The 72,089-nt window shown below is 40.4% G+C and overlaps 1 protein-coding gene across 2 annotated transcripts; it reads left to right on the top strand.

Annotated features, from left to right (window-relative positions):
• Positions 1-22,391: 22,391 nt before the first annotated feature.
• On the top strand, positions 22,392-71,587 carry LOC136877403 (TGF-beta-activated kinase 1 and MAP3K7-binding protein 1). 2 transcript variants are annotated; one of them, XM_067151411.2, is made up of 8 exons: positions 22,392-22,591; positions 22,815-22,909; positions 26,734-26,971; positions 38,930-39,062; positions 44,124-44,364; positions 69,694-69,850; positions 69,924-70,023; positions 71,016-71,587. In XM_067151411.2, the coding sequence occupies exons 2-8, from the start codon at positions 22,816-22,818 to the stop codon at positions 71,505-71,507; spliced, it is 1,455 nt and encodes a 484-aa protein (XP_067007512.2). In that variant the 5' UTR covers positions 22,392-22,591; position 22,815; the 3' UTR covers positions 71,508-71,587. The 2 variants fall into 2 exon arrangements, with proteins under 2 accessions (XP_067007512.2, XP_067007511.2); XM_067151410.2 differs by having other exon boundaries at positions 22,392-22,638.
• Positions 71,588-72,089: the final 502 nt, after the last annotated feature.

Below are 72,089 nucleotides of genomic sequence, written 5' to 3'. Positions count from 1 at the left end.
TAGGTCTTAATGCGACGATGGGATAGGAAAGGGCTAGGAGTTGGAAGGAAGCGATCGTGGCTTTAATTAAGGCACAGCCACAGCATTTGCCTGCGGTGAAAATGGGAAACCGCGGAAAACCACCTTCAGGGCTTCCGACAGTGGTCTTCGAACCCACTATACCCCGTATGCAAACTCACAGCTACTTGACCCTAACCGTAAAGCCAGTACCATTAGGGCCAACTGTTGAGAGTAACTGTAGTTGGCATCTTATTTCCTGGGTTGTAATTGCCAGGTATATTACAGCAAATACAGTAGAGACAATACGCGACACTGAGCGAGATATCGAGGGACAGCTATTGGAGCTCACTCTAGCGGATAGACCTGAACGGTACTGATTCTGTCATAAGAGCACGTGTATTTTTGTGTGAAGTTTTTGGTGTTATTTATGCGTTTTTAGTGAGTTGACATAATTAAATAGTAGCGTGTATCATTCCTTGATATCTCCTCTCAACATGAGGGGAAAGGTATGTGCTGTATTTGGCTGCAGTAATTACGAAGTAGAGAAAAATGCGCGGTCGTTCTTCAGGTTCCCTCGTGACAAGAACATGTAAGTAATATTGTGTTTGCATATATATTCTTCCAGTGACAGAGATTTGTATAGTACTTCATAATCTTCTGACCTGCTCGACCCATGTTTTAACGGGCTTAAAATATAATACGCATATTTTATTGTATAGTGCAGCAGTTAACCTTCAATACCGATGTGTTGTTGTATGTGTGATCTGTGGGTTTTGAAATGTCACAGAAGCGATTTGGATAAAGTGTACAAGAAAGAAGGGACGTTGCGCTTGTATAAGAATTATAAGATCTGTTCAGATCATTTCCAGGTCAGCGACTTTAAAAATCCTCGACTATACAGCCAAGGGTATGTTACATTATTACTCTAATTGTACGTAAATATTCCTCGAAGCATCACTATCGACAACATTTTCAAACTTTTCTTTCTTTTATCCCTCTTCTCAGATTAAAGCCGGGATTTTGTAGATTTTCTTTCTGTTAATAGGCTTCACGTTAAGAGGAAAATTGTCCAGCTATTAAATGTTAATTCATTGCATCATATGCAGTGATGTAGTTGGAAGAAAATATTTACTGGAACTCACCTTATTAATTCAGCAATTTCCAAATGGACTCGCATTAGGTGTCAAAATCAGCGGCCTTATGTTTCCGACAAGTTGTTTCATCAGCTGAACGTTTGCCCTTTCAGAGCCATGACTTGACATATGGTTGTGGGTTAAATATATGCACAGGGGGTCCAACGCTGCTTATGAAAATAAGTCCGCTTGATCTTGCAACCAGCAGCCTATTTCTCTTTTCGGCGTGGATTTCATTGTACACTCATGGCGTTTCAGCGCTATGTATAGATTATAAGATATTCTTACTGAATGTAAAAATGTTACGTCATTCTAAAGCGGCAAAATATTTTCCGGAACGGCGTTCCGGCCCGTTCCGGTCCAACTAAACCACTGATCATATGTGTAAGGAATGTGCCAATATTTTTATTGACAAATGTCTTAATGTGATGATACAATGTTTATAAATGAGGAAAAAAGACAAATCCAACCGTAAGATTTCAGGCAGGTATGCTAAAGCTAAAAAAGTAATGCATAAATGAAAGATCAAGCCATTTCACAGCAGTCCATTTCACACCTTGTTTAGATGTCTAATTTCAGTCTTTGAATAATAACCTTTTAAATAATTCTTCATTCATTTATCCAGAATTGCTTTAGCAACTTCGAAGTTAATATCTCAATACCACTTTCTTTCTAGACGTAATTCATTTATCCATTTCCGTATATACATTTCCATTGATATTTGAATTTAGCGCGATTTGTTCAGGTCAAGTCACTAGGAGCGCCACCGTCGAATTGTCTCCCATTTTAGCAAGGCGAAATCCGTAAGTGTCGTGTATTGTCTCTACTGTATTTGATTACAGTTTCAGTAGGAATAAAGTTCATAACTTAACCATAATGGAATTTCTTGTTATTTCTGTAAGCTACAAAAATGTGACACTGAAAATTTTGGTGCAACACAGCTTCAGATACCACCAGCCGCCACTGATACATAAGTGAGATATATCCTTTGTTGTCGTGGAAATATACTGTTGACCTGAACTATTAGTGTTCTACGGATTCCTTCTTTCATGGATTTGGCTACTAAATTTTGAGCACTAGGATTAGTATATATACGAAACTTTTTGCATCGTCCTTCATAGATCGCGTATCCTTTGTTGTTGTTGTTTGAATCATCAGTCCATAGACTGGTTTGATGCAGCCCTCCATGCCACCCTAGCCTGTGCTAACCTTTTCATTTCTACGTAACTATTGCATCCTACATCTGCTCTAATCTGCTTGTCATATTCATACCTTGACCCCTACCATTCTTACCACCTACACTTCCTTCAAAAACCAACTGAACAAGTCCGGGGTGTCTTAAGATGTGTCCTATCATTCTATCTCTTCTTCTCGTCAAATTTAGCCAAATCGATCTCCTCTCACCAATTCGATTCAGTATCTCTTCATTCGTGATTCGATCTATCCATCTCACCTTCAGCAAATACAGTAGAGACAATACACGACACTGAGCGAGATATCGAGGGACAGCTATTGGAGTTCATTCTAGCGGATAGACCTGAACGATACTGATTCTGTCATAAGAGCACGTGTATTTTTGTGTGAAGTTTTTGGTGTTATTTATGCGTTTTCAGTGAGTTGACATAATTAAATAGTAGCGTGTATCATTCCTTGATATCTCCTCTCAACATGAGGGGAAAGGTATGTGCTGTGCTGGCTGCAGTAATTACGAAGTAGAGAAAAATGCGCGGTCGTTCTTCAGGTTCCCTCGTGACAAGAACATGTAAGTAATATTGTGTTTGCATATATATTCTTCCAGTGACAGAGATTTGTATAGTACTTCATAATCTTCTGACCTGCTCGACCCATGTTTTAACGGGCTTAAAATATAATACGCATATTTTATTGTATAGTGCAGCAGTTAACCTTCAATACCGATGTGTTGTTGTATGTGTGATCTGTGGGTTTTGAAATGTCACAGAAGCGATTTGGATAAAGTGTACAAGAAAGAAGGGACGTTGCGCTTGTATAAGAATTATAAGATCTGTTCAGATCATTTCCAGGTCAGCGACTTTAAAAATCCTCGACTATACAGCCAAGGGTATGTTACATTATTACTCTAATTGTACGTAAATATTCCTCGAAGCATCACTATCGACAACATTTTCAAACTTTTCTTTCTTTTGTCCCTCTTCTCAGATTAAAGCCGGGATTTTGTAGATTTTCTTTCTGTTAGTAGGCTTCATGTTAAGAGGAAAATTGTCCAGCTATTAAATGTTAATTCATTGCATCATATGTGAAAGGAATGTGCCGATATTTTTATTGACAAATATCTTAATGTGATGATACATTGTTTTTAAATGAGATCAAAGACAAATCCAACCGTAAGATTTCAGGCAGGTATGCTAAAGCTAAAAAAAGTAATGCATAAATGAAAGATCAAGCCATTTCACACCTTGTTTATATGTCTAATTTCAGTCTTTGAATAATAACCTTTTAAATAATTCTTCATTCATTTATCCAGAGCAACTTCGAAGTTAATATCTCAATACCACTGTCTTTCTAGACGTAATTTATTTATCCATTTCCGTATATACATTTCCATTGATATTTGAATTTAGCGCGATTTGTTCAGGTCAAGTCACTAGGAGCGCCACCGTCGAATTGTCTCCCATTTTAGCAAGGCGAAATCCGTAAGTGTCGTGTATTGTCCCTACTGTATTTTCATTCAGCATTCTTCACAACGAATAGTGGCTGAGTAAACCGCAAATAGTGATGAGCGATACCGTGATTTGTGAGTCACAGCGTGATTTGATATCGTGATTTTCTGATATCAGTGATTTTTAGTCGTGGCGTGATCACAATCACCGCATCGTCCGTGCTGCTTGTTCTTTGTAGCTTGTGATCAAGAGAATGCCTTGTTATTGTGACTAGGCTATCTCTGTGTAAACATTTATAAGAAAATCAGCAACCTAAGGGTTTGCATTTAATAAACAGCCTACATTTTGGTTGCATTACAGACACGGTCGTTGCCAATTTACTTCTAGGCGTACAAACATAATCATTTTATTATTTACATTCGTTTTTTGTAGACATGCCGAAGTTCAACCAATATGTCAAGGAAAAAATAGGATCAACATTGGTAACAGTCGTGTTTTATACTGGAACCGATTATTTGGTATGTGCTAGGAAATGAAATTCTACACATTTATCTGGCACAAGTGAAAAATATAATGATGAATGACTATTCCCAGCCACCTAATGTAAGGTTAACGATACCAGTGCACCTTTCCCTAGATACCAGTACCGGCAGTAATTTAGAAAAATATATGGTATGGAAAGGCGTTGACCCAGCTGCGTGAGGGCAATTGGGAAGCTACAATGAGGAGCGGTCTAAGAGGCACGGCAATACACTTGAGGGATGTGACGTGCTGACCACACGGCTATCTAATATCTGCAAGCCTAGAGCTGCGCAGCAGCTGTAAATGAAAGCCAAGACCTTTCGAGGCCTGGAGTGTTCTTGTTCTTAATTAACTTTAGAGTAGTAGTGGTTTAAATGAAATAATTCAAAATTACAAATTTTATTCATTAGCTATTCCTTATCTTAGTCTAATTTTCATCACATTATTGTGTTTTAGATTTCACAAGAGCATGCTGATAGTGCTAGTCACAAAGCAAAATCAACCATGAAAAGTAACACTGGACAGAGTCTGCTCACACAAAGTATACCTCCCACAATCCACAGTAGTTTCTATGCTCATATGTTTAGAGCCCTAGTTGCTGAAAATATCCCCTGGAATTCTGTGCATAGTCATGTTTTCAGAGATTTGTTTACAGAAATACACCAACAACACATACTTTCAACATCTACATTAAAGAAAAACTACTTAGATATAGGAGGTAATTTTGCCAGTCACAGAGGATATGTGGGAGTCCTGACATAGGGTTGTATGTGGACAAAACCAGCAACTCTGTGGGCAGGTACATTGCTAATCTTGTAGTAGGAAAACTGGAACCCAATTGGCATTTACTGCTCTCCTTTGTTCTAAGCAGCTTCAGAAAATAGAGCAAAGCATTGTGTACATCATCAACAAGGGGTTCCAGTTGTTGTATCCTGGGAGTGTTGATGATTATAAAGACCTTCTCCTTGTCTCCAATGCTGCTTCCTACATGATTGCTACTCTACCTCTCGTTAAAACTTTCTACCCTTCTTTAATGTCCATGTTACTTGCATGGCCCATGCCTTGCACAGACTCACAGAAATAGTTAGGGCCAAGTTGCCTGCAGTAAATAATCTGATTTCAACAACGAAGAGAGTGTTCTGTAAGCTTCCATCAAGAATAGCCATCTTCTGAGAGACATTCCCCTCTATTCTTTTCCACCACAGCCAATCATCAGCCGTTGGGGTTCCTCAATGGAAGCTGCCCTGTATTATATCGAACATCTGTGATAGACAATATGCCTTTAACAGACAACTCTGCATGTGTGTCGTATGGGCAAAGATCTGCTAAAGGATTATTCCAGTGTTCAGAGAGACATTGCATATATTCAGGCAAATTTTTCATTTCTTCCAGTCAATCATTACAAAAATAGGGAAAAAAGTAGAGCCTCAAACAGATATATTTTGTAATTGAGGAAGCTGAGAATATTATACAAAGTACCTACTAGGGGTAAAGTAAGGGATAAAATAAAAGACAGGTGGGCTAGTGTATTGCAGAAGAATCTAGGTAATTCAGTGCAGGAAAGGATATATCAGGTAATGGATGGGGAAAAGTAGACCTACCTAGTGAAATTGAACTGAAAAATGTAGGTAAATTTTGCTATGCCCCTCCAACATCTGTGAGTGTAGAGCACATTTTTTCTGCTTTAAAAATCGTTTTAACAGACAAAAGACGCAGCCTGACCGTGGAAAATTTGGAGAAGATTATTGTTATGTGCTGTAAAGCAAACTACGACTGAAAAGTGCAGTAGGAATGTTCCTCACAAATAAATACGCATACCAGTACTACGCATTTAATTTAATTTTAGTACAGTACTGATGAACATTTTTTGTTTCCTAATCCATAGCTGTTTGTAATAAACGCCTGTTTAATTATGCCTTCATTTTGCAACTATTCCTATTTAGAAAGGGTAGCCTATACCACATTACTGTACTTGACGTAAAAAAAAATCACATTACAGTGTAGGTCTATATTGTCATATTTTAAAGTCGATTTTCTGCCTATTTTTAAAGCATATTTGAAGTGCCTATATTCTCTTTTAAAAACCTATTTACTTGTTTAAAAGGCCATTTTAGGTGCCTAAAACATTTTTTTGAGTCTAAAATCCCAGGTCTGTATCATCAGATACATGCCGATTGTTGACTACTGCTTTCTGGCAAAGCAAGTGAGAGGTGCTTGTATTCCGAATGATTATTCAGATTTGAAGTACTTCTTTTTAAGACAATTTCTGTTTGCTCATATTACATATTGTGAAATTTTCATCCACTTCTTTAAAGGACTGCTACAGGTCACTGTTCTTCCTTTTTCTAGAAAACGCCATTTCAGTCAACTTGCCTCCTAATACTGAGCTTCAGTGACAATATGCCCCCGGTAGAGATGGGCACTATCGACTGATAACTATCGAACTAGTCGATAGGTTAAACTATCGTAACAGTCGACTACTTTAAAAAACAAGTCGATTGAATTCAGTCGCATTCCCGTCACGGATCTCTCCACGTTTCACTGTCCAGTCAGCACAAAACAAGTCGACTGAATTCAGTCGCATTCCAGTCACGGATCTCTCCACGTTTGACTGTCCAGTCAGCACAAAACAAGTCGACTGAATTCAGTCGCATTCCCGTCACGGATCTCTCCACGTTTGACTGTCCAGTCAGCACAAAACAAGTCGACTGAATTCAGTCGCACTCCCGTCACAGCGACGCGGAAGCGAATGGAACTATCGGTTTATGGTCACATCGGATATGTAATAATTATATAATGTTAACTTTATATGTACCTACTTAATATGGCGATTTTCTCTTGTCGTTTATGTGCTCTTTATTTCGTTACACATTTGTTTATATTAATTACGTTATTCGAAAATAAGGCATAACTATAAAATAATCTGCATAACTATAATAATCTAGAAAATACAGTTGTAGTGTGTTTGGCTATTCTCATATATATCTTGATTGTGTACTACAGCAACAAGTTGTACATATTATTATTGTTAGCATTATTCGGGAATAGAGCCTCGTTGTCGTCTTTCTACGTTTCACTGTCCATTTAGCACCAAGAAAGGCCATTCGTATTATGTTGGTTCGTATTAAGGGCATCTCTTTATTTATTAGCCCCGTGTACGGACGAGTGCGTAAATCGTATTTTAACCTGCGCCACTGTGAATTCCTCGATAGTGTGATTATATAATCCGGGATTGGGGTATGCGCCCAAGGTACAGTACTATTGTGGCATTTGCCAGGAATGAATGTAGAAAACCCCATGGAAAACTGCATTAAGGGTATGGTATCCGATGTCAGTGAATGGAATACGAACCTAAGATATCCAGGTGGTGCAGCTTCTTATTCCTAATGTGGAGCGGAGTGGACTCCTAGGTTACGAACGAGAATAAATTTGTAAGTCACTCAATATAACATTAATTTTGTTCTAATGGGTGTCTATAGTGATTTCTAATTATTGGTAAATTGCGTTAAAATGAGTCGAATTCGTAAAAGTACGACTCTCCTCTTTTGATATGGAAAGTTTCGACTGGAAACATTCGAATGTTTTTCATGGACTGACTCCTTGCGTTATATGAATACTTTCATTCGACTGAAATCATTCGACTGCTCAGTCTTCTCGACAGGAGGCAATGAATACGTTTGTTCGACTGAAAACATTCGACTATTCAGTCGATAGTTCGAAGGGACTATCGCCAGACTAGTCGATAGTGGTCTTCAGTCGATAGTGCCCATCTCTAGCCCCCGGGCATTCCAAAATACAGGAGAAAAACATGTTTGTTACTATTCTAGGAGAGTCCCGTGTACCACGATTTTTTTGAATGCGCGCTTAAAAATAATACCACACTGCGAGTCAACTAACAATTTCCTGAAACTGATATTGCAAGCGATGCCGAGGATTATAAGTGTTTCAGTTGTTAATATATTCGGGAGGAATGTGCTCAATTCCTACAAATACATTACGTACTGAACGATATGTTGACGTCCTTAAAAAATTAAATCAACGAATGTCCATACTGTTGGTAATCATGGCGATGCTGCTTCCTTGAACGCATCGCTTCGCATGGATACCGTTGCGGCAGCACATGTCGTGATATCACGACTGATCACAACATCGATCACAGTCACAGTTTAGGTAGCAACATTCACTTGTGTCTCGGGAACGCAGGGTGAGGAGCCATTCGGGACATCTCGGAACACTTCGGCTCTTTCGGTTCCACGAACTATAGCTAGGAGCGGCTCTTTTAGGTTCATGAACTAGGCTGGACTGGTTACTTGTGTCTCGGGAACTTCTGCTCGGGAACCCAGGATGAGGAGCCACAATCCTCTTTGTGATGAGCCATTCGGAACATCTCGGCTCTGTTCGGTTCCACTCGAGATGCGGCGCTTGCAGGCTGCTTAGCGCGGCACGTTTTTAAGTATGAGATTCTAATCCCGTATAATTATTTCTTGTGGCTCAGATATTGGCTGTTAGTGTTTGTTTCACCACTTTCCTCTTAATAATATTCAGACAACGCACTGCACTTCCAACCACCGCAGAAACATGCAATAGTGATTGCTAGGCCTCTAATCTTTTGGTGTTAAAAGGTTATTTTAGCTGCCTAAAAGACCCAAGTAGGTTCTAAAATACCTTTAGGCAGCTTCAATTGTACGTATTTTAATATTATCAATTAACATACCATACTTATTTTGCTAATTGATAATAACTCGTTAAGGGGAAATAAACAACTTTACTCACCTCTTTGCTGCAAACGTCACAGGAGCAACTCCTGTAACCACTTTTAATTAAAGACGAGTTGGAACCTGACACTTTCGGCATAATTCAAGCACTGAACAAACGGGAATACCGAAATGTTTTCACAGAATGAAATCCAGTTTTTTTTCTCCAGCAGATCAATGGCTAATGCCTCCTGCCTCTTGACAAACTATGGGAGTGTTGGAGGTTTTAAGGCATTTCGGGGTGTGTGATTTACAGCTTCCCGATTGTAATTTTGTTTAAGATACCGAAAATGAGTCAGCAAATATTTTATTTTCTCGGAATATACTGAAATGCATTTTTAACCGATTTAGGGATAAAATACGACTTATAGATATAGCAAGTATGAAAAATGAGATTTCCACCTAATCAATACTTTATTACAAAATAAAGTACTGATTAGGTGGAAGTCTCATTCTTCATACTTGTATTCTTAATTCATCAATACGGACAATGAAGCTGATAGATTATAGTTATAGATATAGGTTTTAACGCCAGTTTGGACATTTTTTAGACACTATAGGACCCAGTGGCGGCTCGTGACAACATTTTTAGGGGGTTCACAACAATATTTTTGTTCATGTCTCAAATCAGCAAAAAAGTTACATAGGTACATAAATCATTTCACCAAAAGTTCCTTGTAGCCTACGGTTCCTTTTTCACAAATAATATGGTAGAACCCCTGTAACCGAGGATAAATTTTATACTAGACTAATCTGTTAGTGTAGAACAAAAGTAAAATTCATAATAACTTTAGTACACTGCGGATATTGAAGGATGCGAGCACTATTCTCGGTTTTTAAATAGCACGAAGTTCACCTAGGCACGACGAGAAGCATGGAAATAATGTGTGCCGCATTTACCGGTCGATTTAAAAAAAAATTAATTGTTTCCGAATTGACCCCAATAGTCTCCACATTATCTCGGTTAATCAGGGTTCTGCTCTATCGCATGTTAATTTTTTCTCGTCTTGAAAATTACAGACAACACTAGCATAGGGAATTCATTACTCGCGTTTTTGTGTGCATGAAACTTTTCATGTTAATTTATTTTTGCACTCAAATGAGGAAGGTCTGTGCACCCAGCTAAATTCCATACACTTCTTTCTTTGTTGAACAATAAACAGGGCAAACAAAAAAGGCGCACTCCTAGACCACCATCCACAGAGCCACTTACATGTTTCGTACATTTCTGTCTTAAACTTACGCCTATAGTCGCGTTTGTCAGTTTTTGTAAGGTTCTCAATAATCAAATCTGGTCTGACCGGTCCAAGCCTTATAATTTCTAACTTACCCTGTTAGGTTAATATTTCTTTCTTAATCTGCTTACCCTCCAGGGTTGGTTTTTCCCTCGGATTCAGCGAGCGATCCCAGTGTTCTGGAGCGTGAGACATTAGGTCGGGGAATACAACTGGGGAGGATGACCATTACCTCGCCCAGGCGGCCTCACCTACTATGCTGAACAGGGGCCTTGGTCGGCGATGGGAAAACTGGAAGGGATAGACAAGGAAGACGGAAGGAAGCGGCCATGGCCTTAAGTTAGGTACCATCCCGGCATTTGCCTGGAGAAGAAGTGGAAAACCACTTTGAGGATGGCTGAGGTGGGAATCGAACCCACCTCTACTCAGTTGACCTCCAGAAGCTGAGTGGACCCAGTTCCAGCCCTCGTACCACTTTTCAAATTTCGTGGCAGAGCCGGGAATCGAACCGGGCCTCCGGCGGTAACAGCTAATCACACTAACCACTAGGGCCTACACCACAGAGGCGGACGGTTAATATTTCGCTGGTTAAAATTAACTGAACTGAATTCATTTCCTCTTACACAAAGAATACCATGGTTACAAACCATACAAACAGAGAAGCAAAACACAACACTCAAATAAATTTCAATTGAAAAGATTTTCCAGTCACAAGGTAAAGCAAGCTTCTTCCCGCAATTGCGAACACCTGTTCACGAGCTAGAAAATGCCTATTCAGAATTACTAGCGAAATCTGCCGGTAATGTAATGCAATAGTATCTACTGCGGGGCTGTGGCTAACAGTAATAGGGGAGGAGGCGGACCCTTGTGGTCAACTGTAATACTGCCACTGGTTTGGGGATTGCTCAAGACGGCAAAGCACGTACCTTACCGTGCTCCTCGCTAATGGGAATATCAGTGCTTAAACCATGACGTCATCTGCTTTGCGCATGCGTATAGTCTTCAGCACAATAGCGCATTACCCAGTGTGCTCGCTGCACTCAGTCAAAACGAACAACTGTCGGTGTAACGGAGCTTCGATATAGGTCGAATGCTTTCGATCGATTGTTGAAATCAGGTCGAAAGAAAGGAAAGTTTTAAATTATCCATGAATGCGTAAAGTTGTATTAAAACTGGGTGTTCACGTGCTCCTGTGCTCCTAAGAGCCCACCGCCACTGATAGGACCACAGTTTCTAACCTTACAAATACATGAAATGTGTAAATACAACTTCATTTTAACTCATTCCTTCAAGAACAAAATAGGTCTTTCCCTAAAATCCGAGGGCTGGTGATTATATCCCTCCATATAGAGTTGGCGTCAAGAAGGGCACTCAGTCGTAAATTAGGGCCAAATCCATGTGCAAGCCAGGTCGCACCCCCTACTCCACATATATGAGAAGCCACTCTCACTAGAAAATTCCACAGTTTCATTAACTACGTCTATATCATGTTGTGACGAGTAATGCCGAAGCATCTCGCTTCGTGATGCACAGTCATATTTACATAATGGACAAAGTATTTTTGACTCAAATTTTGCAGAGACCTTTTCATGCATGCTGAATGTATGCCGCTTAAGATTGTCACGTCTTGCAGTGGAGTAATCACATAAGTTGCACTTAAAACTCTCACTTTGATTGCCACGATGTTTGGTACTGATGTGCCTCAGTAAGTTTTTATGTACACTAAATGACTCGCTGCAGAAATTACAATTATACGTATCCATTATTGAACGATAAATTACGACTATCCGCCGACACTCTTATAAATCACAGGAAAACTTTAAAGTGCCTAGAGAACCCGAACACAAACCAAGATAATTACGCCTATCCACCCCTTCAGTAATAATACCTTCAACTCACTACGGCACTCTTAATCACACAAACGTAAGAATTCACCCGAAGAACACAAAGGCTACCACACGCACGTGAGGAAAGTGTTGGTGTCCGAAATGGCGCGTTATTGTAGCTAAGTCCGGCCTAGTTCGTGAACTGAAGAGAGCAGCTCACCTAGTTATAGTTCGTGGAACCGAAGAGAGCCGAAGTGTACCGAGATGTCCCGAAAGGCTCCTCATCCTGCGTTCCCGAGGGGAGGCCTAAGATTCACCGCCATCTAGCACCACGTGTGACGTCACGCAAAGCCGAACTTCGCCGACTCCGCTCCGACCCGGAACAGTATCTATTCCAGCACTCGATAGAGGCCAGCGGTTGCGCGCGCAATGGGACTCGCACTGACATAATTTAAGAAACGCATTTTATAAATGATGAAATGAGATCATTTAATAATTATTGAAAATTGTTGAAAATAACTGGAAGTATATTTTAAAATTCAAAGTTTTTTCTTCAGAAATATAAATACAAAGTACGCCCACACAATAAATTTGATACTACTGTAAATATCACTTTGTCAGAAACATAATGCTGAACTTCAGCGGGATAGAAATATATCATCAAATAATTTTATTCAGAACTGCTCTGTTAGTTTTGTATCTTCAGCCAGAATCCTTGGAAAACTCTCTGTAAATAAAGAATATTTATTCATTTTATGACAGCAATCGATATGTTTAAACCTGTTTCCAGTCATTTGACCGGGTCAGCAATGGAATGAATGAAGCCCCCTTCTAGCGGCGAGGATGGGAATTGTGCCAGCTGCCGAGGCCTGTCGCACTCGTCTGGGGCAATGATTAATGAATGATTAATGAAATGAAATGAGATTGGAGAGTGTTGCTGGAATGAAAGATGACAGGGGAAACCGGAGTGCTCGGAGAAAAACCAGTCCCGCCTCCGCTTTGTCCAGCACAAATCTCACATGGAGTGACCGGGATTTGAACCACGGAACCCAGCGGTGAGAGGCCGGCGTGCTGCCGCCTGAGCCACGGAGGCTTCTCGATATGTTTAAAATTCAGTGTAATTTTATTGCTAAAGTAAAACGAATATTTGGTTAGATATCAGTTCTCAGTAATAATAGAATTGTACAAAGACAAGGGTCACATAGGGCGTGAAAATGAAAGCCTCCGTAGCATTCGCAGATGTAATACCGCCGGGGTCGGAAATGAACAAGAGTTGATCAAGAGAGGTTGGACAGGACTGATGAAAGTGTGGAGTCTGGCACAACTAAGTGGAAACAATGACAGGACTCAGGTAAGGGCCTCGTGGTCGCCAACCCACGCTCCCAAGCTGAAAGCCCCAGGGACCCCTTTTAGCCGCCTCTTACTACAAGCAGGGGATACCGTGGATATTATATTCTACAGACCCCGCAAACTCAGAAGGCTCCATGAAAGGCGTTATATATTACCAACAATAAGCGTATACAGTACTTCAGTGAAACTTATATATTAAAGTTTTCTAGATTGGATACTGGTTCTGAATTTTCCGATTACAGCTGTTAGGTCCCTTTAAACAAACAAACAAACAAACAAACAAACATTTCTGAGTTTTAAAAAAATGTTCATAGCTATAACAGATGCAATAGGAAAGCAATAGTGCCATGGAATTTTCCTATTCTTCTTCTGTTTTTCCCACATCCTTGTGAAGTCGGGTGCCAACTGTGCAGCACATGTGGACTGGAGCCTACTTTACGACCGGATGCCCTTCCTAACGCCAAATATATGTGGAGGAATGAATTCAATATTACAAGTACCGAGTTTGTTGACCATGTGGTTAGGGTCGCGCAGCTGTTAGCTTGCATGCGGCAGATGGTAGGTTTGAATCCCACCGTCGGCAGCCCTAAAAATGCGTTAATGCGAGGTTAAACCACTATCAAAACAATCCACTCAGTCCCCGAATTAAATTAACTAGACGCAGTTAAAAAGTGATCCGGGCGGGAATAGAATCTATGACGTTCTGAAATGCAGGTCTTGACGCTGACCATTAAGCTACGGAGCTAATAGCAGCGTAGAATTATGTGTTAAATAAACATTTGCTTGTGTTGTAGCTATGCACATTATTTTCAAAAATTCAGAATTATATATCCAATATAGAAATCTTTATTATTAAATTTACACTGAAGTACTGTATAGGCTTCTTGTTGGTAATATATAGCGTTTTCATGGAGCCCTTTGAGATTTTTTTACAACTTGCTTTACGTCGCACCGACACAGATAGGTCTTATGGCGACGATGGGATAGGAAAGGCCTAGGAATGGGAAGAAAGTGGCCGTGGCCTTAATTAACGTACAGCCCCAGCATTTGCCTGATATGAAAATGGGAAACCATGGAAAACAATCTTAAGGGCTGCCGACAGTGGGGTTCGAACACACTATCTTCCGGATGCGAGCTCACAGCTGCGCGCCCGTTACCGCACGGCCAACTCGCCCTGTACCTTCTGAGGTTGCAGGGTCTGTAGAATATAATATCCACGGTATCCCCTGCTTGTCGTAAGAGGCGGCTAAAAGGGGTCCCTGGGGCTTTCAGCTTGGGAGCGTGGATTGGCGACCATGAGGCCCTTAGCTGAGTCCTGTCATTACTTCCACTTAGTTGTGCCAGACTCCATACTTCCATTAGTCATGTCCAACCTCTCTTGATCAACTTTTGTTCATTTCCGACCCCGGCGATATTACATCTGCGAATGCTACGGAGTCTTTCATTTTCACGCCCTTTGTGACCCTTGTCTTTCTTTGGCCGATTCTTTCATTTGTTGAAGTGTCGGACTTCTTTCTGTGATCAGTTTGTTAAGCGTTGATGGTTGCCCAATGTATTTTTTCTTAAAGCAATAATCACCACCCCGGTCCCGTGGTGTAGGGGTAGCGTCCCTGCCTCTTACCCGGAGGCCCCGGGTTCGATCCCCGGCCAGGTCAGGGATTTTTACCTGGACCTGGGGACTGGTTCGAGGTCCACTCACCCTACGTGATTAGAATTGACAGTGAGATAGCGGCCCCGGTCTAGAAAGCCAAGAATACCGGTCGAGAGGATTCGTCGTGCTGACCACACGACACTTCGTAAACTGCTGGCCTTCGGGCTGAGCAGCGGTCGCCCTTTAAGGGCTGTAGTGCCATGGGGTTTGGTTTTTAATAATCACCACCACCTTCTCACTGTTATGGAGATATAAAAAGAAACAGAGATAATTACAAGGTTTGGGTTGAAACGGAGATTAACTAAAGACATTATTTCTAGGGAGATAACTAGTTCTTCACGAATAATAACTGTGTATTTTATTGTACAATTTTATTTTTTATTGAATACTGGTATGTAAACGAATCTTCGTTTTACATCAATAATAAAGTTACACTGAATTACACATATTGTTTGCTGTCATGAAAATATTCTTTTTGTAACAGTGAATAAATATTCTTTATTTACAGAGTTTTCCAAGGATTCTGACTAAAGGCACAAAACTAACAGAACAATTCTGAATAAAATTATTTTATGATATATTCCTATCCCGCTGAAGTTCAGCATTACGTTTCTGACAAAGTGACATTTAATATAAAATTTATTCTGTACTTTGTATTTATATTTCTGAAAAGAAAAAAGAACTTCGAATTTTAAAATATACTTCAAGTTACTTTTGATAATGACTACTGGGGATGATCTCATGTCATCATGCGTAATACAGTGAAAGTGTATATTTCAGTATTTTCTTAAACAATTACCTGTACATTAATGCGAGTCCCAGTGCGTGCGCTGCCTCTGGCTCCTGTCAGGTGCTACAGTGAACTGTTTCGGGTCGGAGCTGAGTCGGCTATGTTCGGCTTTGCGTGACGTCACACGTGGTGCTAGATGGCGGTGAATCTTAGGTCTCCCCGTTCCCGAGACACAAGTGCAACATTCTAGTTCTGTATATGGAGTTAAGAGGGCGCACGATGATCACTTGAAGTGAAATCACGACTGATCACAGTGATAGCGTAGACGGTAACAGTCGTTACTCGTGATTTCTTGATATCAGTGAAAAAATCACAGTTCGTGAAATATCGCCCATCACTATTCGGTATATGGAGTTAAGAGGGCGTACCGTGATCACTTGAAGTGAAATCTTGAAATCTCGGCTGATCACAGTGATAGCGTAGAAAGTAACAGTCGTTACTCGTGATTTCTTGATATCAGTGAAAAAATCACAGTTCGTGAAATATCGCCCATCACTAGTAGCAACATTCTAGTTCGGTATATGGAGGTAAGAGGGCGTACGGTGATCACTTGAAGTGAAATCTTGAAATCACGGCTGATCACAGTGATAGCGTAGAAAGTAACAGTCGTTACTCGTGATTTATTGATATCAGTGAAAAAAATCACAGTTCGTGAAATATCGCCCACAACGAGCTAGAATAACATAGAGAGGCGGAAGCGCTGCCTGGGTGAAGCTAATAGAACGAACGTCCGCCATGTTTCCTGTTGTCACAGAAGCAAGGGGGCATGGCCTTTAAATGACGAAAAGTGTAGAAAATACGAATTTTAGAATCACTGGGGGAGAATGAAATACCGTTGCCGAAAGCTGGAAGCATTAAAGCGAATACCGCCACTTCATCATATTGCGGCACGAGGCCAACATCACGATCAGTTGATTGTAGGGTAGTTCGAAATCATCGCACACTGACATACGAATAGGCCTCGAAATCGGAACAAGAGCGTTACCCTGCTTGGCTGTTGTGGTTAAGCCAACGAGCTAGAATAACATAGAGGGGCTGTATGCCTGTCATCAGCGCTCCCAGCTTGAAGCAAGTTGATAAGGGGCAGCCATGTTAACGGTTGTCAAAACAAAGTGAATTGGCGCGAGAGCATATGTTGAGGTGACAGGGAGATCGTGCATGCCAATTTAATTCCCTAAGTTTTAAGAAGTGAAAACATAGATTCTCGCTTTCAAGAATGCCAGCCGTAAGCTCAGCGTATGGTTGTACTAATCGGAGTAATAAAACCAAGGATATATCGTACTTTAAGTAAGTATTACTGAATTATAGCCGAGATTCCTTTTTGTAATTTCTGTTTGTAATTAAATCCATTTTATTATCTACTTAGCGAAAGTACGGATAGCCACGGCAATTGTTTATCGAATTTTGCTTCAGATTTCGTTTAAAGAACGAGGAATTAACGGAACAATGCGTTGTGAGGGCGAAAAGACAAAAATGGTATCCCACTCAATTCAGTTGCTTATGCTCTGTACATTTCCAGCCCTATTTAATTTTCATTCACATTTACAAATAAAGGAAATGGAGCGCCCACCACCAAGAAAACGTAACCACAAAAAAAAAAACAACCACTTATTTCGTTCAAAAGTACACCAAGTATGGTAAATACAGTATATTTTACTGCTATTTTTGAAATGTATACAGCCTTTATTGTAGATGTCTGTTGCCTTGGTTTTTAAAACTATGCCACACTTCATAATGGACAACTTTCAAGCTTACCTTTCAGCTAGTAATCCCAGTATGATATGGTAATGGGAAAACATGATATCCCCCCTATATTATAATAAATAATTACACTAAACGATTATTGTGGTAAAGTATTCATGGGCCGCCTCTGTGGTGTACTGGTTAGCGTGAGCAGCTGCCACCCCTGGAAGCCCGGGTTCGATTCCCGACTCCGCCACAAAATTTGAAAAGGGGCACGAGGGCTGGAACGGGATTCTATCAGCCTGAGGAGGTCAACTGAATAGAAGTGAGTTCGACTCCCACCTCAGCCATCCTCGAAGTGATTTTCCGTGGTTTCCCACTTCTCCTCCAGGCAAATGCCGGGATGGTACCTAACTTAAGGCCACGGCCGCTTCCTCCTCCCCCCCACAAGGCCCCTGTTCAGCATAGCAGGTGCAGCCCTCCCTCACAGTTGTATCCCCCGACCCAATGTCTCACGCTCCAGAACACTGTCGTTGAGGTGGTAGAGGTGGGATCCGTCGCTGAGTCCTTGGGAAAAACCAACCCGGGAGGGTAAACAGAGAACTCCGTACTCATGAGGATGCAATAATTTTAAAAATATTAACAGAATGAGGTTGTAACCTATTATAGGTCCCTATGATTTTAAGGTTTCCTGTCAAAAATATTTATGTCCATCGTTTTTATTCTAATTTACGCTTAACCCAACGAGCTAGAATAACATAGAGAGGCGGAAGCGCTGCCTGGGTGAACCTAATAGAACGAACGTCCGCCATGTTTCCTGTTGTCACACAAGCAAGTAGGTATGGCCTTTAAATGACGAAAAGTGTAGAAAATGCGCATTTTAGAATCGCTGGGGGAAAATTAAAGTCCGTTGCCGAAAGCTTGAAGCATGAAAGCGAATACCGCCACTTCATCATATTGCGGCACGAGGCCAACATCACGATCAGTTGATTGTAGGGTAGTTCGAAATCATCGCACACTGACATACGAATAGGCCTCGAAATCGGAACAAGAGCGTTACCCTGCTTGGCTGTTGTGGTTAAGCGTAAATTAGAATAAAAACGATGGACATAAATATTTATGACAGGAAACCTTAAAATCATAGGGACCTATAATAGGTTACAACCTCATTCTGTTAATATTTTTAAAATTATTGCATCCTCATGAGTACGGAGTTCTCTGTTTACCCTCCCGGGTTGGTTTTTCCCAAGGACTCAGCGACGGATCCCACCTCTACCACCTCAAGGACAGTGTTCTGGAGCGTGAGACATTGGGTCGGGGGATACAACTGTGAGGGAGGGCTGCACCCGATATGCTGAACAGGGGCCTTGTGGGGGGGAGAAGGAAGCGGCCGTGGCCTTAAGTTAGGTACCATCCCGGCATTTGCCTGGAGGAGAAGTGGGAAACCACGGAAAATCGCTTCCAGGATGGCTGAGGTGGGAGTCGAACCCACTTCTACTCAGTTGACCTCCCCAGGCTGATAGAATCCCGTTACAGCCCTCGTGCCCCTTTTCAAATTTCGTGGCGGAGCTGGGAATCGAACCCGGGCTTCCAGGGGTGGCAGCTGCTCACGCTAACCAGTGCACCACAGAGGCGGTCCATGAATACTTTACCACAATAATCGTTTAGTGAAATTATTTATTATAATATAGGGGGGATATCATGTTTCTCCCATTACCATATCATACTGGGATTACTAGCTTGAAAGTTGTCCATTATGAAGTGTGGCGTAGTTTTAAAAACCAAGGCAACAGACATCTACAATAAAGGCTGTATACATTTCAAAAATAGCAGTAAAATGATGTATTTATCATACTTGGTGTACGTTTGAACGAAATAAGTGATTTTTTTGTGGTTACGTTTTCTTGGTGGTGGGCGTTCCATTTCCTTTATTTGTAAATGCGAATGAAAATTAAATAGGGCTGGAAATGTACAGAGCATAAGCAACTGAATTGAGTGGGATACCATTTATCTCTTTTCGCCCTCACAGCGCATTGTTCAGTTAATTCCTTGTTCTTTAAACGAAATCTGAAACAAACGACAAATAATTATCGTGGCTATCCGTACTTTCGCTAAGTAAACAATAAAATGGATTTAATTACAAACAGAAATTACAAAAAGGAATCTCGGCTATAATTCAGTAATACTTTAAGTACGATATATCCTTGGTTTTATTACTCCGATTAGTACAACCATACGCTGAGCTTACGGCTGGCATTCTTGAAAGCGAGAATCTATCTTTTCACTTCTTAAAACTTAGGGAATTAAATTCTCATGCACGATCTCCCTGTCACCTCAACATATGCTCTCGCGCCAATTCGCTTTGTTTTGACAACCGTTAACATGGCTGCCCCTTATCAACTTGCTTCAAGCAGGGAGCGCTGATCTCAGGTATACAGCCCCTCTATGTTATTCTAGCTCGTTGGAATGTAGCGAGTGCTGGGCTGCGAGAAGTAAAGCCAAATACTTTAATATGATAATACCGGACAGCTTGCTGTTTTCAGCGAGAAAGTCGATAGTGCTGCTACCTACATGGCTTGGTGTGACCAACTCTTCAAAAACATATTGCCATCTGCATGATTCTTGGCGCACTGCCGTGTTGTTTATAATGTATTAGTGTTTGTCACTAAATAATCTTACATTGCAGTTATATTCCAAAGAAAAGTGTTATGCGCTGAACAAATTACCCAGCAAGATAATGGGCGTGGGAAATGATAAGGACCGCACGTATTAAAAAAAGTAATGACCTCACATCTGTGTTGAGGTTACATTCTATGCCCCTTATATTAAGAAATTCAATCAAATACCCTACTGAAATGTTAGTAGGACGTAAAACCAATAATATTAACCAATATGCAACTCTAGTATACTCAAGCTTGAGGGTCCATATTGTTAAACAGTGCCATACATTTCACAATCGAAAACTTGCGGGTCTGTAGCGTAATGGTTATCGTGATAGTCTTGAAATTGAAAATTCAAAGCCATGAGTTTCGAATCCAGTCACCTATTCTTTTACTGTAAGAAAATAATAATAATTTTCTTTACGTCCCACTAAGTACTTTTACGGTTTTCGGAGACGCCGAGGTGCCGGAATATAATCCCGCAGGAATTCTTTTACATGCCAGTAAATCAACCTACACGAGGCTGACGTATTTGAGCACCTTCAAATACCACCGGACTGAGCCAGGATCGAACCTGCCAAATTGGATCAGAAGGCCATCGCATCAACCGTCTGAGCCACTCAGCCCGGCGTAAGAAAATTATTTCAGTGCATTATTGGCATAGGCCTGAGCACCAGTCCAATTAATTTAAAACGTGTGTATGGTAATTCTTCATGCATTAATTTGTGAAAGAGACTTTAGGAAATTCTGGACCCTTCATCCTTGTCAGGAACATCGTAGTTCACTCACGTAACTCCAATGTGTGTTATATATTATGTATTTTTGTCTTCAGAGGTAAAACAGAAAATTCAAAGAACGGCAAAAGCGAGATGGCAGCGTGAGCTTGTGTTGCTCTGTAGAGTTCGGAAAGATTGGCTGTACCGAAGGAGAAGAAGAAGTCAACATAATGGACCAAACTACTCTTTTTTAATTACAGCTTCTTCTCTTTCCCAAAATCTTAATGAATCATGGATGTTGTTAGGTTATCTGTCCCCGTTGGCTCTTTGGCTGATTGGTTACCTCTTCGTGCCCCCCCCCCCCATTTATGATACCTTCATTCTTTGGAGTGTTGGACTTCTTCCATTTCCCTTCTAAAACCAAACCCCTTGGCATTACAGCCCTTGAAGGGCCTTGGCCTACCAAACGACCGTTGCTCAGCCCGAAGGCCTGCAGATTACGAGGTGCCGTGTGGTCAGCGCGACGAATCCTCTCGGCCGTTATTCTTGGCTTTCTAGACCGGGGCCGCTATCTCACCGTCAGATAGTTCCTCAGTTCTAATCACGTAGGCTGAGTGGACTTCGAACCAGCCCTCAGGTCCAGGCAAATCGAACTCGGGGCCTCCGGGTAAGAGGCAGGCACGCTACCCCTACACCACGGGGCCGGCTCATTTCCCTTCTGATTAGTGTTAATAGAGGATGGCTGGCCAGTTGTACTTCCTTTTAAAATAATCACCACCACGGAATGGTCAGCGTACTGGCCTTCGGTTCAGAGGACCCTGGTATGATTCCCGGCTAAGTCGGAGATTTTAATCGCGTCTGTTAATTCCTGTAGATCGAGGGCTACGGGTTTGTGTTCGTATTCCTACGCATCTTCAAGTATATACAAATCATACGAAAAACAACCACAGAAACACGCAATAGTAAGTACGGTATATATCCCTCCACATATGATTGCTGTTATGAAAGGCATCCGGCCGGAAAACTAGGCTAAGTCCATACAAAATCCTGCGCTAGGTAATTGAGAAAAGGCTAGAAAGAAGAGGAGAGTGTAGTTATTAAGTATTTCCCCAGAGGCTGGGTGGATCCTCAAACAGATTCTGCTTTATAATTTTTAAGACATAGCGAAAGGCACGGCTAACATAATGCTCGTTTGGAGGTTTATGTAGGAGGAATTTCATATTTTAAAATTTCATTCTTAATTATTGTGATTATTCAATTATTTTAACAAAAATATTTCCAATGAGTGTGGTGCATTCCTCTCAACTGTAGCACAGACAAGTATGCAGTTCACACCAACACGCTAGATGTCACCACCATCGGTGTTCGCACTCCACTCAATGCTGTTAAGATACAGCTGTCCGGTATTGGTGTATTAAAGTATTTGGTAAAGCATTGATTAATCTTGCTAAAGGTTAAACCTACCGTGATTATACCTTGATTATACGCTTGGTTGACGAGATTTCATTATTTTGTAATAAGACGATTTATAATTTACCACTAGAGGTTCTGAAGAAAGCAACAAGGAAGTATGAAAGGGATACAACCTGGATTATAAAATTTGGAGAAGACCTTCAATTAAGTTGGGAACTGGTACGGTGATGATTCTTCATTTGAAACAAGATTGAATACATTTTAAGGTTAGGATGTAGTGGTTCTTTATTTGTTTTACTGGCCTGTTTCATAAGTACTTCTGGTTTTTGTTGTCAGTGGGTATAAAAGAAACGTAATTATCGGCTATGTGCTTCCTTGCGAATATTTTGCGTTTGTACAAGTAATGCAGTGTGTTCACTTACGATAATTTGTGTCGTTATAGTATGCCGACTCGAGCTGAGCTACCTCGATCGAATCCTTTATCATATCAGGAAGCTCACAACTGGACGGATGACTTACCCGTCTGTAGACAGTCAGGTAAGATATGTTTGATTTTACATTCGGAAAATAAAATATAATAAGTACATCTATATTCCAGACTTATTCTTTGTATTATGGCCAGCTTTCAGATGATTCACATGTTTAGCAACTGTAGGGTCGACAACTGAATGTGCCATGTTGTCTTACTTGTGCTATGCTAACTTATATTACTTGATTTTCATTGTGGGTAACAGTTGATCAATATTTGTAGCCTTCAGAGTGCAGAGGAGGCCTGGAATATCCTTTATTTACCATATTTTACATCCTTTTCCTTTTTCTCTTTGATCGAATACTTCCATTCATGAAGAAATTGAATGTTTTTAGACTGTTCATCCCTCAGTTACAAAATTAAGAAGTCCTTACATTAAAACATAAAACAACAGCTCAAAGGACATCATTGAATACTACATATTATCCGCGCACTTTTTAGTGATAGATTTTTGTACTTGTTGGAGAAGTAAGAAGGGTTCCGTTAATACTGCCAACTGAATGGAAATGAAATCTGAATTGAATCGATAATGTGATCGATCGATATGAATTTTATAAACCTTTATTATTTTAAGCAAACAACTGTGTCACACACACAATATTTAATACTATATAACATTTCCCGTTGCGAAACGTGTTCCTAGCATGAATTCTATAGTTTGGCTTTGCTGTGTAAACAACAACAGTACGAGTACTTAAAGTGTACGCCAGATGGCGCACAGCGATGATAAGCGATTCTTAGTTTGTGTTTCAAAGGTTGCCAATACGAATCTCGAAGATAACCAAAGTCGACCGCTTCAACACTAGGGTGTAAATCTATCACTAAAAAGTGCGCAGATAATACTTCAAGTTGAGAGTACTCTACTGTTGCTGATCCAGGATCCTTACCTTCAATGATCCTAGTCAGTTTTTGTATCTGACTCTTTGGATCATAGTAGAGCAGTTTGACTCATTCTGTTAGCTCTTAAGGTTTTCCTTGCTCACTGAGAACAGACCAAATCAACTTTTTTTTGCTAGTGGCTTTACTTTGCACCGACACAGGTAGGTCTTATGGCGACGATGGGATAGGAAAAGCCTAGGAGTTTGAAGGAAGCAGCCGTGGACTTAATTAAGGTACAGCCCTAGCATTTGCTTGGTGTAAAAATGGGAAATCACGGAAAACCATCTTCAGAGCTGCCGACAGCGGGACTCAAACCCACTATCTCCCAGATGCAGGCTCACAGCCGCGCGCCCCTAACCAACTTGTGTGACACTCAGTCAGAGGCCTTTTCCATGTCAAAGGAAAAAAGGTGAAGGTGCTTTGACTTCTCATGGTGCTTTTTGATAAGCATGCAGTGTGTATAGCATCTGTCATTCCACAACCTTTCACAAATCCACACTGGGTAGCGGTGAGGCTGAGAGTTTCTCGGATCCTTTCATCGGTGATACATTCAAAACCTGTGGCAAACACTAATTGACAGATAACTTATGCAATCAGTACTGAGTATAAGCTTGAGCTAGGCCTATAGACTTATGTAGTAGCAAAAGTAGTAGGTCTATACAATGAAACCTACCTAAAGCGGCTCCCAGTTGTTCTTCCAAAAAAACGGCTGTTGGGTACACTTGGCTGCTGAATTGAGATTACAAAATTTTAGAATTGGAGAAGAGGTAGGCCTATATTTCATCACATGAAATCACAGGATCTACAGTATTTTAAAAGTAGCTTGTACTACGTATAGAGTAGCCTGTTTTAAATCTAGAAATACATTTCAATTTAGGCCTGCTTGATTTACAATAAAAAAAATTTAGTGTGGTTTGTTTCTTAGCAATACCCATTTCAAAAGATTCTGAAAGTTTATTCAGAAGCAAGATTGAATTATTGCCGTACTCTTCATCTGAATTGAGACACAGTGACTGTTTGTTTTGGCAGTTTCAGCAATATTCCCTTTCTCGCATTTGAGGATCACTTTTCAATGTTAAAACAGCTGATGGCTTAAGTGAGGCATGCACATAGTGAGCTGATGGGAAGGACAGGCTGTATACCCCAGAACCCTATACATCCTATACAGCCACTGTTCTCTTGAACAAGAAGGAAACAGCTTCATTATCATCAAAAGAAGCAGGTAAGAAATGAAAAAGCAGGCAAAGATTTTTCCTTTTCTTACCTTAATGTCATAGCAGCAACTGAAAATGATTTCCATTTTCGTTTGTGCAGACCTGGCATCTTTGAAGGAAATTCTGCGACACACATCATAATTCTTCTTCTGTTACTTCACTTATCAATGTCCTAGTTTCGTTTTCCAGGACTTCAGCTATAGACGGGTTTTTCCAATGGAGTTTCTGTTTCAAATTTCCATACAAATTAAAAGTCGCACCTACCGAGATCTGGAAATCAAGCTGGCCGTAATTCCCTACTAATTATCCAATCACTGAACACATTTCTGATTGCAGCCGTAGAATTATGTGCAGTGTGGCATAGCACCATCATCCTGAAAGTAGACATAGCCACACTCTTGCTCAGTCAACAAGTTACCGGGCTAGTTGGCCGTGCTGTTAGGAGCGTGCAGCTGTGAGCTTGCATCCGGGAAATAGTGGGTTCAAACCCCACTGTCAGCAGCCCTGAAAATGGTTTTCCGTGGTTTCCCATTTTCACACCAGGCAAATGTTGGGGCTGTACCTTAATTAAGGCCATGGCCGCTTCTTTCCCATTCCTAGGCCTTTCCTGTCCCATCGTCAGCATAAGACCATAAGGCCATGGCCGCTTCCTTCCCATTTGTAGGCCTTTCCTGTCCCATCGTCGACATAAGACCTATCTGTGTCAGTGCGACGTAAAGCAAATAGCAAAAAAAAAAAAAATGTCAACAAGTTGAAGAAGGGATGCAAAATAGTGTCCAGATATTGTTCAGGGATCAGAGTTTCCTTAAAAAAAAAAAAAAAAAATGGGTCCCATTTCTACATTCACCCACTTTCGCGCTGTGACAAAGTACTTTGTGTATCATGTGGGGATTTTCAGTATCCCATTGTTGAATATTCGGAAAAATAAATGCACCTACTAAGATGAAAACAAGCTTTGCCAGGCATGATCAAAAGCAAAGGATCTAGAACTCTGTCATGATGAACCTGAAGCCTGGCTCACATATCTTTAACATTTTTGTCAGTTTAGACCCTCTTTTTATAATGCCTTTTTCTGTTTGAGATGGATCCAGTTCCACGCCACTTACAAAAAGAAGCACAGGTATAGTACGCGCACTTTATCTTGAGCCCTAGTTCCCATTCGTTACTATGGAGATCCGGGCTCAAGATAAAGTGCGCGTATAGTATATGGTTTTTATGGGAGGCTATAGAACTTTCCAGAAATAGATTGCAATACTTTCACACCCACCTATCACATGATTTCTTTTTTTGAGAGATATGTTTCAATAAACACTTGTTGCTTAATGGTGTTCTTAACCACGATGGAAAATTGTTACTGTGCACTTTATAATCGTAATCGCAGAGCGCATTAGGTAAATCATGTGTCTCACTAGTGCAAGTACAGATCTTTACTAACGACTGAGGCTTGCAAGACAGGGAATGGGACAAAGAAACTGTTGACTCCCAACAGGTAGCTCTTTGCCCCTTGAGTGGGGGAATACAGCCTGTTCTTCTTGTCAGATCGCTATGCATGCCTTGCTTGAGTTTGCCATAATCTCTTGTTTGGTGGTTACTGTATAATAAAATAAGTGGGTTGACCTCCAGCATTCAAACTAAACACTTCTCTCCTCACTGTGGAGAGATTGTTCAGGTAGGTCCCCCACAGATCGAGCATTATATCCCTTAAAAGGGAAGTAAGTTTTATGTTGTTTTTTTTCCAGGTGTTGGTTTCTCCACTAATCAGATTTATCGAGAAGATGGATACAGGCAAGAAGAGCATCAGTTTGAAGACCGCAGCTTTCACTGCCAGATTGATGACAGTACATTTCTTTATGGTGTGTTTGATGGTCATGAGGGTGTTCAAGCTGCTACATTTGCTCTTCAGCGCATGGCAGCAGAAATCTTACTGGACCAGCTTGCTGGAAAAACAAGTGATGAAGAGGTGAAGGAAGTGCTCAGGTACTAATCAATGAAGATATTATTCCCTTGTCCATTTTTCTTGTGAAGCGTGTTACAAACTAGAACCAGCTCTAAATATTATTAAGTATCATTTAAATCTAATCTGCTAATTGTTGAGATTTAGTGTTTTGAGTTATTTAATTAATTTGTCAAGTAACACGTTCAAATATCCTTTCCTAATTCATGCTCAAAATATGTTGGTTATCTCACTGGCATTATTGTCCATTTTTGGTATGGAATTTTATTATTTTATTATTTTATTTTATTATTGAGCGAGTGGCTGCACAGTTTGGGTCATGTAGCTGTCAGCGTGCATTTGGTAGATAGTGGATTTGAACCCCATGTATGTATGTGTGTTGGATATTCAGCCCAAAGGCTGAAATGATCCTCCACAACTACGCCAACAGCTATCATAGATGGCCTAGGAATCACTGAAGAGGTGTACTGGGGAAATGAGGAGTGAGGTAGGCTAATTTCCCATTGCTTTCCTCTCTGAGCCAGAAGTTGCTATTACATATCAGTCTGCCATGCTAACTGAAATGCACACACCAACCAACCCTATGAGCAATATTTTCATGCTATTCATAAACAGGGATTGGCTGCATAAGGATACTAGCACCACTCATACCTCAGTCACTTTCATATTGTCAAAGCCAAGGATGAGACTGAGAATGGCACTTCTGAATTAAAATTCTCTTCTTCAGCTTACAGATTAAAATTACTTGCATGTAAAAGACCTTATTTAAAACGATTTTATGTCCTAACAAAATACTGGATAAAAACAATACAATAACAACATTAAGAGTTCAAACATGAATATCAATCATGTTATGACCAAAGTCCTGTAAAAATGATTCATTCTTGAAACGTGTAGGTTACTTATGTATGTTTTCTGTACTTGATGGTTTAGTATAAATACTAGATTTTGAATTGTATTGATAAGGCAGACCTTGATATGATTAATAACAGTAATTAAGTCAATACGGACCATTGGTGGCCATCATGGTTAAGCTAGTAAATACTAAACCGAAGTGTTCAGAGAGTGTGAAATTAATGCAGTTTTTTTAAGGAATTTAGAGAGCAAAATTTTAGTAGTGATGGTGTTATTTTATGTTGTAAACTCTGTGAAGTGAAGGTATGTGTTCAGAAACGTTTTAATGTGCAACAACACTATGCTACAACTAAACATCAGAAGTGCTTAATAAAATCTTCCGCGGCAGAGAATAGGCAGCGTTTGCTTTTTGAAAGGGCCTCATGTGCAGCTACTGCTCCATCAGACAACAGATCGGAATTCTGTAAGGATCTCTGCAGGATGATAGTTACTTCAAATATTCCCTTGAAAAAACTGAATAGTACCAGCTTCAGGTCCTTTTTAGAGAAGTGCAGGTGTCGGGAAATACTAAGCGACCAGTCACCATGGCGCCTGAAAACTTTTACCTGGCACCTGAATTTTCAAATTCGGTTTTGAAATTTTAATTTTCAAAATCCGGAGTTCCGTTACAATTAAAAGTTCAGTACATGTCACGCAACATTACTACCATGGTTACTGCTTGCATCGGCAATATCTATGCACGGTATGACTGTCCTATGTTTATTTCTCGCACATGACTTGCAGACGACGTGATGGAGCGAAGCACAACGCTACCAACCACTCTACTTAGGAACTAGACCATCAGTGAGCATAGGCCTCAGGGGAGGGGACTGATTGCGCGTGATGTTTAATTATTCTTTTCGTTGCTATGGTAATCAACAAGTTATGTGATGTTTAATTATTCTTTTCATTGCTTGCTATGGTAATCAACAAGGACCAGTAAGTACCGCTACCTCTGAACCATTTCAACATGTCCGGCTAGTGACAAAATCATTGGTTTGGATTCGTTTGTTCCGGCTAGTGACGAAACCATTGGTCTGTGAACAAGCAAGCGTTAGAAGCTGTAAAACGGCTTTAGGCCTCTATTTCTTATTAATATTAAATCATAAGTGGCGTAATCTAAGCTTTACAACGTTCAGATCCGAAATTACTGCATGGCTAGTGACAAAGCGATTGGTCTGGGTAGGTTAGGTCCAGCTAGTGACAAAATCATTGGTCTGGATTCGTTATGTCCGGTTAGTGACAAAACCATTGACAGAAACGTTAGAAGCTGCAAAGCAGCTTTAGGCCTCTATTTCTTATTAATATTCAATCATAAGTCGTGCAGCTTTAGGCCTCTATTTCCAATTCATATTAAAGCATAAGTAGCTCAATCTATGCTTTCGACTGTTCAGAATCATAATTACTGCATCGCTACGTCTCAACTATTTCAACATGTTATTATTTCTCTTTGTTGTGTTCATATATAATCGTGGCTGGTGGTGGCACGAATGGACTCTGCCATCGCCTGAAGATTTGCCCTATGAAACGTCACTCCCATAATTCAAGACAGTTAGATATTGTTATTCTTATTATTTATTTCATATGCTTATTCTTTTACATTGCCTCATTCTCTTAGGTCTTTTCATCGCGTAAGTTGGTCATAACTTCTGGCTGTCTTGAATTATGGGAATGATAGTTCATTGTCGTAACCTTCAACCAATGGCAGAGTCCATTCGCCCACCATCAGCCATGATTAGTATGTTATAAACTTGCAGGAGTGCTACTGAACTTTTACCGTAGCAGTTCTCTGCATTTCTCCACAACTCTGGTCTGATCCTTGTACTCGGCTACCGATAACTGATCATCTGTAAGGGAACTCGATTTGTTATGATAAGTGCACGTTGAAGGCTACTTGTTTGACGGGTTACAACGATGTCTCTCATGACCGCTAGGCAGGTCTCGCACAGAACTGAAACATCAAGTTCCAGGATACGAAGCGCCAATTTCTGAATTCAAAACTGCCAAAAGCAGTAAAAATGTTTAATGCAGATATTAGAATATATGAGCTACAGAAAACACGCGAAACACCATACGACTTGGTGGGAATGTATCCTGGAACTTGATGTTTCAGTTCTGCGTGAGAGCTGCCTAGCAGTCATGAGAGACATCGTTGTAATCCGTCAAACAAGTAGCCTTTCATGTGCACTTATCATAACAAATAGAGTTTCCTTACAGATGATCAGTTATCGGTAGCCGAGTACAAGGATCAGACCAGAGTTGTGGGGAAATGCAGAGAACTACTACGTTGAATAATTCCATAAACACTACATTACTGCCTTCCTTCCCGTGACTAGCTGTTCCTAAGCTATTGCCGCCAAAGCAGTGATGTCTTTAAGTTGAGTTAGGACCTCGGGCAAAGAAGTAAATCTGGAAAAGATAGAATTAGGAACGAATAAACATACAGAAAATAAATTTAAAAGGAGAAAAAATATTTGAGATTCACCTCTATAGTAAAATGTACAGTATATATAATGTCTGATGTAGGCCTAGAGCAAACACGAACATGCTAGAGGAAGCAGGCAGGCCATGTAAACAAAAGAGTGGATAGGGAACAAGCACTGACTTAATGTAGGAAACAGGCAATGTAAACAAAGGAGTAGATAGGGGGATGGGAGAAGGAGAGAAGGGATGTCTGAGGTGGGGCTGAAGGATGCAGAAAGAAAGACTGCTGCTGAGAGGAGAATTTAGAGAGATTATAAAAGAAAGAATTATTTTTATCTGAGACATTATTACTAAAGATAGGAATTAAAATTGTTTAATCCATCTGGAACAGTTTTTCAATCCTAACTTCAATGTAAATGAAATTTCAGAGAAATCGAACATTTTATTTGACCTTTTTAATTCCTGTCTTTAGTAATCATGTCTCAGGTAAAAAATTCTTTCTTTTATAATCTCTTTAAATTCCCCTCTCAGGAGCAGTCTTTCTTTCTGCATCCTTCAGCCCCACCTTATACACCCTTTCTCACCTTCTCCCCTCCCTCCCCCTTTCCCCTCCCTTTTTAATCCCCCTCCCTTCTCCTCCTCTCCGTATCTACTCCTTTGTTTACATTGCCTGCTTCCTACAAGAAGTCACTGCTTGTTACCTATCCACTCTTTTGTTTACATGGCGTGCCTGCTTCCTCCAGAATGTCAGTGTTTGTTCTACATCTGTATACTGTACATTTCACTATAGAGGTGAGTCTCATAAATATTTCTTCTCCTGTTTAATTTCTTTTGTATGTTTATTCATTCTTAATTCTGATTATCATTTCCAGATTTACTTCTTTGCCTGAGGTCCTAACTCAAAAACATCATATTATGACAAGTTCATAACCATAATTTTTGTTATATGTATTTTAATGTATAATTATTCCTGCAGCATTGTCCTTGTCTTGTATACATATGTTTTAGTTAGTTATCACATGATCTGTTTAATTTTTATTTCGCTGAAGATGGCCACTGAGTGGCTGAAACTAGTCCCAAGACTGATGTAATATTATTTACTTGATATATTGTATTGAAAAGGTGGAGTCTCTTATCAATTTATTTCTTATAATTGCACTTCAGTATGGAACAAAAATGAAATTTATAGCTTATGATTAGAGCCCTGCACGAATGTGGATATCTGTGAAGTTAGTGTCGTGGTGGGTGCAAACTGTATGGAACTCCAGATAATTTTGCTGATAATTTCTAAATAACGTTCATTGATTTTCACTCGAGTATATTCTTATTTTTGCTTATGGTTAGGCGATCCCTTGACAGTGGTATGGGAGATATACATGAAACTGTTAAGAAGTTTTTCAAGGGGCTAAAAAAAAAAAAAAAAAAAAAAAAAAGACTTCTTAAGCAGGAAACTTCTCAAAAGGGGTAATGCCCAAAAAATTATTCTGTACTTTGAAATAGATGTGAAACACACAGCCAACAGATTTCCTTGCTTGTGAACAATACCGAAATAGGCCAATATATAAGAGCTGCTAACAGAAAGCCACAATATAAAAATTTGCCACAAATTATTTTGTAAACGATGCTGGCTTGATTTTTAAAGCAGTCCAGCCACCCGTTCAACGAGGTAAAAGGTACCCTTAATTTGCATGCAATTTTTCGGCTTTCTCCTTCACAATAGTCCCAGTGAAAGGTATGTTTAAACTTCGCTGCTGTTTAAACCACATTAGCAGAGCTTGTTCTATTTCATTGTACTTTTCAGATTTAACTTCCTTGCAATTTGCTGAAGTATTCCCTGCAGAAGCAAAGATCTCTTCTTTCTTCGCTATAATGCCGTTCAAAGTAGACGGCGGCATCTCCAGCTCCTTTGCCAAAGCAACACAGGAAAGTGTAGATGACTCCACTTTCCTTATAATCTCCGCTTTGTCTTTTATTGTTAGTGCCTTTCGCTTGATCTCTTTCCTCTGAGTTCCGCTCATTTTCACTTAAAACGTTTGTACGTTGATATTACAAGTACAACTAACTTCACCGACTCCTTTTCATACTAATTACGACGCTACACTATGCTTGGCAATCCGTAGCTTAGGCTTACAAGACGCAAAGACAAGACAGTTTGTTAGCATGTGTTTTCTATTTTCCCCATACCCCCGACACCTGCTTCAAGGATAACGGCAGCAAATGGGAAATCTGGCAACTTATTCTTAGTGATTCTTAGAACCTAGGCCTAAATCGCCCCCTGCATTCCTACTAGTTGTCACAGCAACGGGTGTAGTTTCTGGCTGTTTCGCAAGTACCACATGGCCAAGCCAGTATTGAGTTTATTTTCCTGCTTCAATTCTCTTCATGCCATAGGTAATGAAGAAAAGAAACACAGGTTCGAAGTTGCAGAAATGAATGCATGGAAAAGTATCTGGGGTATTACGTGGGAGTGATAAAGGCGCAGTAGCAATGCTAGCACATCTAAACGTAAACAGTTTCTTTCCCCGCGAGAATTTTATTTCATGTCTCCTCATCCTTGTGCTACGTTCTAATAATGCGATGTAATAATTACGAGTGACACGATAATACAATGTTTAGCTCGTATAAAGGTAAAATTAAAAATAACTTTCAATTTTATGCCAACACGTGGCATTGGAATGCCACTGTGTGCCTCCTACCAACACCCAGTTGGCTGTCAACATTCGTTCAACTTCGTAAACGATCGGGATCTTTCGGCCGGCTGTTTGGCGGCATGTGTATCAGCTGGCTGCTGGCAAGTCGGCTGTTTCCTGCATAGAGTCGGGAAGTTGTTTTTGTTCACCTCGCTAATAATGGACACGGAAAATCTTATCAGTTTAGTTCAAAAGCATAATTTCCTCTACCACGAGACCCATAAGTATTATTGCAACAACGTAAAAGAGAATGCCTGGAAGGAAATAAGCAAGGGAATGAAAAATCAAACAGGTTAGAATGTTCAATTTTGTGGTAGATTAACGGTAATGTTGTGGACAGATACATTTTACGGTTTTTAATTAATGTTTAGGCCACCTTGATAAATGACTTCACCCTGTCACGGCCCGCAAATTACTGCATTAAAGTTTTATCAAACCATCCATTGCATGCTTTATGTTTCCCACGTAGAATCCCGTTCGATTATATTCTGCTAGATGGAACGGTGGAGTGGAAATTTCGACTGATGGGTTCGATTCGATTCCACAAGGTGAGAGTGAGCATCTGGTGTCCGTGTTGTCACAGCGTGACGTATGGCCTTGGCAAGCCCGCACAGGTTCCGTGACACCAGACACACACCATGAGCGCGCGAACGGTCTAACACAGGGTGTAACTTGCGCGGAGACTGGAGGGTTCTAACCATGGGCTGCTTTGAGTGGACGTTTTCTATCTCAAGTGGCTCTAAAAACCGGAAAATATATTTACAACAGAACACTTTAAACGGGAAAAATATACATATATCTTAATGCAACTGATCAAGGGAGCAAGAATATCACACTTCTTAGGCGGGAAAACTTGTTATGCGGGAACTTCTTAACCGAGTTTCACTGTAGCCTATAAAGAGCCTTTTGAGACCATAAATTCTGTAAATCTGACCTAAGACTAGCTGGCTCCTACTCTCAATTAACGGAAGAAAGGTCAATAAGTCGGTTGTAGCAAGAGAAAATCCCTCATAAACCTGTGACCGTAGGGGTTCTGGTGCCAGGTATCAGGCCTGTTGTATTATGTTAACAAATCTATCCGTTTCAATACCTTGGGTGTAATGTACTGGTGTTAAATATTTACATCATCCGCGGATAACCATTCGCGAATGCGGTTGCGGATGAAGGAAGTGTGGATGCGGATAATATTTTGTATATCCACGCAGGGCTCTACTTATAATAATAATAATAATAATAATGAGCCATAAATGATCGGAAATTTAATTCCCTGTAACTTTAATTATGTAGTATTTATTGATAAGACCACTCATCATCATCTTTTCCCTTTATCCAGCTGTAGCCGGGTAGGGGCAAATATGGTTCCTCTCCACTTTCTTCGGTCTTTCCACCACTCCTCCTCCAACACTGTGTCCCAGTCCAGGTTTCTTTCTATAATGCTGCGTTGGATGGTATCTTCCATCTCAATCGTGGTCGTCCACGGCCTCTCCTTCCTTGGATTTGCATTTCCATCACCTTTTTTGGCATTCTTTCGTCGCTCATTCGCTTTATGTGCCCAAACCATCTTAGTCGGCTCTTCTCTATTCTATCATTCATTTTTTCCACTCCAATTTCTTCCCGGATTTTCTCATTCCTTATTTTGTCTCTTCTACTCTTCTGTATCATACTCCTCAAGAACTTCATTTCGGCTGCCTGTATTAGACTCTCATCCTTCTTTGTCATTGTCTAAGTTTCTGCTCCGTAAGTTGTTATGGGTACGTAATGCATCTTGTACATAGTATCCTTTGCTTCCGTTGGCACATCTTTGTCCCATAACGTGTTTCTTACACTATGATAGAAACAACTTCCAGCTTGAATCCTTTTACTAATCTCAGCATCCAGTCGAGCATTCTCCATTAATTCACTCCCCAGGTATTTAAACATTTCCACTACTTCCAGGGGCTTGTCTGCAAGTCTAATCTGACCTTTCCCTTCTTTTTCCCCTCTAGTCATAACAAGAGTTTTACTCTTTTCTACACTTATTTTCAATCCACATTCTTCGATCTTCCCATTCACCATATTCAACTGTTCTTGAACCTTCCTGTCGTCTTGTCCCCAAATCACAATATCATCTGCAAATAACATCATATTCATTTCTCTTCCTCCATATGCTGCTTTTGCTGTTCTCATGATGTCATCCATTACTATTGTAAACAGGATTTCCCTGTCTCAGCCCACTAGTTATTTTGAACCAACTTGTCCTGCCAACTTGTGTTTGCACGCAACTACAACATTCCTTATACAATGCCATGATCATTTTTATGAATCCCTGTCCAATTCCTTTTTGCACCAGACTGTCCCAAACTTTCGTCCTGGGGACACTGTCATATGCCTTTTCAATGTCAACGAATGTCATCACCATATCATTCCCGTACTCCCAATGCTTTTCCATTAGTTGTCTCATAATGAAGATGGGCTCTATTGTTGACCTTCCACTTCTGAAACCAAACTGATTTTCCTGTATCTGATTCTCAACCCTCAACCTTATTCTACTTTCCAGTATCCTTTCCATTATCTTAGCAACATGGGATATTAGAGTAATTCCCCTGTAGTTCTTCAAAACTTTCTTATCACCTTTCTTGAAAATTGGGATGATTATTCCTTTTTGCCAATCCTCAGGGACCTCCTTATTCTCCTAGACATTCCTGAGAACCCGATATGTCCACTGCAGACCTACAGCTCCAGCTGCCTTTATCATCTCCACTGAAATTTCATCTATTTCAGCAGTTTTTCCATTCTTCATCTTTCTTACTGCCATTTCAATTTCATTCATTGTAATTTCTTTATCCATTTCTTCATCAACTAATTGTCTTTCCTGGTCATCCATTCTTATGTTCAGCAGCTTCTGAAAATACTCTCTCCATCTATTTCTTATTTCTTCTGGCTTTGTTAAAATTATGCCACCTTCATCCTTCACAAATCTGGTGTTTACTTGATCTCTCTTTTTGTTTCTTAAGATACCATACAGTAATTTCTTGCTGCCCTGCGTATCATCTCTCAATTTCTGTGTGAATAAGGCCCAGCTTTTCCTCTTTTCTTCCTCCACTACTTTCTTGGCCAAATTCTTTGCCTCCACATATTTTCTTCTACTTTCTTCAGTCTTAGATGTTTTCAATGCTTTCCATGCCATTTTCTTTTCCTTCACTTTAATCTTGACCCTATCATTCCACCAGTGTATTTCTTTTGATAAGACCACTAATAAACATAAATATTTAAGGATTAAATTTTAGTCCTTTCTCTAAACTAGCATTTCACTCAGCATGAATAAAATTATTTATAGCTTAGATTGTAGTGCCTCATTCCCGGACTTTACATACCAATTTTCATTAAATTTTCTTCAGCCATTTTCTCGTGATTACTGACATACATATACATACAGAGGACAGGTAGACATGACAGAAAATTAAAAATGCATTTCCTTGTTAATGAGGACACGACCGACACAGAAATACCATTCTTTTTTATATTCTGAGCAATACACAGACAAAGACAAAACTCTTTATTTTATATTAGTACTATGGGCTTGCCACACCCAAAGGCATTTTATACCTACTGCCAAGATCTTTTCAGGCCGCCCCTAACATGGAAAAACAGACGCCTTGTGCAGCCACCACTAATATGGAATGCAGACACTGCTAGATGGACTTTTGTGATACCGGGTGTCCACAATTTAAGTTATGATATTCAGCACAGTACAGCACAGGCTGTAATGATCATAGGAGTCTGAAATTTCATAGATATGCTAATTAAGCAATGCACTCTCGAATTATGCCACAAAAAATATTAGTTCCAAGTTTTTCCACCAGGCAAAAATATGGTGCTGTAAGTGGTTAGAACGTGCAATATTCCGTAACTCTGATGTCAAAATGTTCTTCTGGTAAATTGCATTGTGTCATTTCCTTGGTTATTGCTTGGTGATGCATGTTGATTCCTTTTATGAAGTGAATCTTCGTTGTAACGTAAGAAAGTTGAATTTTTCCGTGTGAAACTTAATGCCTATTGGGAAGAGAGACAGTGCACTTCTAGTGAAGTTGTTTTATCAGAATGGTACCAATAGCAACGCTGCATTACAGGAATATCGCAGACAGAAACAGCAGAGAAGAGATCCCATGACAAGTAATGGGCTAAAGAAAATGAATAAGAAATTTGAGGAAACAGGTGAATTAACTGTCGTACCAGAGAAAGGACGGCGGCTCATCCCCATGGATGTTGATGAAGTAGCTGTAGCAGACCGTGCAGCACATTCTCCCAATTCTGCAACCTGTGCTCGAGCTGTGTCACGTGAATTGTCGCTACCCCAGTCAACAGTTCATATGATTTTGTGGCGCATTTTACACTGGTATACCTACAAACTTCATACTGTTCACAAATTGAAACCCCAAGGTGTTGCACAACGCCGTGACTTTCTCCTTCAGTTTCTGGCACACGTGGAAGTGGACAACATGTGGTCAGGGAATATTCTGTGGATTGACGAGGCATATTTCACTCTGGAGGGTGCAGTGAATGCATAGAACTGTTGCATATGGGGTTAGACTCCTCCAAATATCGTGCAGGAACAACCATTGTATTCAGCTTATGTGACGGTTTGGTGTGGTTTTACAAGCTTCTTCATTCTGGGTTCATTTTTCTTTGTGGAGATGACCCCTTGTGAGCCTGTTAGGTGTTCAGTAACATCTGCACATTATTGGGACCAGCTTTGCAGGAACACAACTGTGACCACACCGTTATTTTCATGCAAGATGAGGCAACACTACGTATCACTCGCCAGGTGAAAGAATTGCTTCGAGAAACCTTCAGTAATGACCCTCATTATCTCTAGACATTTTCCAGATGCGTGGTCTTTGAGGTCCCCCAGTCTAAAACCAAGTGACTTCTGGTTGTGGGGATATTTGAAAAATCGTGTCTCTGCCTGATCTAAAGACTAGCATACGACGACATGTCGCTCTGATTTCACTCGATATGCTGTAGGCAACTGTTGACCATGCCGTGTTACGGATACAGCGTTTTTCTGAGTTCGGAGCCATATTGAACAGTGTTTGTAACTATGAGAGCTAATAAACCTCCCAGAACCACTGTTGTCATGTTTTTGATATTTCCTGCCTTTTTTCTGTGACCCCTATCATTGCTTACAGCACCATATTTCAGTCTGGTGGCAAAACTTGGAACTAATATTGTTTATGGCATAATTTGTGACTGCATTGCTTAGTTAGCATATCTAAGAAATTTCAGACTCCTATGATCATTACAGCCTGTGCTGTACCACGCTGAATACCGTAACTTTCATTGTGGACACCCGGTATTACCTCCACCAAGGGACCATCAGCCCCCACTGAAAAGCCTCATCTGCCCAAAGCAATTGGACTCTTTAGATTGTACTCGTATTTATCCCCGAGTCCAGAGCTGCCTCTTCCTAGTCTCCACTGTACTGATGTCCACCTTTTCTGCCATAGATGCCGTTGAGGCCTTCTCTTGTAACACTCAGCTGGGACCCTTACACCAGATGTTATACACCGGGTCATTGTGCTCTGGGACTCGTATAGGCAGGGGCGCCACTCCCTGGGTAGGGCTGCCTCCGATGAGGTCCAACCTTCTACCTTCCTGATGCTGCCAATGTCTTGTAATGATGCATGAATTTTATCATTGTAGTGCTTCCAGGCTCTTTCTGAGTGGCAATCCTCAGTAACTGACTCTGGAAACTTATGTATCTTTTTCACTTATTGACTGTTCAATGTTTCATTATCAAGTAACTATCAGAACAATGTAAATGAGTAGTCTTGGTTGATGGAACCTAATTAAGGTTGATGGGAAGAGGTAAATCAATTAAACCAGTATTAATGACTGAAGGGTCTTGGAGCAATTGAAGATCATGAATAAATATCTTGTTCAAGGATGTAGAGAAGACTGAATACTGAACGATGTTGTGTTGTCTTGTTCTAGACAAGCATTCATTGCAGTGGAGAGGAGCTACATGGACTCAATTGACGATCGCCTTGCAGAAAGGACGAGTTTACAGTATGAGATACCAGATGGACTTACCTCATTTGAAGCATATCAGAAGTTTCCCCATTTGGTAAACTGTCTAATTCTCCTTCATAGCCTCCTCAGTCTTTATGTAGCTTATACTCTGCATATCATTTTTTTACTTGCAGTAATACAAAACAATATAAAGAAAAGATAAACAATGGTAGAAAAATCAACTCTTGATTCCTGATGTAGCATATATACTACAAGTCATTAAAAAAACTAGCAAAAGATGATTTTCTTTGGTGAATATTTTAAAGTTATTTTAGCAAAATATAACATATTAAATGCGAAAACCAGTTTGGGACTGAAGAGGATAGTGCAGATATTACAGAACATGTCATTGTAATAGACTTGAGTGACTTTGTTAGAAGTGGTGTTTGTTGACAGGATTTCCTTTCACATCTTTATTGTGTGACACTTTCTTATTCTATATTCTGGCCCCTACACATTTGTACAGTGTTATACATGATTTGGTGGAAGTATAGAGACGATTCATTTGTGATGTGGATGGAAGTTTCTGAGAATCAAATAATAATATTAGGTTAAAAATTCCACCTGTTCAATACATAACTGTTTTTTATTTAAATTTAAGATATAGTTCTTAAGATATTACATACAGGGACATGTTTCACCCATGTTGAGGGCATCATCAGCCTAAAAATCTCAAACCTAAAAGAAAGATCAGGATCCTGATTGTTTTTATACTTAAGAGGTGCAATTTGTATATATTTTTGCGAATGTCTTGTTTTTTAAAATGTGGTAACAAGTGGTTAGTTAGAAGTTTAAAAATAATACGTAAAATTGCTGCGCTGAATTAAAATTTGGTAAAATATGGTGCCTTATTCTGGAGATGGCATAAGTAGCTTATAATAGCTAATATTATTATTTGATTTTAAGTACATTTCAATACGGAACGAGATTTATAACATGTAAAGTTTCTGAGAAACCGTATCACTTCCTGAATTGTCTAAATCAGTAATATCCCTTAATGAAGATTGAATGCCTATCTTTCTTGTAGTCCATAGGGCACATTGTCTTCTTCAAGCCTACCCATTAGAATAGCTGTTTCTCACCATTATCTGAATCATCCATTTTCAGTATTACATTTCTAACATCACACCCAGTTGGTAAATTTATTTTACACCTAATTGTGCCCTAGGAAACTGTCTAGTTCTTTTTCTTCTTGGGAACTGCCTGGCTCTTTTTTTTTTCAGCTTTCACCAGACCCATGATTTGGTGGAAATATGAAGAAGATAAGAATAATGGCATGTGGCCTCCGGAGATGTCTAGTGCAGGTCTTTTGAATTGACACCTATGGGTGACCTGCGCTTATGTTAGGTTGGGGCCCTTCCTACGATGAATTCTAATGCTGAAGATGACATACACGCCCACTTCCCTGTACCAGAGGAATTACCAATGAATGAATGAATCCTTCTCTGGCCAGGAATCGAACTCAGAATCCCTGGGACCAAAAGCCAGCCTGCTAACCAGTTATCCATGGAGCCAGACAGTATGAAGGAGCCATTTCCTTTCACATCTTCATTAACGCTGATAGGGGCTTATTCTATTCTCTGGCCTCTGTAAATTTGTAGTGTTGTACATGCGGCTTTTAGTGTGTCCATCTCCTTGTGTACAATAAATATGCTTGCTCGTGTGTATCGGTAGAATACCTTGTTTCTGTGCTGGGTGATGGTGTGAGTCAGCATGGAGATAGTGACTTGTGTAGGTTGGGTTTCAGTAGATTGTGTGCCACAGAAAACTGTCTGGCTCTTTGTTCAGCATTTGCTAAAAAATGATTTGGTGGAGATACATTTGAAGTATGGACAGAAAGTCCTGAGAAACTGTCTCACTTCCTGGGTTGTCCAAATCAGCAACATCCCTTAATGAAAATTTAATGGCTATCTGTCTTGGAAATTGTAGAGATGGAAAAGCCAGGTGGGTCCATAGGGCACCCTTTCTTCTTCAAGCTACCCATACAAATAGCTGTTTCTGAACATTATCTGAGTTGTCTGTTTTCAGTATTAAATTTCTGCCATCACACCCATTGGAATAAACTTATTTTACAGCTACAGTAAAACCTCGTTAATTCGAAGTCGTTGGGACTCAAAAATCGGACTTCGAATTACGTGATTTCGAATTAACCGCCAATTCGCAATTCAGAAGTACCAACTCTTGCCGCGTTACAAAATGTTCTATAGTAATTGCCACGTAAGGAAATACCCCAGAAAGTAAATATCGCCGCCCGATGCTCTTCTTTTCTCTTTTTTGTAATGGCTGATCACTGCTGCCAACCTGCCTGGTTACATATTAAAATCATCAGACATAACCATAACAAACTAACCTCAATGTAAACACCGATAATGAATGTTTCCCTACCCTAGTAAATGATAAAAGATAAGATGAAATAAATCAAGATAATTATGAATATCTCCTCAATGAGGAATTAAGGAAATAAACACACTTTCTCACTTAAATTATCTGTCTTTATTTTGATATACAGTAGGCGTACTATAACCATATTCTTAAAAAGAGGGGCGTGTTAAACGATGCAATTTATTTAATAAGTCTTTGCAGTGTGATTTTCGAAAGTTCCAGACATCCAATGACTTCCCTTTCTTTTGCGCGAATATTTCCTTCTCTCTTCAATACCGGTAACCAGTAAGGAGAGAGATTATTGGGCATATTTTCAGCCTGCAGGCTGGTTATATCTTCAAGCTTATCAGGAAACATATAGGAATACTAATGTGCCAAGCTCCGTGAACGGAATTTAGGTCAGCTTTCAAGTTCACTGCGGATTTGAAAATAATAATGTCCCGCAAATAATTTCGTCCCGCAAGAGTTATTTCATGTACCGGTAGATCTAGACATGAGACTGACGTATTTGAGCACTTTCATCATTTCACACAAACTATGGTATTAAATGCATTATCCGAACATGCCACAATCCTACTTACCTGGTATTAGCCAAATAGATTTACAATCCCACAGAAAAAGAAAATATGCTTTAAATATTCTCGCAAATGTATCACTAGTGACTTTAACGGCGATGCGGTGGCAACACGCACTTCACGCTAGAGCAGTGATTGAACGTTGCCAACGTGCCAGATTAACGGTAAATGTAAGACGTCGTATCGGCAAGTAGGGTCCCTAAACTGTATGGTTACCGAAACTGAAAAAGACCCAACAGCAAGAAAAGTAACCATAAATCAATATCTTAATATTACAGGGGAGAAAGGGTAAGGTTGCACCCTTAGGGTACGTCCTTACACGGAGAGGACTATAAGGTCCGTTACTGCATGCAGTTAACCTTGATTCACAGTTTATACCTTTCAAATGCCATGAAAACAGGACTATTTCTAAAATGTATCCAAGAAGGTGCATTTACAGTATTCAAATAATGCACTTGGATATGTCACTGGCAAACATAACCTCACGCAAAGAAAGAAAGAAAAAAAAATGCACGATTCAAAGATGAGGAGAAATCTATGCTGGCTCCCATGTGCAGGTGCTTTATTCATTAGATTATAATGTACGCATTTTAGATGCCTTGTATTCACACAGAAAGTACCCGATGCCCTTAAAATCAAACTCTCCTATGACTCTATCCTTGTACGATTTCCCGCCATGGCACTTCTCTCGTACTTCAGAAATGTAAACACTTGCCGCGTCACAAAGTGTTCTAAGACCCATTAATACATGCAATCACCTCGATTCACAGTTTAAACATTTCGAATGCCATGGAAAGAACTATTTTCAAAATGTATCCAGCAAGGTGCATTTACAATGTTCAAATAATGCACTTGGATAAATCACTGACAAACATAACCTCACGCAACGAAAGAAAAATATCACACAATTCGAAGACAAGGATAAATTATGTTGGTTCCCGTGTGCAAATGCATTATTTTTTGGATTTATGTACTGTTTGCATGTTTAAATGCTTTGTACTGGCATGGAAAGTGCCCGGCGCGCTTAAAACATTGTGGCTTATCGAACTTTCCTATGACAAGGGGATAAAGTTTCTTGCTTCCATGTGCATTGCAACGCACTACAATGACCCCCATCCCCGACCCTTGTAAGATTCCCTGGCTGGCAATTTCTCCTTTAAAACCATAAGACCGTTTGGGCTTGCATTAAAATAAAGCAATGCAGTTTCGTCGGCAATGACAATATTGTTCGGTGCCTACGAATTTATTATATGAGCCACGTTTTTGTCGTCAACTGTCGGCATCGCCAGTGTTCGCGGATTCTGTTTTTCTGCACACTGCCTGTTGCGTGATATTACGGCGTTCCTTAAAAGGTTGAATACAAAAGAATTCCCATTTCATTCAACTTAGCAATCATGAAGCGCACTGTAGACCCACCAAAGTAAGTGCGGAAAGCTATGTTTCGGAACACGCGTTCTACTATGACACGGATAAATTTCGAGTTGAAATTACTCTGTAACATACTATTGTTTTAAGCTGTAAAGGCAGTTTCAAATTAAAAGTCTGAATTTTGGTAATGGGGCCGACATTGTACTTCGAATTACGAATTATCCGTATTTCGAATTAAACAATTTAAATAACATGCAAAACTGTATCTCATGTTTCCGGGAACGAGAGCTTCTTCGAATTAGGTGGGATTTTGACTTAACCGATTTTGAATTATCGAGGTTCTACTGTAATTGTATTAAAATATTGTCACCTTATTGATAAAAGAACAGATCAGATTCATATAATCAAGGACACAGTAATGAGAATAATATACTGTTTCAGAGAAGAAGTAAGAAGTACTAAAATATGTTTCTTCTAAAAATAGGACAGGAATTAAAGAAATTTCATTCTTCAGTATATCATTGTAAAAGGGGAATCCATAATCATTGTAATCAGTTGAGTAAGTATACCCACAAAGTTTTCTTCACCACGTCTACGTGATTTAGAAGATAGAGCAGTTCACCATCTAGCTGGAAGTATGAACACCTAGCTGAAATAGAAAGTCTAATACTATTCTGTCTACCCTGTGTTATGTGCTGTCTGTTAATAAACTTGTTTTATCTTCCACTCTCCACCCTGTCTTAGTTTCCATAAGTTTCTCTTGCAAAACTGATACCCTGTCCTGTTACTAGGTTGACAAACTGAATGCCCTCAACTGCGAGCTCTCCTCTGGAACAACTGCTGTAGTGGCTTTGATTTATGGTGGTCGCCTGTATGTGGCGAATGTTGGAGACAGTCGTGCACTTTTGTGTCGAACGGACTCAAATAATGTACTCCGAGTGGTGCAGCTGAGTGTCGATCATGATTTGAAAAATGAGGATGAACTGTTACGACTGTCACAACTTGGACTGGATGTTGAGAAAGTGAGACAAGGTAACTACACAAAGATATTGAAAGTTATCGAGTCTTATAGAACTTGGAACTAAAATTTCAATCTTTGGAACTTTTCTTTGAGAGTTGAACTATGATTCCAGTCTTTCTGAATGTTGCATCATGTTGTAAGGAGGGTTTAAAAGCACTGGAATTTAAGTTCATGTTGTTGAATTTGACAATCAAAATCCCTCTCAAGACAAAAATTCTTACTGTTTATATCTATAGTTGACAGTGCCTTACTCATATATTGATTTTTTTTTTTTTTTTTTTTTTCCTATCCAACCTTAAGTTCCTGCTGAAAAGAACTGAATACATCGATTCATGGGAGAGATGACCAAAGATAGTCTGAGCTCCTAAAACGAATCAACAGCAACCTTATTCTTCTTCTCTTGTCCCTTTCAAAGGGCTCAATCCTCATATGTAATTTGGTAAAACTTTCTCAGGATTTTCCTCTTGTTTTCACATCATAATAGGTCGTCATTTTTTCATCGTGCTACTTTTCCTTATTGCAGCCCCTCTCCTTCTGTCTATTCAGAGTCTGATTTAAGTACTCTTTCCTTCTTCTTGCTCACAAAAAGCAAGTTGCTGCAAGGGCATCAAGTGCGAGTGCACATTTGGAAGTATTACTGTGTATATAGATCATCTATTTTACAGAGTCTAGAGTTATTAATAATGTACAGTAAAACCTCATTAAGATGTTTCTGCAGGGGAAAGGAAAGAGAACATGTTAAGCAAGAAAATGTACTATTGAATATACAGATTAAAACCATTCAACAGGGATATGTAAACACTTGTACTCTTTTTTTTCCTACTGTCATGTGTGGGTACAGTGAAAGCTATATTTACCATTTACGAAACCTTTTCCATTGGGACTTATATAATAACAACAGTGTATTGGTAGGTGTGAAAAACACCAGACAACAAATATGAAAACATTTGCAGAATAAAAGTGTATTATTGAAGATTACACTCTTTCTAGAACAAATGGTAGTTGAAGCCTTATATTTCAGACCAGTGGGTTATTAAACATTGTTTTCTGGTCACACTCTTCAGTCAAAGATTATTTGGATGTTACACTCAGCTATGTGCGAGAGAATGACTGGTCACCATTTTGAACGCAGCAAAACTTCAGTCGGCTCGAGTCAAAACATGAAGGTGCAAGCTTCAACATTCGCGTTACCTCTTTGCGCTTAAAGATGTGGATATTAGTCTACTTCCTGAAAGATTTTAATTTTGTATTCATTAGTAAACAATTTCATGACTTTTACCATTTTCATAAATAGACTATCTCAAGATAAATATGATTACGCTACTCAACTTAACATGGTTATATTCCTAATCTGTAAGTAGGCTATCATGGAACAAATATTCACTACCCGTCACTGTACCACTTAGCACAGAATACATTTCTAACTTCTGAATGGAATGTGAAATACAAACATGAACAGGCTCGCTGGATTATTCAGCAATTTTTCTGCTAACCGCCAAGCATAATTGAACATTTTTCAGGCTAGCGGTTTGTTCCCCTAAGGTGTAATGTTTGTTAAGAACTACCTTTTACAGATAGGTATTTACTATCCTGGATTTTCCTGTAGAGCTTTTTATGCTCAAGAATTCTTCCACTAATACTTGGGATCTTTACCGAGCTCGATAGCTGCAGTCGCTTAAGTGCGGCCAGTATTAGGGAGATAGTAGGTTCGAACCCCACTGTCGGCAGCCCTGAAAATGGTTTTCCGTTGTTTCCCATTTTCACACCAGGCAAATGCTGGGGCTGTACCTTAATTAAGGCCACGGCCGCTTCCTTCCCACTCCTAGCCCTTTCCTGTCCCATCGTCGCCGTAAGACCTATCTGTGTCGGTGCGACATAAAACAACTAGCAAAAAAAAAACTTGGGATCTTTTGTTGATAGTTTAGGCAGAATAAGCCAAGAAAGTGCGTGGATGGCCATTTTTACTTTGACTTCACTAAAATTGTCTGCTCAGTTCCTTTTTGTGAGATATTTCATACACCTAAATCTTTTTTAAAAATAAATTCTCTGTACAACAGTGAAAACTGCATCAAAATCTGTTGGGTGTTTCTCGAGATTGGCTTACACAACCACATAGACACCTATTTTACTATTTACCAGATGGCCTGCAAGCACCATACCTTCTACTTATAAGGGTCCAACGTGCACTAATGATGAATGGGATGTGTAATAACTGATTTTCACAGGGACACTGCTGCCTGCAGGTACGTTACGTCAATATGAAGAGATAACAATCAGATGGCTGCTCGCTGCATGTTCCTCAGTGCTACTTGTAATATGCTTCCCCTTGCATTAGTAAACCTTGTTTTTGAATGCTCAGTAATAGGCTGGTATTTGGTACAGTAGCACTACAGTTGCTGTCATCTTACTGACAGTGGGTGTTGTATTTAACGATGACAGATACACGGACATAATTTTAATCTGTGGAGAATCTGATCTTAATGCAGCTGAAGTCTGCAGACAGTATGCGCAGGAGTTTCCAAATAGCTGCCTGCCTTTTATACATGTATATTGCCAGACAGAGTTGCAATTTAGAACTTGTGGATCGTTCAAGGCGTATACTACATACAAGCAACTTTTTGGTAGAGTTGAATGTCTACGTGTATAAACCAATGAGTTATTAAACTTTATTTTCTGCTTCTTTGGTGTGTTTACAAATGCACCCTGTTACAAAACATGTGCAGTAAAATGACTGCTATTTGTTTCACATCCAAAATACAGTTCGTTGTAGCGCTCCTTCGTACACCAGTTATTAGGCATCCCATTCATCATTATTGCATGCACTTATAAGTAGAAAGTACGGGGCTGGAGGGCTTTCTCACTCACTCACTCCTTCCCTCCCTCTCTCCCTCCTTGATGCTACGGTCTTTGTAGAACCTTGGTCTCCCCAACAATCTTCTTCCAAAGCGCTCTGTCGATTGCCTTGGTCCTCCATCTCCGGACTCCCATGGTACATAGATCAGCCTCCACCTCTTCTATCCATCGCTTTCTTGGTCTACCTCTACAACGTCTTCCACCTGGATGCCCCTCCAGCACTTTCTTAGGTTATCTTGTAGTCTCCATTCGATGGACATGTCCTAGCCAACGCACTCTAGCAGTCTTCATCAAAGATACTATATCCTGCTCTCGGTACAGATCTCTAATCTCCTGATTAGATCTAATACACCATTCCAGTTCAGTTTTAACTGGGCCAAAAATCTTCCTCAATACCTTTCTTTCCCATGTCATTAACCTATATTCTTCTGTTTTATTTAATACCCAGGTCTCAGCTCCATATGTAACCACTGGTCTAATGACAGTCTTATAAATGGTCAACTTAGCTTTTCTGGATATTTGTTTGTTTCTTAATGTTGGAATTAAGGCAGCATAGCATCGATTTCCTGCAGCCAGTCTAGAGCTTATTTCCTTTTTTGTTTCATTTTGTGAAGTAATCAGAGAGCCTAGATATCTAAATTCCTGTACCCCTTCAAAACACTTTTCTCCACACCTAAGTGCATTTGGAGGTTGACTAGATCTGGAACTCACTAGGAACTTAGTTTTGTTGTTATTCACTACCAGTCCAATTTGCTGGGCTCTCCTCTCCAATTCTTCATAGGTTTCAAGAAGTGCATTCTTTGTACGAGAAATTATGGCCACATCATCTGCATATGCCAATATTTGAATTAGTCTATGATATATGTTCCTTTCATGATTTGCAGTGATGGTACGCACAGCTGTTTCTAAAGCAATATTGAAGAGGACAGCAGACATTGGATCTCCTTGCCTCAAACCCACTTTTACATCGAAGGTTCACGATACTTTCCCTTGTACGCATACCTTAGATTTACTTCCGCTCAAAGCTGTTGTTACCAACCTAATCAGCTTCCCAGGATAACCAAGGGCTTCCATTTCGATGAGTAGTTTTCCTCTTTGCGCTGAATCGTGCGCTTGTTTAAAATCAACGTACAGTTGATACAGTGGTATGTTATATTCATAGCACCTCTCCAGGATGATCCTCATTGTAAAGATATGATCTGTTGTTGAACGGTTTGCATGAAATCCACACTGATATTCTCCAAGATCCTGCTCTGCTTTGTGTGTCAGACGCTTAGCTATTATTATGGTAAAGATCTTGTACCCTATGCAAAGCAGAGATATCCCTCTGTAATTTTCACATTTCAATTTATTTCCCTTAAGAATTGGGTACACCAAAGCTGTTTCCCATTCTTCTGGTAATTTCTCTGTTTGCCAGATTTCCAGTATCAGCGTATACAATGTTTGTATCAATACTATTCCACCATATTTTAGCAACTCAGCTGTTATTTCATCTTCTCCTGGTGACTTATTATTCTTCATCGATAAGAGGACACCTTTTACTTCTTCCAAAGTGGGTGGTTCACTATTGCATTCCTCAGATTCATCTTCATTAGACTCACTATTTGGCAATTCTTATTCATATTCTTCATTTTGTATTTTAACTGGATTCAAAACCACCTCAAAATATTTTGCCCATCTATCTAATATTTCCCGGGTATTTCCAAGTAGTTGCCCGTCCTTATTTTGTATGCAGCTTACTCTTGGTTGAAATCCACTTTTTCTCTGCTTTACATTTCTATAAAACTTTCTACTTCTCTTATGCTTATAATCTTGTTGCATCTCTTTTATGCTTATAATCTTGTTGCATCTCTTTTATCAGATCTTTTTCCATTTCTTTTTTCTACAAAGATTCTTGGCTTCCCTTCTGCATTCCACATATGTTTGGTGAGTAGCTCTTGTCGCCCGTTGCATATATATCATCCTTGCTTTATTTCTTTTCTCACTGGGCGAGTTGGCCATGCTCGTAGAGGCGTGCGGCTGCGAGCTTGCATCCGGGAGATAGTAGGTTCGAATCCCACTGTTGGCAGCCCTGAAAATGGTTTTCCGTGGTTTCCCGTTTTCACACCGGGCAAATGCTGGGGCTGTACCTTAATTAAGGCCTCGGCCGCTTCCTTCCAACTCTTAGGCCTATCCTATCCCCTCGTCGCCATAAGACCTATCTGTGTCGGCGCGATGTAAAGCCCCTAGCAAAAAAAATAAATTATTTTCTCCAAGGCCAGCTTTACTTCCTCATCATACCCATCTTTCTTTGGCTGTTTCTTTCTTTTTCCTAGTACCTCCTGGGCTGCATTCGTGACGGCTTCTTTAATCACCTGCCATGATTCATCCACTGTCACTGCATTTTTATGGTTTTTCAAACCTTCTTCAACCTGTCTTTCATACTCCTTCCTCCTTGCATCATCATTAAGTTGTTCTTGGTTAAATCCTTTCCTCCTTTCTGCATTACCTCTGACTCTTACCGCAAGCTTTTGTTTCAATTTAGCTTTCACCAAATAGTGGTCTGAATCTATATCCACACCTCTATAAGTACGCACATCCTGTACATCTGACGCATGTCTTATATCAATCAGTATGTGGTCGATTTGATTCTTGGTGTTCCCATCTGGTGCCTCCCAAGTTTCTTTATGAATTCTCTTGTGCTCAAATGTAGTGCTACTGATTACCATATTCTTTACTGTAGCGAAGTCAATAAGCCGTAACCCATTGTTGTTACTTTCCAAATGTAAACTCTGTGCTCCTATTGTGAGTCTAAATTCTTCCTCTTGTTCCACTTTTGCATTGAAGTCCCCAATTACTATTTTAATGTCATGTCTAGGTGCCTCATCGTACTGTTTCTCTAGTTCCTCATAAAACTTATCCTTTAGTTCATCCTCCTTTTCTTCCGTAGGTGCATGTATGCTTATATAATTGAAGAAACGGCCCCTGATTCTCATGATACAGATTATTTTATTTACTGCCTTGTAAGACATTAAGGTATGCTTCAGTTGTTTAGATATCATAAAGCCTGTTCCACAGATGTTCTCGCTATTCCCACTATTGATTAAAGTATAATCCTGTAAATCGAACATCTCAATTTCCCGCCATCTAATTTCTTGTAGAGCAGCGATTTCAACATTATACTTTCTTAGTTCCTTTTCTAGTTTTCTGCTTTTCCCTGGCTGGAGTAGGCTTCTCACATTCCAAGTCGCTAATACCAGTGCATAACCATTTCCTCGCCTAGGTCGTTTTTCAATTTTATCCGTCCGGTTTGTTCTTACTCTTTGCGGCTTCTCAACAGTTTTTTTTTTTTTACGGGATAGAGTTGTCAACTTTATGCCCAACCCCCAACCTGGAGGACCAGGGTATCCCTTTTAGTCTGGATCATCACCTTCGACCTGTCTGGCAAGGGAGGCCCTACCAGTAGCTAAGCTACCGCCGGCATAGCTCTCAGGATCTTTTGACTACACAAGCCCCACCACCACGACAAGGTAAAGATACCATCAATGGGGGGCTGGAGGGCAACTTGGTATTTAAATACAGTATCTCCTTTGATACTGGGTTTATGAAGAAACTAGCAGTTACCCGTGGCTTCACTCAATGTATTTCGTAATTTGATAAAAGTATTCATTCCTCGGTACTGTACTAAGACATTATCTGAAAATCCCTAAAGTATTAAAAGTCACTCCTCCCGATAGTATCACCACCTTGACGAAGGCAAAATACATTTTGCCGGGTGTTTTGGAGGCTTGCGTGTTCAAATGATCCTTAGAGCTATGCCGGTGGAAGCATATGCTCCTGGTAGGGCCACCCAAGCCGGACAGGTCTAAGGTGATGATCCAGACTGAGTGATACCCTGGTCCTCCAGGTTGGGGGTTGGTACGTGGGGCTAACAACTCCACTACCACAAAACTACATATTGTTCAGAAACCAAATCAAGATAACTGGACGGTCCCAAACTTACGACGACTAAAGCGCGCTAAATGGCAACGATACGGATATATTGGAACATGGAATGTGAGAAGTATCTTTCAGGCCGGGACTAGTAGAAAATTGGAGGAGGAATTAAATATCAGATAGATGTGGCAGCATTACCGGAGATAAGATGGAAGACAATCGAGGTGACAGATCTACAGCACTATATTTTGTTCAATAGTGGGGAGGGAGAAAATAGAATAGGAACAGGGTTTATGGTCAAGAAATCGGTCAGTCATAATGTGATTGAATATGAAGCAATAAGCCCCAGACTATGCCGGTTAAGATGGAGAGGGAGATTTGCCAACATATCACTAATTAGTGTCCATGCCCCAACAGGGGATGCTGATGAGGAAGAGAAAGAACATTTCTATGGAAAAATGGAGCAAGTATATGACAAGTTGCCCAAGTATGATGTTAAAGTTGTCTTAGGGGATTATAATGCCAAAGTAGGCAAAGAGAAAGAAAACCACCCAGTGGCAGGATATCATAGTAAACAACAAGAATCAAATGAAAACGGGTGGAAATTGATTGACTTTGCCTTTAGCAAGGAGCTGGTGATTAAGAGCACATGTTTTCCCCATAAGGAGATCCATAAAGAGACATGGATATCACCGGACGGTCTGACAAAGAACCAGATAGACCATGTGCTGATAGATGCACGACATGCCTCCAATATAATGGATGTGAGAAGCATGCGTGGTGCAGACAGTGATTCAGATCACATACTAGTGAGGATCAAGTTCCGAGAAAGACTGGCAATTAAACCCAGGGACAGAGCTGAGCAGAGCAAGATCTATAATGTAGAACTGTTAAGGGATGAGAAGGAGGAGGAAGAGTATAGACACCGGCTGCAAAGAAAGCTACAGATGGGCAGAAACGGAGATGTGGACATCAACACAATGTGGGAGGAAACCAAGCTAGCAATAAATACAACGGCGCAGGAAGTATTTGGAGAGAGAAGGAAACAGAGTAGAAATAAATGGTATGACGAAGAAGTGGATAAGGTTCTGGAAGAGAGAAATCTTGCCCGACAAAGAATGCTACAGAGACCCACTCGAAATAATATGGCAGGTTTTAAAGAGAAACGGAGAATAGCAAAGACATTGATAAGGAACAAGAAAGGGAGAGAGATGAAATGCAGAAGAATTTTGAAAACAAACAAGGGAGAAATTCTTCCGTGGGGTTGTACAAGTAAAGAAGGGATATCGACCCTAAGTGAATATGCTTAAGGATGAGACTGATAGACTCATTGTTGGGAAAGAACGAATTCTGGAAAAATGGGCAAAACATTTTGAAACATTACTTTCTGTCAGACCAATAAATGAAGAAAAAGAAGGATCAGGCCATATGGAAACTTGAGAGAGAGATGAGGAGGGTGAATATGGAGATGAGTGTGAGGAGGAAGAGAGGGATGAGGAGAATGGAGACGAGGATGAAGACGATATGGGATCACCGTCTATTGAAGAAATACGAGATATTATAAAACAATTGAAGAGCAGTAAAGCCCCAGGGAATGACCTCATAACAGCAGAAATGGTAAAACATGGAGGAGAAGTGTTGGTGAAGAAAATACACGAGATAATTAAAAAGGTGTGCGAAACAGGTACAATGCCGGAGGACTGGACACTAGCAAATATATGTCCTATACATAAGAAGGGGTCACGCATGCAATGAAAGAATTATCGAGGTATATCCTTTCTGAGTATAGTATACAAAATTCTCTCTACAGCTATAACAGAGAGAGTTAGTAGTAGAGCAGAAAGAATTATAGGGGAGTACCAAGCTGGTTTCAGACCTGGAAGATCGATGATGGACCATATTTTCACCATGAGAATGACTCTGGAAAAGACGTATGAATACAACGTTCGACTAGGGCATCTTTTTATAGATTTTAAACAAGCCTATGACAAAGTTAAGAGATCGACATTGTGGGAAACAATGAAGGAGTTTAAATTCCCACAGAAGTTAATAAAATTGACTAAGATGACCCTGGAGAACAGCAGAAGTCAGGTAAAAGTGCAGGGAAGTCTGTCAAGATCTTTCAGAACCGAAGAAGGCCTAAGGCAGGGAAACCCCTTATCACCAGTGTTATTTAATCTAGTGTTGGAGAAAGCTGTAAGATCAGTAACTACTAATCCGGGTGGTAATATTTACAATAGACTGATCCAAATTTTGGCTTATGCAGATGATGTGGCGATATCTGCTAGAAGTAACGAGGCACTTACAACTGCCTTGAGGGAGCTGAAAGATGCGGCTGGGTCCTTGGGCTTGGAGATAAGTGAGGCTAAATCTAAATATATGGTAATGGAGAGAAATGGAAGGAACACTGAAAAACTCCAAGTGTATAGTTACACCTTTGAAGCAGTAGATAGCTTCACATATCTCGGCTCAGTAATAACATCAGAAAATAAAGTTGAGACAGATATTGTAAATCGAATTAAGGCTGCCAACAGATCCTACAGGGCATTGTATCCCCTTCTGAGAAGTAAAAACTAAGCAGGAAATTAAAACTGACTCTCTACAAAACAATAATTAAACCAGTGCTTATATATGGGAGTGAAGCATGGGTATTGACTGAGGCCACAGAGAGGAGATTAAATGTGTGGGAAAGGAAAGTACTGAGGAAGATATTTGGACCGGTGAAGGAGGGCGATTTATGGAGAATCAGAACAAATGAAGAAATAAGATTATTGTATAAGGAGCCGGACTTGGTGACATCAATCAAAATGAGACGAATTGGATGGCTGGGGCATGTACAACGGATGGAGGAGGGAAGACTTCCAAGGAAAGCACTGACAAGACACCCTGGGGGCAGGAGAAGGAGAGGTCAGCCCCGGATGAGATGGCTGGAGGATGTGGAGACTGATCTGAGGACCGTTGAAGTCAGGAGGTGGCGTAGGCGTGCTGAAGACCAAAACGACTGGAGAGCTGTGGTCAAGGAGGCCAAGGTCCTTAAAGGACCGTAGAGCCATGTAGTAAGTAAGTAAAAGTCACTGAAAAATTGAGTTTCATTTACCCCAGAAACTCTTTGTAAACCACGTTTGTGGTGTTGCCTTTTAGGGCTAAGATATGACATAGAACTGTACATGTGAGAAACAGTCTTCTCTGAAGTCGAAAACAAACAAAAAACTGTTTTTTTAAAAGGAGATTCAAAAGGAGACAAAATAAAAAAAGAGATAAAAGAAAGGAACAAGGTGAAGAAAGAAATGGATGAGGCAATTTTAAAAAATGTATCAGAGGGATGAGAATAAAATAGAAAGGTTACATGTGGAACACAAAAGATTGAAACTACAAGTAAAGAGGAGTATCAAGGAAGGAAAGGAGAAATGTTGGGGAGAATTTACCAACAAAATTGAGCAAGATAGTCGAGAAAATCAGAAACTATTATTCAGAGTTATAAAATCAAAAATAATAAATCAATAAAAAATCAAGGCATAAGAGAGAGATGATGGATCGATAGAGTACATGACAAAAAAGGGTCTTCAGAAGGTGATGGCAAAGTATTTAGAAAAACTTTATAATGAGGATGACTGCTCGGAGGAAGGAGGAGATAAGAAAATGGAAATAATAGATGGAGAAAAAGAAGAGAACCTGATAACATGGTTGGAACTTGAAAGGGCTGTAAAAGCAATGACTAAAGGTAAAGCAAGTGGAAAAGACGAATTCAATGCTGATATGATTAAGGCAGCAGGAAGCATTGGACTACAGTGGCTATACCGAGCCCTCAATGCCATATGGAAGGATGAAAGAATACCTGAAGATTGGCAACAAGGAAGCATTGTACCATTGTTCATAAAAGGAAATCAGGAAGAAATATGAAAATTATAGAGCTATAACTCTGTTATCACATGGGCTAAATATAATGGAGAAAATCATAGACAAAAGACTGAGGGATAGAATAGGAACACAGAGGAAGAAAAATATGGCTTTAGACTGAACAGATCAACAATAGACTTGATATTTACAGTGCGAACGATAATGGAAAATCATCTGGAAAGGAACAAGAAAATCATCTTCATATTTTTGGATTTGGAAAAAGCTTACAGTTAAGAGAAAACATGTATGGGAATGACTGCTGAAAAGGAATGTACTAAAATCATTAATTAACCAAATAAACATGTTGTATCATGAGAGTAAAAGCGGTGTACAAGTGGGGAGTGGTGACTCTGAAACATTTTATACAAAAAAAAGGTCTCAAGCAAGGAAGTGCACTGTCACCATTATTGTTTAGTATATTGATGGATGAAATCATAAAACATGTAAAACAGAGTACCAGTAGTGATGAAGTGAATGCTTTGGTATTTGCAGATGATGTGGTGATTTGGGGAAAGGGAGAAATGGAAGTACAAAGGAGACTGGATGTTTGGAATGAAAATCTGAAAGAGTTTGGAATGGTAATTAGTAAAAAGAAAACTGTAGTCATGCACTGTGGTAGAAAAAGAGAAGCTGAGTGAACATAGACAGAGAACGGTTAGAGAATGTAAAACAGTTTACATATCTGGGTAGCATTATTAACACTACAAGCCTGGACGTTTCAAGATGGCGTCCCTACCCTGTTCCGGCGTAATTTAGACTCTCAGAAAAAAAATCACAGTTCTGTCAGTTTTCGCATTATAAATTAACAAATGTATTGTACCAGTAAAAGAGCCCGACTCTCAGATTTAATTTTAAAGTAGCATGACTATAGTTCTCAGGGCAAAAAAGTGGATTAATTGTAGCTAGGGTTCGGTACAGGAGGTAGGGTCCTATCTACAGAAAAACTTTGACTCTGATTGCACAAGAGTTTATTCAAATAAGTCATGAATTTGCACATCACCTCTAAGTAGAAATGGATTGTCTTCCTCGTATTCCAATAGCATGGCTCGGGTTCTCCAGCTCACCAAGCCAAGCTGGTTGAAGCACGTTCCAGAAGACTCCAGGGATTCCAGGGACTCCAGATACTCCAGACAGAGGCAGCTGGACTGTCTGGATTGACGGCAAGTAGAGATGTCTCGAACTCTGAGGCCCGGGTTGAACCCCGGTGATCCAGGCGATGTTGTAGATAGTCATGTACAACCTCAGCCCAATGAGACTGAGAGGATTGATGTTCCCAAGGTCACTAGTAGCATTGAGTCCATGAAAACCTTGGATGATCAACTTATAAGCAGAGTTCTTGATAATTGTACATCAAGACTTCCAACACTCCTAAAACGATATGAGTGGTATTAATAATTTAGAGTTCATCACTAGGAAAATCCTCGTCCCTGAATAACTTTTGGCAACGAAAAATACAAGTCCCTTCTTGTGAAATTATAGTTAAACTCAAAGTTCATTACTGGCGAAGGTGCAAGTCTTTGCCTAAACTCGAATGAAAACACAAGTCCATTCACTTGGAAGTTTGAATATATTTAAAGTTAATCACTGGTGAAATTCATAAAGTCTTTGAGTGACCACTGACGACAACACAAGTCCTTCCACATAAATAAATTCACTGACGAAATTTATAAGTCTTTTAAACCAACACTGGCAAATGTACAAGTCTTGGAGTAAATGTAAGTGAAATCCTAACTTCGTTTAAAGCCGTTGGAAAGTTAAAGTTCATCACTAGCAATGTTAATCAATCACTGTCTATTAGAAGGATGAGTTCCTCAACAGTCGCAAATATTCCACGTAAATAATACAAGTCCATTTCACGAACACTTAGAAAAATTCCAATCTCGAATACTCGTAAATAATACAAGTCCATTCAATGTTCACATAGAAAAGTTCTGGTCTCGAACACACGAAAATAATACAAGTCCATTCAGTGGACACTTAGAAAAATTCCAGCTTCGAAGACGCGTAAATAATACAAGTCCATTTAGTGAACACTTAGAAAAGTTTCAGTCTCGAAGGCACGTAAATAATACAAGTCCATTCAATGAACACTTAGAAGAATTCTGGTCTCGAACCCATGTAAATAATACAAGTCCATTTCACAAACACTTAGAAAAATTCCAGCTTCGAAGACACGTAAATAATACAAGTCCAAACACTTAGAAAAGTTTCAGTCTCGAAGGCACGTAAATAATACAAGTCCATTTAATGAACACTTAGAAGAATTCTGGTCTCGAACTCATGTAAATAATACAAGTCCATTTCACAAACACTTAGAAAAATTCCAGCTTCGAAGACACGTAAATAATACAAGTCCAAACACTTAGAGAAGTTTCAGTCTCGAAGGCACGTAAATAATACAAGTCCATTTAATGAACACTTAGAAGAATTCTGGTCTCGAACTCATGTAAATAATACAAGTCCATTTCACAAACACTTAGAAAAATTCCAGCTTCGAAGACACGTAAATAATACAAGTCCAAACACTTAGAAATATTCTAAGTTCAATTACTAAGACTTAGAAAATTTTCTACACACTCAAAGTCTTATGAGTCCACTTTATAGTACTTGGAAGAATTATCTTCCCACGCTTGTATAATGACAGAGTTCCACGATGATAGTAGCAGCAAGAGTGTCCCCGCTGACTACTCAGCTGAGACTGTGTGAATAGGTTACAGTAGGTCCTACGTTTATTCGATTCGGGACGTCTACGTCATAATACTGTTTGATTGAATATCTCCCGAATCCCTTGATGGATTTGCTTGAAACTTGATCATTGGGACGTTTAGGTGATCCCAAACAAGATGACATATCGCTCGACTCACTAGCATCATTATTATAGAAATTTCAAAATTTTCTCCTTCGAACTCACCCGGCTCCGGACGACACAACAGAGACAGCCGACTTTCCTGCCCAGCATCGCTGCCGCCGCCGCTTCGCGCCGTATCGGCGTAATTAGGAGGGGAGGGTGTTGTGTGTCCTTCGCGCTCCTAGCTCTGCGCCAGCCAGCACCGCGCACGCCGCAGCTTGGATTATGCGAGACTCTACGAGACGACTCCAGTGCGCTTGCTTGTGACGTCAGTCTGCACTATAAAAGGAGCACCTTGCAGCCACTTAGGACTCCCCAGTGTCCAGCACCAGATTACACTGAACGTCGAACACGGAGGTTATCCCTCTTAAACATGTGTCTCGGCCAGGTGAACTGAATTCTGGTTGTATGAGGTTTCACCTCGGGCCACTGCCTCAGTTCCCGTTCCTGCAGCCACGTCGAGCCCCGATGCCTGTATTCTACACATCCTCAGTCCTCACTCAGGCTCCGACACCTACATTAGATTCTCTAATTGTGCATATTCATGTCATTTCATGACAAGCCAATAGAAATAACAGCATTATGTTAGTAGGAACTTTCATGGCAAGTTACGCTTATAAAACCGATAGTTTTCGACTATCATGAACTCTGTGTAATAGACAAGAAAAATGTTCCACCGATCAATACATTTATTGTGAATGAATTATTGCACTAGTACGTTGAAGTGGTGCTTAAAATCCTTAATTTCTCCAGGCTTTTCATCAAAAACGTCCGAATAAGCCTGATAGATTTCTTCCTCTGCCGCTGCTATGTCAGGGTGGTGATCTGGCGCTTCAGTTACACTGGAGATATAAGTGAGAAAATCGGGCCCTTTGTCATGTAAAATTTCCTCAATGGGTCCCTCTTCATCGGGATCTCCTTCTTCTTCTGACACGGGTCCCTCTTCTTCCTCGGGATCACCCTCTTCTCTCAATACCTGTACGGCTGGGGCGGCGTTGCCAATCACACCATCGACTTGGGTATAGGGTAAATCAATCCCTTCTAACCGGGACTGGGCGGAGGGGCGCTTAATCGTCCTGAAAGGAACCCATGTTAATTAAGTGATCTAGAGCTCGTTCACCAATAGACTTATCAGGTTTGACAAGAGAATCAATAGAAGGATATGGACGGTAGCGGAGGCGTATCTGGTCCTGGTGGCGGCAGATGCGTTTCTCAGCAGTTTGAATCTCGTAGAGACGATGGTCCAAGGAGTGGCAGATGACACCAGGTAACCAGAGCGGATTGGACTTGAATGTTCTTATGTAGACCTTGTCGTTGACGCTGAACTTCGTTTGCGAGCGCTTCGGCTGGGCCGGAAGAGGCTGCAACAGAGAAAGTAAAGTTCTGTGAGGGCGTCCATGGAGCTTTTGAGTGGGAGTGACATTGTCAGCGCCGGGCAGAGTTCTATAATTTCCTAAGAGTTGTAACAAGGCTTGCTCTTTACTTAAACCTGAAGATACGGCTTCACCATTAGATTGAGGGTGAAAAGGCGGTGCTAGGATATGCCGAATGCCATTATATGTACAGAAGTTCTGAAAAGCAGTAGCCGTAAATTGCAGTCCATTATCAGAAATTAGCACTTGAGGTAATCCTTCAGTTGTGAATATTTTCTGAAGTGCACGAATGGTAGCTTCTGTAGTAGTAGTAGTGGAATGCATGTCCACTACATAGGGAAAGTTAGATAGAGAATCTATTACGATGAGCCGCATGGAGTTGAGAAAAGGTCCGGCGAAATCAATGTGTACTCGTTCCCATGGAGAAGTAGCAGGAGGCCATGAAGCGAGGTCAGAGGACGGGGCGTTCTGATGAATTTGACATTGTTCACAATGGCGGATGAGCTTCTCGATGGCGGCATCAGTACTGGGCCAAAAGCAGTGTTGACAGGCGAGTTGCTTGGTGCGTGATATTCCCCAATGACTTTGATGTAACAAGGCGAGAACTTGTTGTCGTAGACTAAGTGGGATAACCACTCGGAAGAGGGTGCCGGTTTCCAAGAGTATAACTCCGGCACGAGTCGTGAGACGATGCTGAAGACGATGATAAGGCACAAGATTGGCAGGAAGTTTGTTTTGAAGAGGCCAACCGTTGCGGATGTAAGTACGTACTGTAGCAAGTGTACTGTCCTTATCCATTGCCTTAGCGATGCAGGTAGCGTCAATGGGAAAGCTGTATACGGTGTCTTCGAGGTCGATGTCCAACTGAAGACATTCTGATTCTTGAGAATCGAAGGCAGCATCAGGACCTACTGGTAAGCGAGAGAGGGCATCAGCATTACAATGCTGGGATGTGGCACGATAGGCGATCTGATAGGAATAGTTTTCTGAGAGAATGCTCAGGGATCTTATTACCAGGATGGAATAAGTGCACTAGAGGCTTGTGATCAGTAATGATCAGGAAATGGTTGCCATAGAGATATTCATTGAAACGGCGAATACCAAAGATGATAGCTAAAGCTTCTTTTTCTATCTGGGAGTAACGACGTTGATGCTCATTGAGTGTCTTTGAAGCGAAAGCTATAGGACGTTCCTGTCCGTAACGATCCTTCTGGGAGAGAACGGCGCCGATTCCGTAATCGGAGGCGTCTAGCGAGCATGAGGAGCTTGCCGGGCTGAAAGTGAGTTTGACAGCTTGAACAAGGGCCTTGTTGATCGTTTGCCAGGCATGTTGGCAGTGCTGAGACCAATGAAATTTAACACCTTTCTTGCGTAAGGCGTTCAATGGAGCTGCAACTGAAGCGAAGTGCGGAATGAACTTGTTATAGTAGTTCGCTTTGCCTATGAAGGATTGGAGCTGCTTGATGTTCTGCGGTGCAGGCATGTTGACAATCGCCGAGATATTCCGTTCACTAGGTCGAATGCCATTTTTATCGAGGATATGTCCTAGGTAGTGAGGTTGAAAGAAGGTGCATTTTTGCGAGGTTCGCTCGGAGGCCATTTTCTTTCAACTTAGTGAGAAGGAGGCGCAGATTATGTAGATGTTCTTGATGATCTTTGCCAGTCACAAGAATGTCATCAAGGTAGTTAGCACAACCGGGAATGGAGGCGGTGAGCTGTGCTAAATAGCGCTGGAAAATAGCAGCGGAGGAAGAGACACCGAAAGGGAGACGCTGGAGCTGGAGCAGTCCAATAGGAGTATTGAGCGTGAGAAATTGCTTGGATTCTTCATTTAAAAGTAGCTGTAGATAGGCTTCTTTAAGATCCACTTTAGAGAAGAATTGACCACCGGCTAAACGGCAAAATAAGTCCTCAGGACGGGGAATTGGAAAGACGTCGGTTTCAATCTGTGAGTTGATCGTAGATCGAAAATCACCACAAAGTCGTATATTGCCATCAGGTTTCTTAATTACGACGAGTGGAGTAGCCCATTGACTGGAAGTGACAGGTACTACTATACCAGCTTCCACCCATCTTTCTAACTCCTTAGTAACTTGGTCTTAAAGTGCAAGTGGTACTGGACGGGCTTTGAAAAAGCGAGGCTTAGCTCCTGATTTCAGCTGTATGTGAGCTGTGTAGTCTTTGGCGGTGCCTAGCGTAGAGTCAAAGACTTCTGAAAATTGCTCTAGAAGATCCGTAACATCAGAGGTAGGTTGCAAAGTAGAGACTACATTGACGTTGTCATGAATTTGGAAACCGAATAAATTGAAGAGATCCATGCCAAGAATATTAGATGTGGTGTAGTTGTTGACTACGAGTAAGGGAATGACCTTCTGAATACCTTTATAACTGGCTGGAAGAGTGATTTGGCCCTTAATGTCAATCTTCCTCTTGTTAAATGTAACAAGCTGCATGACAGCCGGAGAGCACGAAGTTGAACCTAAGTCGTGATACGTAGCAAGGTTAATGATAGAGACAGGTGATCCAGTATCTAACTGAAAATCAATAGAGCGATCAGAGAAAGAGTGTGGAACGATTATCTTGCCATAATTCGTGGTAGGAAGAATAAGATTGATCTGATCTATTTCCATGTCCTGTTGGGGCTGTGTACGATGCGGGCGTGCCGAAGGAGTCTTGGCGGGGCGGAGCGAACTCTTACATACTGTCTTGATGTGCCCAACTTTATGACAGCGATCACAAGTGGCTTTGAAGAAACGGCAGTCACGGCGTTCGTGATGCTTGAAACATCCTCTGCAGGAAGGCAGGAGTTGAGATGTGTTCTGAGAAGTGGGCTTTCTTGTAGAAGAACGAGAGGGAACCTGGCGAGAACGCTTGGCAGAGAGCGACTTAGCTGCGCGGTTCAAAGGAGCAGACGACTGGCTGGCTGGTTCAGAGACTTGAGCGACCGCATATTTAGTAGCTATTTCCGCAGCAGTCTTGGTAGTTAGTTCGTATACTGTGGCAATATGCTGGACGTCTTCCAAAGAAGGGTTACTCTTCTTGACAGCGTTGAAACGAACTTTGTCCTGGGGAGTATGGAGAATGAGCGAATCTGTATAGGGCGTGCTACAACCGTCCTTGGAACATATAAACTGGCAGGACTTGGCTAGACCCCGTAATTCCGCTATCCACTCAGCATGAGTCTGGTGCGGTTGCTTCCTGCTTTGAAAAAATTTGTAGCGAGCGGCTACTATGTGTGGGTCTTTAGCATAGTGTTCCTTGATACGAGCTAAGAGCTGCGCGAAAGGCACTTCAGAGATTTGCTCCTCTGGACTTAATTTTTGCAGTAATTCGCACGTAGAATTTCCAACCGAACTGAGAAAGAGAGCACGTTGGCGCTTTTCATCCATGATTGAATGGCATATGAAGTGTTGCTGGGGGCGGGCGAAATAGACGGACCATTCTTCTTTGGCCAGGTCAAAGGCAGGAAATGGAGGAACGGCTGTGGGCTGTGCAGAAGCAGAAAGAGCTTGAATAGCTGTAAGCAATGCTGCTTGCTGTTGCTGCATGCATTGCTGTTGTTGCTGTTGTAAAGCTTGTAAGACGGCAGCTAATTGTTCAGTCGTTGCCATGTTGGGATGTGTGAGAGAGAAAATAACTTGCGAAGCAGCGTGTACGGAGCTGGCTGTTAACTAGACCTTCACTCGAGCGGCTGATAGTGAGAGAGAGCAAGCGAGCTGGCGCGTGCAGAACAGGTGCTGCGAGAGAGAGAGAGAGAGAGAGAGAGAGAGAGAGAGAGCCTTTGAAATGTCAGCTGACTGTCCGTATTTCGAATGAGGCTGATAGTTGCACTGTAGAAAAGGCGAACTGCTGGCAGAATTTGTACTGGTTCCAATGTGTAGTGGTTATAGGTACAGAGTATTGTGCCGTATTGCCAAATGGTGTTGAAATGTGGCGGTAGACCCGTTGAATTTTCGTCGTGGCCAAATTTGTTGAAATTTTGGCGGTTGCACGGAGCACAGTGTTTTTACCTCGTCGCCAATTTGTTGACGAGACACACTAAGAACTTTTCCTCGTCGCCAATTTGTTGGCGACACACTGTAAGAGCTTTTCCTCGTCGCCAATTTGTTGTGTTGTATACAAGATAAGGTATACTGGAACACAACATAATATGACTTATACAATATATACATGAATTTAACTTAAACTTTTCTTGAAGCTGAGTAAATTCGCAAGTAATTAATCTTGATAGTAGACTGAGAGTCTGTAGAAATGTACACTTTATACACATTAACTTTATGTACACTCGAAGCTATCTTGATGAGATAGTTTGTAAAAAAGGTAGAGTTCATGATAGTTGAAAACTATCGGTTTTATAAGCGTAACTTGCTATGAAAGTTCCTACTAACATAATGCTGTTATTTCTATTGGCTTGTCATGAAATGACATGAATATGCACAATTAGAGAATCTAATGTAGGTGTCGGAGTCTGAGTGAGGACTGAGGATGTGTAGAATACAGGCATCGGGGCTCGACGTGGCTGCAGGAACGGGAACTGAGGCAGTGGCCCGAGGTGAAACCTCATACAACCAGAATTCAGTCCACCTGGCCGAGACACATGTTTAAGAGGGATAACCTCCGTGTTCTACGTTCAGTGTAATCTGGTGCTGGACACTGGGGAGTCCTACTAAGTGGCTGCAAGGTGCTCCTTTTATAGTGCAGACGGACGTCACAAGCAAGCACACTGGAGTCGTCTCGTAGAGTCTCGCATAATCCAAGCTGCGGCGTGCGCGGTGCTGGCTGGCGCAGAGCTAGGAGCGCGAAGGACACACAACACTATAAGCTTCATTTTATTGCTTTATAGATTCGGCTGAAATATGAGTAGTGTTTCCACATATCCCTTCCGTTTTCCCATACCTACATGATGGCAGGAATAATGAAAGTCGGTTTGCATATGACCAATGGGCATGGCAAGGGGCATGCTGAATATCGTTATCCTACCTGTCTTAAGTTTGTGTGTTTCAAGCCATGAAATAACATATGGAAAAGAAACTAAATTGACCCAAAATCGGAAAATGAAGTTTGATCTAAGGTAGGAGGAGTCGAGATAGGACAAAGAGTCAAAAGACCAAAGTTATAGATCTCTTTATTCCAGGGACAAAAAGTGCTATCCATTTTTTGGTAGGACTTACAGTTTAGGCACAGATTACCTCAAAAGGAAGGTCTGCATCAGCATGAAAATTGCCTCAATATTTCGATATTTTTTGGGGGTTTTAACTTTTTATAATTTCTGTGTCGGTTACAGGGTAACAGGTATAATGTTGCAAAATTTCAATTTTCTAGCACAACCAAAATTGGAGTGCGCCATTTTGTTTTGAAGCGGCTAAATATGAAAAATTTCAACTTTTTGAAATTTTTCTTTGGGTTACAGCCCAATAGGTATCAGATTGCTGAATTTAAAGTTTCTAGCTCGTCTGGAAGTGGGTAAACATCAATGTCAGTGAATCAGTCAGTCAGCTTTCTGGTTTTATATAATAGGGGTGTAATTGAGTAATAATAATAATGTTATTAGCTTTACATCCCTGTACCTTCTTTCATGGTTTCCGAAGACGCAGAGGTACCGGAATTTAGTCCTGCAGGTGTCCTTTTTCATTCCAGTAAATGTACCGACACAAGGCTGATGTATTCGAGCACCTTCAAATACCACCGCACTTGGGCCAGGATTGAACCTGCCAATTTGAGGTCAGAAGGCCAGCGCTTCAACCATCTGAGCAGCTCAGCCCAGCTGTTATTGAGTAAGATTGGTTTAAATGTAATTCTAAGCCACTTTTGTTCTTTGCAAGATTTCAGTTGGATGATGATTTCAGAATTTTGAAATTTTTTCTGGGACAACAAAGACATAAGTGCCAAGTCTATCATGTTAACTTAGATTACATCTATACATCGTAGGTGCCCTGACCTGAATAATACAGTGTTTGCTGATTTTTACTTATTGGACCACTGTGAACTTTCACGCACGCACAGAGGTCTTTTGAGTTGACACCGTAACGATGACCTGCGGATCTGTGAAGATGGGGCCCTACTAAGGTTGACAGGTTGTATCTTTTTCCCGTATTCTTACGGTTTCTGTTAATTTAGCGTTATGATTTTTATTTTTCTGTACAGCACTTTCTTCCTTTTCTAATATTTGGTGCTGGCTGATAATAGAAGCCAAGACAGTTTTTCCCTTTAATATACATATAACGAAAATATGCAATGTTTTGATTATCTTTGTTGTTATTATTACTGTTCGAATATAAAGTAGTCTACGTTTAGTTTGGTACTTCCAAAGTTCACTCAATCGCCTACAATCAGTACTGTTGTCAGGATAGTACATTTCCCCTTCTGTTGTTATACTCGTGTTCATAAACTTCAACTTCATTGTAGTGAACATTCCTTGAATCCATATATTCCTTAGTTCTTAAATTTACTCTTGTTCGAGAACCGTAATGAGTTCACCGGCAAAGAAGAAACGCTACAAGCAACAGTCTTGTGTATTTAAAGAAATGGGAAGATATTTTCAGACCTGGTTCAACTGATAAACATGCTTTTAGTACATTGTGTAGGAAGGAATTCAGCATTTCACATGGTGGATAGTTTGATCTCAAGCAACGTGCCCAATACAAAGGACATCAATGAAAAGAGAAAGCTAGTACTCAAACCACAAAAGTATCTCAATATTTTGTGAACATTAAAAATCTGAAGCTTCACATTTTCACACCAAGCAAATGCTGGGACTGTACCTTAATTAAGGCCACGGCCACTTACTTCCTGCACCTAGCCCTTTCCTATCCCATCTTCGCGATAAGAACTATCTGTGTCGGGGCAATGTAAAGAAAAGAAGAAGAAATTTGAACCCCATGTTGTCACAGCTTATGTATCACACAGCCAAACTTAACCTCAGTTATCCAAGTTCGGATTGCAGCAATAAATTGATGTCATGCATATTCGCAGATTCAGAAACAGCTGTAAAACTTTCCTGTGTTAAGACGAAGGCAGAAATGTTAGTGATAAACACATTAGCGCCTAAAAATATCCGTGGTTTTGTTAATATCCTGAAATCCCCTGAAAGTACAGTACTGTAGTTAGTTTATCTCAGGAGTAACATATGCTTCCAACAGAGGCAGCAAAAATAGATGTTCTCAGTTTGTACAAGATACTTTGAACCATTAGTAGGCATACAGAAAAACTGCTGACATTTAGTGAACAGTTTGATGAATCTTCAAATCCGGTGGCAAATGTATTTGTTGAATATCCTGAAATCTCCTGAAAGTACAGTACTGTAGTAAGTTTTTCTCAGTAGTAACATATGCTTCCAACAGAGGCCACAAGAAAGATGTTCTCAATTTGTATAAGATACTTTGAATCATTAGTAGGCATACAGAACAAACTGTTGACATTTACTGAACAGTCTGATGAATCTTCAGATCTGGTGGCAAATGTATTTGTTGACATACTCAACAGCCATGCACTAAACATAAATAATTATAGTCCTGGCAATGCTAATGTGAATTTTGACAAACAGTCTGTTTATCAATAACACAACCCAGCATGATTTCTGCAGCAAAGCATCTGATCAGTGATTTTCACTAAATAAGGTCTCCAGGTATCAGAAATGGCATTGCTTCTTTTGCATCACATCTAGTTTTCATGTTAATTGCCATTTACTGTCTAAAAATGTGTCATTGCAGCTCAGTGCTTTTGTTAGTGTGGCAGCAATTTGCTTTGTTATTGTTGCATGTGTTTGTCAATCTAAACTGCCTCCACCATTTTTGTCCCTTCCATTGAATTGGTCTGATAACATAGTCTATTTTTAGCTCACCGGACATGTTGGCCATGCGGTTTAGGGGTGTGCAGCTGTGAGCTTGCATCCGGGAGATAGTGGGTTCGAGCCCCACTGTCGGCAGCCCTGACTATGGCTTTCCATGGTTTCCCATTTTCACAGCATGCAAATGCTGGGGCTGTACCTTAATAAGGCCACGGCCGTTTCCTTCCCACTCCTAGGCCTTTTCCATCCCATCATCACCATAAGACCTATCTGTGTCGGTGTGACCTAAAATCAATTCTTGATAGCTCTTGGTAGTGACAGTTGCAGTCGGTGAGTATGGCAAAAGTCTGACCTTTTTAAATATTGCATTGTGCTGTGAAAATGGCAAGTGTGTTAGGAATTAGAAGAAGATGTGTGAATAAGCCAGACTCATTTTGTTACATGTATGGATGTTATATTATGAAGGGACAGAGTGGACTAATAACTGCATTGGTGAAACATTTATATTATGAATATTTTAAGGTAAAATTAGGACTTGGACAATTCGTGTGCTTCCTACGTAATTTGTAAAACGTTCCTTGAAAACCTACCACGTGGTGCATTGGGAACAGTAAGGCTTTTCCATTTGGGATAGGGATGCATTGGCGTGAGCTCCAGGACCATAGCAATGACTGATACTTTTGCCTGTGTAAAGTAGCAGGATTGAATAAGAGAAACAAGGAGAGTATTATGTACCCGAATTTAAAGTCGGCTATGAGACTTGTTCCTCATGGACCAGAAATTCCAATACCTTCACCTCTTTCCAGTTTACCTGACTGATTCTGAGGGTTCCTCAAATTCTGATGACGAGCATGTTGATATGGATTTTTCACCAGCCGCAGATGCAGCAAGTCCACAATCGTTTAAACAGTCAGGGTTGAGCGATCTGATACAAGACCTTGGCCTCACTTAGGAAAACAGTGAATTGCTAGGGTCACGATTGAAAGAAAAAAATCTTCTTGTGCCTGAAAGATGACCCACAAAAAATTATTTTACCACCGCTACACATCAGACTTTGACTCATGAAGCAGTTTAAGGCCTTGGACATAAGTAGCCCCTGTTTCAAGTACATTGCAAGTAATGTTTCACATTGATCAGATGCATTGGTCAAGGAAGGCATTTTTAATGGACCACAAATTAGAAAGCTTATGAAAGACAAAAACTTTGAATAGACGATGAATGCCGTGGAACTTGGTACCAGTCGCTTAAGTGCGGCCAGTATCCAGTAATCGGGAGATAGTGGGTTCGAACCCCACTGTCGGCAGCCCTGAAGATGGTTTTCCGTGGTTTCCCATTTTCACACCAGGCAAATGCTGGGGCTGTACCTTAAGGCCACGGCTCCTTCCTTCCCATTCCTAGGCCTTTCCTATCCCATCGTCGTCATAAGACATATCTGTGTCGGTGCGACGTAAAGCAAATAGCAATAATAATAATAATGGAACTTGCTACATGGATTTCAATGAGGGACATCACAACAAACTTCCTAGGAAATGAAAAAGGATGAACAGTATGAAACAATAGTGAAAACGATGTTGAATCACATAAAAGACTTAGTGTGTAGAATGAGTCTGAAACTGAACTTCCTTCATTCTCATCTCGATCACTTTCCGGAAAATCTTGGGGCTGTTAGCAAAAAGATGGGAGAGAGGTTCCATCAGAACATCAAGGAGGCAGAAAGAAGATACCAGGGGAGGTGGAATGTACTAGTGATGGCCGACTACTGTTGATGTTTGAAAAGAGAAGACAAGCATTATGCAGTCGGACACTGAGCAGCCAAGCATTCATTCCAAGGGAACATCTAGGACTGTTAAATTTGTTTTGTTCACATTTATGAATTCATATAGATACCGTACGGAATAAAAGTTATGTTTCACTTGTAAATCACATTGAATTGTCAAAATAAATTGCTGAAGTGTCATTGCCTCAGAGTTGTTTATGTGTTTTTGTATACATTAGTCTTATATTACAGTAAGTGCTAAATATGTCATTGTAATTTTATACTCAATAATTATTCATTGTTATAATAATTCAAGGCAATATTCAACTATTTAAAAATATCAATGCTATACAATAACTATAAATATTTCCAAAAATCAACTTTTTCAGTATTTTTATATGCAGTATTCAGGTATATCTCTTATTTTGATTTACCTATTGCAAGAAAATGTGACGTGATGTGCAGACATGGAAAAACGGATTGGTGTTCAGCAACCCAAAATTAGTTAAGATAATTTAAAATGCTGGGTTGTGTAATTGTTGCTTTCCAAGAATCGAGACCTGCAGAAAGCCAGTTGTTCAAACCACATGGTTCACAGTGTGATAAAGCATGCCATGGAAGAGCAGGAAATGGATGTAGAGAATCTTGCTTTGAAATTCTATAATCATTTCTCTGTATTAGCTAAAAGGCATGAGGAATTAAAATAGTTTTTTTGAATTTATGGGTCTTGAATGGTCTAAAATCTTAAGGCATGTGCCCACAAATGGCTGTCCTTAACTCCTGCCATTAACAGATTGATTATTGGCCAGCAATAAAGAGCCATTTCAGGACCATTGATGCCTGTCCAATTTTTATGTACTTTAATGCATACCCACCATGCGATTGCTTACTAATGATGTTTGTCTTAGCTAGGTTCTCACCTTGGGAACCAGGAGAATACAAGATGTTTGGGAAATTACTTGGTGAAAGGTGGATACAAAGAGTTTGAGGAACTAGCCTCTGCCACTGCAGAACCTATTATTGCAGAGCCTGAAATCCATGGAGGCATTCTGCTTGATGAATCCTGCAGGTAAGCTGTCTTTATCCCTATGTTGTAAAAGTGTACCATTTATGTTGTACATCTCTTATTTTCCTTTCTTCAGATTTCTGCTGCTCATGTCAGATGGCCTGTATAAGTCCTTGGAAGAAGCAACTGGAACAGAGCAGGTCAACAAAGAGATTGCACAGATGGCTGTAGAACAGGTAAACATATCATCATTCTGTGTACCTACACATATTTTTTTTTTCAAAATTTTTAGCCCTTTATTGATATCTGAAAGATCGTTGAATAAAGCCAGAATTCAGCCAGTATAGGCAAGAAGAAAAGGAAAAGTTAATAAGAAGAGCAATATCCCTACACTGAGCAATATCCCTAAATTTTAGAAAAGATACACAAAAAGAACAAATACTTCACCATGCACGTATCATGGAAACATATTGTATGTCCCGGCAAAATAATAATAAAAATCCACAGCCTGTTTCCAGTCATTCGACTGAGTCGGGAATGGAATGAATAAAGCCCCTATCTAGCAGCGAGGATAGGAATTGTGCCAGCTGCCGAAGCCTGTCGTACACCCCTGGGGGCAATGATTAATGACTGACAGATGAAATGATATTGGAGAGTGTCGGAGTCATCATCATCATCATCATCATCATCATCGGTTTGCCCTTCCAGCGAGCCGGGTAGGGTATTTGAAAACGAGCTTCTTTCAAAGTTGCCTATTCAAAAACATTTCGTTGTCCAAGACAGATTCCCAATTCCATCCTCTTCTCTTCAAGTCTTCCCTCAGTTGGTCCATCCATCTTCTTCTTGGTCTTCCAGGTGGTCTTCTACCTGTTATTCTCTTTTCCAAATAAGCACACGGTAACCTTGTGCTATTCATTCGTTTAACATGCCCAAACCATTTAAGTCTAGATGACCTAAGTCATTCCTCCATCGATTCATTTAGACCTAGGAGATTGGATCCCATCATTTTTCACATGATCATAATCATCAAACTTCTTACACCATGCATTCAGATTATTTTGCACTCCTTCCTCTGTTTCATCCCATATTGCCACATAGTCTGCAAACACCAGAACCTGAGCAGCGTGGTTCACTGATTGGGAGTAGTACTATAACCTGTTGCATCAGAAAATTTAAACGAACACTCCTGTGCAGAAACTTATTGCAGTTATGTTTTGTTTTATTTCAGTTCAGAATTCAGTCCACTCTGATTGGTGTTGCACAAGCTGTGGTGGACAAGATAGTGCGCATTCATCATGATGTCTACATGAGTGGCTCCACGACTCCCAATGGCCAGTCTAGAGTTGGAGGACAGCGCGATGATATTACATTACTTGTACGCAACTTCAACTATCCAATGCCAAATGCTCTCAGCTCACCTACAAGTGCAGTTGTTCATTTCAATCCCGTTGTGACCATGGTGTCTTCTTCGTCTTGGGGAGCTGGTGAAGAGACTTCCACTACCGAGAACTCTCTTACTGATGCCACTACAACTAACACAACAGATGATCAGAACAATGACACCTCAACAACCGAGAGCTCATCGGACCTTTTTCCACCTCGGCCAAACCCTCTCGACAGGAACAGCAGGATTGAGCCCTACGTTAATTTTTCAGACTTCTATGCCAATGTGGAGAAGGCTCGACTAGAAGGTACACTTCCTAGTGACTTTGATCTGTGACATTTTTATTCATGTGAGAAGTGTATAAATTCATCTCTGAGCATTGTTTACATATTAAATAAAGATCTATTCACTTGTTATTCATTGTTTTGAGATTTGGAAAAACTCTTCACTTGTTTTACTGCATTTCATGTCAGTAAACTGTTCATAAGAGCAATATAGTACTCTTAAGGGAACTAAATTTTAAATTTAATATTGTGGACCACAATAAAATCCACAATGTCAAGTATGTTTCATATAAAACTTTTAAAATATTTTAGGGGCTGTTTTGAACCAGAGTTGGCTAGTGTGTGTATGTTTCGAAACACTGAGCCGGCGCAGTCAGTTGTCCTCATGTCTCGACACAACAACGCTTCACTGTTTTGAAGCAGTGAGATTGCTTTGTGTCATGTTGATAAACTTAACCATAATAGGTATTATGTTTGATCCTGTAATGACTTGTCTGAATCTATTACAGGGAAAGGATGATTTTCTAGAAAAATATATGGTAAAATAAATAGTTTTCTATCATTATAAGGTGTATTGACAAGTCGGACTCAAGTAAAACTATTTTAAATAGTTCTGTAATAGATTTTGTGTCGT

Source organism: Anabrus simplex, chromosome 7 (genome assembly GCF_040414725.1).
Source record: "Anabrus simplex isolate iqAnaSimp1 chromosome 7, ASM4041472v1, whole genome shotgun sequence".
Classification (NCBI taxonomy): Eukaryota; Metazoa; Arthropoda; class Insecta; order Orthoptera; family Tettigoniidae; genus Anabrus; species Anabrus simplex.
This window is presented reverse-complemented; position numbering and strand designations above follow the sequence as displayed.

Coding starts and splice junctions, on each gene's coding strand:
- LOC136877403 (XM_067151411.2), top strand. CDS start 22,816: ATGCCGACTCGAGCTGAGCTACCTCGATCGAATCCTTTATCATATCAG. Junction 22,910..26,733: donor ACCCGTCTGTAGACAGTCAG/GTAAGATATGTT, acceptor TTTTTTTTCCAG/GTGTTGGTTTCTCCACTAAT. Junction 26,972..38,929: donor GAGGTGAAGGAAGTGCTCAG/GTACTAATCAAT, acceptor GTCTTGTTCTAG/ACAAGCATTCATTGCAGTGG.